The sequence below is a fragment of the Cyrtonyx montezumae genome, unplaced genomic scaffold (genome assembly GCF_038088225.1).
Source record: "Cyrtonyx montezumae isolate F1298 unplaced genomic scaffold, pur_monq_1.0 scaffold_34, whole genome shotgun sequence".
Lineage (NCBI taxonomy): Eukaryota > Metazoa > Chordata > Aves > Galliformes > Odontophoridae > Cyrtonyx > Cyrtonyx montezumae.
The window spans coordinates 3,824,480-3,896,568 of NW_027072039.1; the positions used below are offsets into that span (position 1 = coordinate 3,824,480).

The window sequence follows — 72,089 nt, forward strand, 5'->3', positions numbered from 1 at the left end:
TCTGCTGCTTTATATCAGCTCCAGCAGTGGGGATGTGGCCGCCCACAAAAGGCTCTACCATAGTGGTGAAAGAAAGCCACGGTTACACTGGAGCTGTACTCAAATCTATTGCATGTTGAAAAGTCAAACTGTGACCTCTTAGTGTTTCAAATGCTTTAAGGGTTACCAAAAATCCTGCTTTCAGCTCTCAGGTGTGTGCTGTCTGCCACGGGGTGGGGGTTCTGCACTTGGATTTTTGCATAATCTGTTTCTGCACTTCACAATCACTTTTTTCCATGTCCAGGCGAGATGCTGAGAGCCATCACAAAGAGGAGTTCTACCAGATTTCTTTCACTGCTTGTAAGCAGTGCTGGTATTACTAGAATAGCACCAGGCTTTTTCTTCATCCCTGTTTCTGGTGCTTCCTGCTGCAGTCCCAAGCAGAGAAAGGCAAGTAGAGCCTGGGCCACAGCTCTCTGCAGAGCATGGTTTGGTCTGGAGACCAGGTGGGACACACTGCAGCGCAGTAGCTGTGTGCACACATTCAGCTGAAGGAAAAGGGAGATAGTGCATTATTAGCTTGGCCTACAATGAAAGGACATTACATAATGTTGTTCTTATCACAGGCTGAGAGCGCATACTCTGATGGTTACGATGGCTGGGCTTGTGTTCAGCAGTTTCCCAAAATGCTGATAATTAACTTATTTCGCTCTTGCACTCAGGCTTAGAAGCAGCAGGGGTTCTGCTCTGTGTTGATGGCATGTGTGGGGTCCAGGGACATGCTTCTTAGCACAGCTGTTCTTATTAGTGAAAGTATTACCTTGGTAATGAGTGTGCCGTTAAATGGGAAACGAAGTGCAGTAACAAAAACCTAGTGTACCACAAGGTAAAGATGTATCCTGCCTACGAAACGCATCGACCTAATGGGATAATGGAGCACTGGAAAAGAAGATCAGCAGAATGAAGTATGCTTTGGTTAGTCCTCAAGTGGAAAAGAGGTAAAACAATGGGATCTGGGTGCTGGAGAGGCAGAAGAGGAGAAATAAAATTTATCCAGAGGACTGCCAAGTCCCGCCCAGAGTGTCCCTGAGGCCTTAGGCACCCTGGAAAAAGCAAATAATACTATGCAGCAAAGGTGGGTGTCATTCAACACCTGCAGGAGATGCCCTATTTCCAAGTAGCCCTACAAGGCCACCCATCATCAAACACAATTGCTGCAGCCGGAGTCCTTCTCTCCCATCTAGTTCTGGTCTATGTGTTCTTTTCCAGGTAGCCAAAGCTGGTGGCCTGTGTGCATTTTGAGAACAGCTCAACTGCAATATTTTCAGTTGTGATGATCCGAGTCCATCTTCTGGACAGGTCAGGTCTGCCTGGCCGCTGAGGAGAGGAAAAGGATTTAGAGGAAAATTGCTATCTGATATGGGGACAATTCTGTTTCTGGGGGCTGGGTGTCACAACTAGTCAGGCAAAATTCTAGTGGTTCAGTCTGCTGATGGTCTCTAGTCATCTTCATCAATAATTTATTCATGAAAACTGTCTAAGGGTTCACTCCTTTTGCCTTATGACACTTCAGATGACATTTCCCCTTCCAGATTTAGAGTCTGGATTCGTGACCTGAAGGATACATGGGGTTCCCTATTCAGGAAACAACATGGGCACTGAGTTCATGTCACCCATTGGATGCTGACAACATCTCTCTGGGGGACCAGACTCTGATGGATGCGACCTCTTGGTTGGTGCTTCATGTGATGTTACATCTCCTGCTTCTGCTTCCACCTGTGCTACCCTCTCACACATATCATGTGGTGCTGAGGGTTCTCTCCTGGAAGGCCTCAGGCTCCTCAGCAAGCCAGGTCAGCACTCTCAGGTTTCCATTTATTGCCAGTCATACTTCTCTTATTGCAGTGCTATTATTATGGGGCCATGACAAAGGTTCAAAAGTCCATGAGTGGTAAATGGAAAGGCTGAGACTGCTTGGTGGAAATTAGTCTCAGACTTTCCTTTGGGCACCAGATGAAAAAAAAAATTAGCAAATTTCCCCTGCACTGCAGCAGTTCCTGACCAGGAGATGAATAGCATAAGGCCTAACCTTGCTCCTCAGTGAACAATATTGAACTTTGCCAGCTGCATGGCAGTGCCACATGCATGGCTGTAAGCTAAGGGAGAAAAAAGGAAGGATAGGCTTCTAATGAGAAGCATCTGAGTGAGAGAAGGATTTCACCACCGGATACACTATTGCTTTCTATATGCTTCAAGTTTTCACAATAAAAGAAAGAAAAAGAAAAGCACTAAGAAGTTTGGAGTTGAACATTCTCTCTGATTCTTGAGATAGCTTTTCTGTATGAAAATTTTCAAGAAAATAATGCTTACTTCCATATCGCTTTCTTCCTTATTGTTTATACTAGTCCTAACTTTCTTAAAAAAAAAAAAAAAAAGTAATTGTTAACAGAAATATCTTTATCACCATCTCCTCATGGCTAGGGAAAGAAGAAAAAGGACAGAAATGAATGATAGAATGGGTGGATGGGTGGATGGATATCAGAGCTGATAAGCTGGAGTCATAGGAGATGCCAGAAAACATGCAGAAGAGGTAGGTAGTTGATCTTAAGGAAGAGTTGAAGGAAGACTTCTTAAGGAAGTTATGAAGATTTTGTGTAAGCTGCAGTGATTAAATAATGTATGCAATGTCATAACATGGGTATTCTTGAGAGACAAAATGAACAAGATTTCTCACTGTGGCTACATATAATCTGAAAAATACTTTCTTCCTCATGGGAATACTGAATCAAACACATCCCTAAATGGACACAGTTTCCAGAATTGTGCAGACTTTCTACACCGTGGATTTTGGCTATGTTACTCAACATTATTCTCAAATCACATGGGTAATTTACATTACGGCACATCCCATGCCCAAAGAGGAAGATAACCATATGGGAGTGGAGCAGAAGCTGCAGCACCCTCAGAATGTTCTGGGAGAGGTCAGCTTGTCCTAACAGGTGAGCAGAGCCTGGCACACCTAGAGGAAGACGTAGCCCTGGTCCAGGCCTCTCTACCACAAACGTTTTCGAGGACCTTAGCCTGCCTTGGGGGTATGGAAGAAATTAATGACACTGTCACAGAAGAACCCTTCTTCAGCCAGGAGTTACAGCTGCCTGACACCCCAGGTACCTGCTGTGGGTAGATAGAGACAAGGACACTAAGACTGGTTGTAAGGTGAGTGATGGAGGTGATACTCAGAGAACACAGTGGGCACAAATACCCCTGCCATCCCTGGAACAGAGCTTGTGCTGATGTGAGCATCCCCAGAGCTGGAAAAGCCTCTGGTGACAGTCACTACCAGGGTCACATCAGGGGATAAAGGAGGCAGCACCAAGAGTACAAACTGCTGAAGGGCAACTGCTGCCACTGCTCAACCACATCAGAGCACAGGATCTGAAAGGTAGAGATAGAGCTTAATTAAATTACAAAGTGCATAAATCTCAGTGTTGTGCAATAGTAATAAGGAAAGCCTGTGCAAATATGATAAGGTTATTCTGTAATCTCTCCCGTCGCAAGCACATGATGATTCATAGAACCACTAAAATTGGAAAAGACCTCATCAACACCCACTTTAAGTTTTAAGGTTATTGGACAATGGATCTGAGGCATTCAATCTCTAGGGTGCATCTTTCTTCTTGTACTGAAATACAAACTCTAGAATGTCCTGGCTATCCAGCCATTGAGGTTCAACTACACTGACTATCATAGAATCATAGGATCATTAAGGTTGGAAAGACCACTAAGATCATCCAGTCCAGCTATCAGCCCATCACAGTATACCTAATTGCCCCACCTTTACCACTGAACCTTCCACCCCACCCATTTCAACCTTTTTTCTCTGATTATGAACGAACTTTCCCCCTTTCACATCTTCCCTGCAAACCTGTTCAACTCACTATCCAGTTCTAATTCTCCTGGGTAGTAAGAGACCCAGCTATCACATTTCCTCACTGCTAGAGGATAGAGATATAAACTCAACAGAAACACAGCTCTGTAATCCAGAGTATTGGCGGACTGAACCCAAGCATCATAGGTGTTGTGTGCAGCAAGGTTAAGTCCAATAACAGGAAAGGGTTGGAGAGATGAAGTAAATAAATTCAGTTTCCATTATGCTCTCATTAGCAAATGCTCGTCTTTCCATCCCTTGAGCTACCTCCCATCTCATTTCCACCATGCAAGCTGAAGAAAGGCTGAGTTCGGGGTTTTTGCCCTTCTCTGGCCAAGACATAAGTAAACCCTCAAACAGTCTCCAGGTGAGAGAAGAATCATGGAACAGCTTGGGCTTGAAGGGATCTCGAACACCAACTAGTTCCAACCACCCTGTCACAGGCTTGGTTGCCAACCATCAAGTCAGACACTATCCAGCGCCTGATTTAGTGGTTGGGTGTACTGCTGTGCTCCCTGAACTTAAATTCACAAATATGTGGGCATATATACAGGCATGCGTGTATGTATGACTGCATGTCAGTGCTGATCTAAGATGTGACGATGACCTTCCAAGGCATTTGCTGACAAGTAAAGCTGTTCATCTAAGCTCCAGGGGGTTGCTGTCACGAGCCTTGCAAAAGCACCACCACCCAGTGCCATGCATCACAAGGGCACAGTCCCAAGCCAGGACACACGTCCTGCCTGCTCCTTGCCCTGCTGACTACCACCTACAAGCCTCACCAGCCTTGGCTCTGCTGTTCCTGACCCTTTCAGGGCAATGCAAGGCACTCAGAGCAAGCATTTCCTCAAGTGAGCCAAATGAGGTCTGCGGGCACAATATCAGCACATTAGCATCCATCTGGTGAAATCTGGGACTATGCTCAGAGGTAAAATTGCAAATTGAGGTGGTGCTAGATGAAAGGTGGAATGCCTTCACACTTCTGTCTCTGAGAGGGTTGCACTGTCCACAGCCTTGTGTGCCCCACATGTCCAGCTCTCACCAGCAGTGTGACATTCCTCTAGAGGGAGGTTTCTTGGGATCCTCACCACAGAAGATCTCAGCCCTGCTGTTATCCCAGGTTGATGCAGATTAAGAAAAGATGTAACTTAAAAATCACTTCATACTATCAGTGCAAGTCTTCCAAACTGAGGTAGTGAAACAGATGTGAAGCTTCTTTAAATCCATGTAAACTCAAAATGAGCACAAACCTTGGTTTACATTGAAATCAGGTCATTCAGCTTCTTATCTCCCCCCAAGCAATATTAGAGATGGTTTGAATAGACGAGATCTAAACCTGATGGCATGGGTCCTGCTCTCCTGAGCAGAACTTCCATCGTGTACCTCAGAGGGGCTGGGACAGGTGCTAAGGGACAACTAGCAGCACTGTCTTGGTGGCTCTGTCTTACATCCTGGGAATGTGGGAGGCTGCAAGGGGAATAACTGGTGCCAGTAAAGTGAACTTAAGAGACAAGACTGGTAAGTACAAAATCAGCTTTGCATCAGCAGGTGTGTCCCATGATGTGCATTACAAGTGACCTACAGCTGCTGGAGCTGTGTCAGTGCAGTTGCTCATCATGAAAGCAGAGGTTCCCTCAGCTGCAGAAGCTTGTTACGAGCTAGGGACTGCAGTGTAGGAGCACCTGAAAAGCGTGCAGATGGAAGAAAGCCCCTGCTTCTCTCAGTCACCTGCTGCTGCAGTTTGCTCTGCACTGTCTGCTGGAATGGCCTGGCCTGGGAGTAGGGCTCCTGGCTGCATGTCAAAGAGCCCTAGAATCACAGTGTCATCTGAGCTGGACCTTCGGGTTCATCAAGCTCAACCACTAGCTTGACCTCCCCTTGGTGTCGTGTCCACACATCTCTTGAATACCTCCAGGGATGGGAACTTCATCAGTGCCCTGCACAGCCCATCCCAATGCTTGACCACCCTCCCCGTGAAGAAATTCTTCCTGATATCCAACTTAAACCTTTCCTGGTGCAATTTCCTCATATTCTGTCATTTGTCACCTGAGACAAAGGGTTTGACAGCTTCTCACTGCAATTTCCACTCAGGCAGCAGAGAGCAGTAAGTCTCCTCTCAGCCTCCTATCAATCAAACTGCTCCTCTTGCGTAACTGGCCACAACTTCCTCCAACCCAACTTCTGCATTTCAGATGCATTTCAGGATGTCAGGCAAGAAAAGACACCATGCATTTGCATTTGTTCTTTGGTCTTACCCCAACTGCTATGGAAGAAAAACCAAAACATGGACCCTGTCCCAGTGGTGGGACAAGTGCTTCCCAGGAGAAAAAACACTGCTGTCATCTTCCATCCAGAATGAACCCACTCACACAGGGCTGTGGTGTTGGGCAGTGCCTTACAGGGAATAAATCATCCCTGAGCTGCTCCCTCCCCAACCCTGGAAGAGGAAGAACCTCTGTGAGGATCAAGGAGAGTGGAAAGAGGAAAGGGAACTAAAAGAGGTGGAAATCAATGCTCATTTTTGTGTCCAAAGAGGTACACTACAATGTTGAGAGCCACTCTAAGAAAAACAAGGTTAGCTTTCACCATTTGTTTCCTCCCTTCTCTCCTGTTGTTTCCAACTGACAGCAATGCAGCCTGTGCTGCAGGAGACTCTTCTGCACCTCCAATACAGAGAATTTCTCTTTCAGTAAGTGGAAGGATAACTTGTGCAACATCTCTCCTATTGGGCAGCATCCCCAGGCTGAGGCTGTCCTTGGCTGGGGGAGCAGGGACTGGAGTTGCAGGGACCCTTTACCTTCCCACCAAACATCCTCACCTGGCCTGATGCTCCTTCTCAAGTCCCTGAAAGAAAGAAAAGAAAGTCTAACTAACGAAAACTTATCTCTTGGCTAGTGCTTTGGATAGGGTCTTGACATCCCCATAGGCTCCTGCATGCACACACACATTAGAGTGGAGAAGAATGTACCTCCAAGAGAAAGATGCATGGAAACACTAAGAAGAGATTAAGCTCTTCATAGAGTCACATTCTATGTGAACAATACCTTACCTGTTCTTAGAGTACCTACATTAAATACCTTCACAGGCACTTACATAAAACACAGGCTTAGCCTTACACAAAGGCTACACTCCCTCCTGAATACTCTATTGCTAAGCTTGGCCTGAAGTGCTCTTCCAATTCAGATTGGACTTTATGACATGGGAAGGAGAGGCAATATGAGAAGCCAGAGGGAAGTAGTCAGTGCTATAGGCAGCTCCTGGAAAACTCAGCTGCCAAGCTGGACCCTGCTCCCAGCACAGGAGGCAGCAGTGGGAGCTCTGAAATAAAGGTGTGCTTCACAGCACTCCACAGGCTGTGCTGGATGTGTACAAGGACCAGAGCAGATGACAACCAGATGATACTGTTTGCAATTACCAAATACTACCTAGCTTGTAATCCTCCCTAAACCTGAATATTTTTGTGCAAACAAAATGGTGCAAGAGCAGCAGAGGCTGCCAGTAGCTCCAGCAGGGTGGTTGCATTCCTGGAGTTGCAATTTTCTCCACTTCTTGAAGTCAGAATTTTGACTGTATCTCTTATCCAAAGCTTTCATCAGAGCTGAGGGAGGAGGGGAAGGAAATAGAGAATTTCCAGACTTATGGAAAGGAGCACCTTTACCAATCTCTCTTAAGAAATAAGTTTTTCTTCCTGTTTTTAAGTGAGACCATTCATTAGATTACTCCATGCAGTGGAATTTGGGGATACGCATTACAACATAAGAAGAAATCCCTGGAAGAAGAACCATGCAGAGGCAGAGGTATTTCCTCTCTCAGAAACCAGCAAAACCCCAGCAGTGCTTCAACGTGCAGATAAAAGCAGTAACACTGCACTAACAGTGAGTGCCCTCCGTGCAGCAGTAGCTGTGACCATGTAGCCCAGCAGACTACAGCAAGCACCCTGCCTGCAGCATGGCCAGGGTTTCCTGACAGTAAACACTGCACAACATCTACAGCATCTGGATTACTGGGGGGCTCACTGAGGAGAAATGGGTTTGAGCCACAGCTTTCCCCCAGGATGCTTTTCCTGGATGCTCCTCTCCAACACAAAGCTGTTAAGCATCACTCTGCAGTTTTGTCATGGGTCACAGCTAGACGTAGGTATGGGCTACAGGTCAAAGTGTCGTGAATGATGTGATTTCAGGTAGCTCCAGCAGACTCTGCAGCATTTTGTGCCTTTTGTGTGTGTTAGTAAGAGATCTTGCTCAAGGCATTCCAATAGCGTAGCTATTTCTATGGTGGAGGTAACGTGCAGAGAATGACATCTGTGCAGGGGATGGAGGATGCTTACTTATTTCCCCAACACAGCAACAGTAACAGGTCTGCAACAGCGTGCAGGCACTGCAGCCCCAACCTCAGCTCAGACTGCACTGTTGGCAGTGTCCAGCTGTGTGTTGGTGCTGCTCCTCTTGCCCACGAGACCTTCAAGAGCAAAGGCAGCTGGTAGCTGCTAGAAAGTGACTTAGTCCTTTGCAACATCAGATGCTGCAGATGTGTGAACATGCCCAGAGGACCCACCTAACCTCACCGGCCATTTTTCATGGTGGAGGGACAGCCCCAAAACCTGCTCACTCCCTGGGGTGCCTAGATTTGGGGAACAGAAACGTGGGAAGTGCATTAGTAAAGGCACTGGTTAGAAAGCAGCAATTCCAGAGAAAAAATAAATAAATAAAAATATGGTTAATTAGCAACAGCACTGCTGGTGAATGTCAATAAAGCCATTCAAACAAAGACACTGAGTGAGCACACATCCTCTGCCTTCTGGATCACTCCATCAGCCAGACAGCACAAAGGGGTGCAGAACACAAGGCTGCAAACTCAGTACTGCATATGTTCCTCCTCTCATTTGCCCAGGAATAAGCAAGGACAGTGAGGAATGCAGCCCCAAAGCATGCAATAGAAGGAGTGCAGCTTCTATGAAATAGGGCACGCAATCTCCTTCCCTTCATGTGAGCAGATTCAAAGCCAAAATCTCAGCATGCTTGTGTTCCTGCAGCATCTGGTACCCTGCAGAAAGAATACAGCTTTGGAACAACAGGGCTCCTGGCAAGCAGAACTGTAAACACTGGGCAGTAAGCAGGCAAGTGTGCAAATCATAGCCTTCTAAAATCTGTTTAAACAGCCACGTTTTATATTTAATAGAGTATAAGGGGAAGGATTATTAACAGTAAACTTTCTTTTGTTCCTTCCTAGCTACATGCAGAAACTTGCACACAAACATATCCTGCACATAATTAAAACTGCATGAGATACATCCATCTAAAAAGAAATAGTTAATATGAAAATCAATATATTTTGCTTCCAAGTGAGTATCTTGCACATAAAAACAATGCTTTGGGGGTTGATGCTGCTTAGCTGGCAGAGCCCAGAGCTCAGAGGAGAGAAGAGACAGCAGTGTGAAGGTGGACAGGCACTGGGCTTGATGCAGAGCACAGTGTCTCAAGACCCTCACCCCAGAAGGACAAGTCTGACCCAGTGTGCAGTGAGCCCACTCAGAACCTGTGCCCAGACAGATGCAGCAGAGTATGCCAAACTGATTTTCTTTCCACACCTGGCTACAGGAGTGAGCAGTCACAACCAAGGAGTACATCAGCAATCCACTTGCACTGATTCCTTCTCAGCCCTAGAGGAATACAATTTGGTTTTGGTTCAGAGGAATAGAAAGATTTTATTCCTCTTTTGTGCTGAAGCAAAACCATTTCATACCTGTAACCTGAATGCTCAGAGAGGGGCCCAAATGCCATTCTCTGGCTGCATGCACCTCTCTGCTTGTTACCATGGAGCTCAGACACAGGGACTGGGCAGCCCTGCACAGCACTCCTGAGATGGCTGTGCTGTTTGTCTGAAATCTGGGTGAAAGCTGATGGCAAACCGTGGGCAGACTGGCAGTGCCTAAGGCACCCTCAGTGCCAGTTCCCACCAACAGAAAGCAAAAGCTTTTCGAAATCTAACTCTGGTCAGACCCTCCAGCAGCGAACAGAAGCCAGAAACTGCAAGAGCCAGGATGGGTGCTCTTCTGCTTCTTCACATCTGTTGCTAAAACAAGGATTTGCACAGTCATTGACCTCTGTATCAGAAAACGCTGCTACTCCTGCAGCCAGCTGCACCTACAGTGCACTAATCAACATGGAAAAGGCAAGAGTCACTCAGATGCTTCAGATAGCTGCTTGTCCAGTTCAGCAGACGTTGGGCACAAAGGTTAAAGAAGCATGACTGGGAGAGCAGCCCTGCACTGGCTCTGTGCAAATGAAAACTGCAGAGTTTTAGAGGAAGCCAATAAGATAACTTGGTTCTATAACAGATTTGCCATCCAGAGGACTCAAATACATTTATTACAAATGACTTTTTTGTTTTGTCTTGTGTTTGTCCTTTTTTTCTTTTTTACATGAGAGACCTGAAACGTCATGCATTATATGCTGCCCTACCCACCTCCCCTTCCACAGGGTGTTGATTCATAGCCAGGTTGGAGAAATGATCTGAAGTGGATCTTATCCATGGACCTTCCAACCCCAGCTGCTCTTTAAGCCTGATGCTGACATCCAACCCCTGGCAGCAGTGTGCACATCCACTCTTGGATGGACAAGGGAGCAGGAGCACGCTTTGCTGCAGAGGTGCATGCAGCAGGCTGTTTGGTGCTGCTTGCAGCAGCAGGGTTGTCTTTCACTAAGGAATCTGATTCTCAGGGGTATACAGAGGGTCCTCGAGGCAGCACAGACCTTCTCTGCCAGGAAGTAGAACTGTGAAGCTTTCCTGAACTGGTGATTCATTGCCCATGGGCTTTTGATTATCTGTGGCATGCTTCTGAAGAACATGTAGAGTCACCATCCTTCAGACTATTCAGGAAAAGAAGTGTAAGGATCCATTAACTGAGTAAACAGAAGACAAAAAAAAAAAAGATGAAATTGATGAAGTCTGATCAAACCCAATGAGCAGCAATCAACTTTTGTTACCTAAAAAAGCACTGCTTCAAATAAATATGGAAAAAGTGCCCAGAAACCTGACCCAAAAACGATAGGCAGTGAGGACCAATGTCTGGCACAACAGTACCACTTTTCAAACCAACATACTTCTGGACAAAAGCTAAAAACAAAGGCTTGTCTTCTTTTATTCCTCTCTATTGTTGTCTTGGCAGAAACATCAGCTATGTCAGACTCCACACACTGTGGTACGACGGAGATAGCATTCACCAGAGAGGGATTGAGCATGTCCTTCAGTGCCCTCTGACACTCACCCAGCTAACAGTTCCTTTTCCTAGATGAAACTCATTAATCCACTGATTACAGAGACACAATGGGAACAAAGCTGTCAGAGTTGCAAGAGAACACCAGAAAAGGCTGCAGCACAAAGCAGGTGAAAGCAGGAAAGCTTCGCTGCAGAGCAATGTGATAACAGCACTTCAGTTCCTTCAGACACCTCGAGACCTCCAGTGGGCCAAAGATAAGGAAGGAAATGCATCCAGACTATTTGTGATGACACCATTATCCTTCCAGGGAGCAAGAAGCTCTAAGCAATTCACAGCCACAATGCTAAGGGGAGGGAGTAGAAGCAGCAGCGAGGCTGCGGGTGTTATGCTGACACCGCTGTTTTTAGAGATGAAAACTACAGGGTCCTGGAGGTGAAAGGATTAGCAAAAAAGCCTCTTTCAGTCTGTAAGATAGGTTCCTTCAGGATGTAATCTGAGTTTATATTTCAGGAAACACCAGGAAATTCTTCTACAGCAGTGTACAATGGTTTAACTTTGTGGAAGAGCAAATTGGACTCTGTGGTTCTGCCAACCAGCTTTCAGCATCCACACCATGGTTACCTGAAGGACAGTTCCTCCAGCAGAAGCTGCAAGCACTTCAAACAACAGAGTGGACACATGGACTCGAGGTACAGCTCTGCCATGCAGCACTAAGTCTGCTTAAGGCAGCTGTCATCTCACATGTGAGCAGAACCTACCTTCATTTAAGAGGTTTTTTTTGCTATTTTTGCACATTAATAGCAAATGAGCCTAGTGCTCAACAGCAACAAACTGCCTGAGGCAGAAATGCAGCAGCTTCCCTGCTAACCTCAGAACAGAGGGGTGGAAATGCCAGATTTCACCTCTGGCACTCATTTCAGTGATGACTTTAAGTGAAATGAAGTCATCTCTCTGGCCACCACCTATTGCATTCAAAAGCAAAGCTGTGCAGTTGCATTCTGGCTGTCCAAGGCCCATCCTTAGAAATAGAGCAGTGCCTGCTCACTGTTATCAGGGCTAGCACACTGCTGATGTGCTGTGATGAGATCATTGTTTGTGTCAAGCTGCATGCAGACAAGACACTTTATATTCAGATGCAGTCATTCTTTACCACGTGCTACACAACTCTGCATAAATGTCATGACTGTGGGAAGAAGCCAGAAATAATGCCAGTGTTTTAAGACTGCCCATGAAAATAATAATAAAAAAAGTGTTCTGGTTCATACAACCAGGATTAGAAAGATTGCACTCACAGGACAACCCTCTAATATCTGCCCCCTGCCTTCTTCAGCCACATGGGATCCCCTGCCACCCAGCAAGTCAGGTTAGAACAGAGTCCCATCCAACCTGGCCTTGAACACCTCCAGGGATGGAGTACCCATATTTCCAGGCAGCCTTTACCAGGGCCTCACTGCCCTCTGAGCGAAGAACTTCTGACATCTCACCTAAACTGCTCTTCTTTTATTTTAAAACTATCCCCCTTGTCCTATCCAAAACTCAGAGACAAGAGCTGGCAGCTCTCCTGTCCGGCTGCTGAGCTGCAGAGTGAGCAGCAGCCCTGCCAGCTCCAGGCCTCCAGCCATATGACACAGCTGTAAGGCAGGTCTTGCTGGAAGCCTTGTGTAATTCAAGGGGAACTGGCTTAGTTGAGATGCCTTGAACGTTTTGGAGGCTTCAGCTTCTAAACAAGAAACTTGAAACACATTCCGACATCTCACTTCTGTGATACTGTTTCTCATAACCCAGCATGTTGGGAAACCACCCAGATCTGCCTGTGAACTGCCACTCAAGATCATTAGATGAACCTAGGGAGAAAACTGCAATGAACTTTATAGTGCTTTTTCTCCTTCTCCCATGTTTGTGTGCTTTCTACAAACATCTTCAGAGATAACACAGTTTTCTCAGGAGGGGAGAGCACTAGCCAGCAAAACTGAACAGAAAGGAGGCAGGAGGCAAACCGTGTGCCTTGCCTTGCTCAGAGTCTGGGGCACTGCCAGCAAAGGAAGTCTGGATTCTGCCTCAGCAGAGTCACAGAGCTCACCCAAAGGAAAGAAGAACGAGACATTGGTTAAAACCAGGAGTGAAAAGTCCAGAAAAAGGACAGTATTGTGCTCGAACCAGTTTTAGAAACCAAACTGAACGGGATACAAGGCTCAGTGCTCAGGATTACTCAATTTTAATCCACTGACTTTTTAGTTAAAACATTTAACCTGTCTCCCCTGCCCACAGAATCATCCTTTGTTTGTTTTAGCAGCTTCAAGGCTTCTGGAGAGATGCTTTTTGTTTTAAAACAATGTTCTTTACCTTAAATATAAATTTACAAGTACATATATCCAAAAAATATATATTTTTTCTTAAAAGAAACCACAAAAAGCCTTCATAGTTTCTATTTTCTCATTTCCACAGGGTTACTACATCACTGCTAGATGTTACTGCATTTTACATGGGAACTGTATGGGTCTGCTGCTGCCTCAGTGCCTCCAGCCACATTCTGGGACAAGAGAAAGGAAGCAGACATTGCTTTCAGGAGCAAGTTACCGCTGAATGTGAACAAAAACATTTCCAGGCAACAGGCAAGCCTTATAAGAGGAAAATCTACTCATGGTACAAAGAGGCAGGGGGAAGGGAAGACTCGCAGAGCTTGAGACCCATTGAGCACACTGCAGTCCTGTCAGCAGACCCAAGTTAAACAGCCCCAGAGGATGTAAAACCCAAGTCAAGAACAATAACTCTCTTCATGTCAAAGCCTGGTGATGAGATTTCTTCTGACAGCTCCTGTTTCATGCTTCCAGTGAGCTCACTGGCTTCCTGCACTGCCGCACGAGCAGAAGCCTGACCTCTCCCATTCACCCGCAAGTTGGCTGCATGCAAAGTGGCATCAATTCCAGCTGGCACATGGGCTTGGCTAAAGCCCATTCTTCCTGTCAGCAACAGGGGAGAGCTGGGACTGCAGGCGGAGGGAAGGCACAGAAATAAGCAGCAACCCGTGAACTTCTGCATCAGGCTGCCTAGTTTGTACTCAGAGCTATGAGCAGAACGACAAATGCTTCTCCCCAGAAGCACCAGTAAGTAGCAGCCCACTCTGGATGCCATGAGAACTTAAGAAAGCAAGCATTACAAAAGCCATGCTGAGGAAGACGAGAAATATTATCTTTCCCACCCTCTGTCTCTCAGTTTACAAGAATAAGTAGGTTTTAACTTCAGCAAGAAGACCAGCATCACAAACATCTTTTCCCCTGAACAGCCTACAATTAGACAACTACTTTCTGTATAAAGTCTGCAGGGTTTCAGCACAGCTACAAAAACACAGGAACCTCTCGTCTGCTTTTGGAAAGGAAACACACTGGAAGCAACCTTGTGAGAGGTTACAGCTGAACAGCAACTAATCCACACGATTCCCAAGATGGACTGGTTTGGATTTGAAGGCAGGTGGGATTTCTAAGAGCAAGCTGCCAAGAACAGCTAGGCAAACATTTGTAGCAAAGATTTGCAATACAACCACAACAGTAACTTCCCATGTGAAGCAAATAACCAGAATTGTGACACGACGGGACTGTGGCTGGCAGCCTGCAGTCCTGCCCCTGCCTCACTCTGAGAAGCACACAGTGAAAGCAGAATACGGGAAACTGAACTCAAGGACTTACCACTTTCTTCTCAGTTCCCTTGTGCAGATGGCTGGTAAGGCAAACATTTGTGCTGTGTACAAGAGCCCACCTTAAGAGTGCTCATGACCTCCAGGATATGCAAAAAAAATCAGGGGAGTTAGGATTGTCTTTTTGTTAGTTCCACATCCCAGTTTGTGGATCTGAGTTACAGCAGTTATACATGACACTCAAATCATACACACCTCCCTACAAAGCCAATACAGCAAGAGTAGAAATGACTTTCCTGGGGGAAGTAGTTCATCTGCCCAAACATGCAACAACATTTACTGTTGTTAAGGAGTTTTGTAATTGAGCTTAGTTTTTAATCAAGTGCTCAGAAAACAACCTTAAGCTCACACATTTACTCTGAATATACAGTTTGTCACGAGTTCCCATAAGTGTCTATAAAAACTCAGGCTTAGAGATTCTGAGATCCAAAAGATGGATTAAGTGTGAAACTGCTGTTCTGTACACTGCTATCCTCTTTTCTAAGTGCCCTCTTTTTTTGGCCAAGCCTACAGAGTATTTATTTAAGCTCAAGTCACTCTGCACCACTGTAAGTTTACTGCCATATAATGCTTCATGTGTCTTGAGGGACCAGACTAACCCAAGAATGCCTGAAGCTCAGGCATATCTGAAAACACAGGATAAGAAAATCATTGTGTGAGGACTAAGAGGCCTTTATGATGAATAAAAAAAACCTTTCAGAAGTAGCATATGGAAGCTAGAAGCAGGCATCAACTGTTCCAGCTCAGAAGACAGGAAATGGTATCACAAGACAGAAGTGGCAATGGAGGGATTAAGTGGAAAACATTTCATCTGAAAGCATGGAGTACACTCAAAACATTATTTAATGGGGGGGGGGGGAAATAAAGATTAAAGGGACTCAGAAACAGGATTTAAGTGCTGTGACCTCTGGCTGCAGCTGAAATGAGCACAAAATACATTCAGAAATACTTGTTTCTATAAGCAGTTTTCAAGTGGTGGCTTTTTAAACCATTCTATCCAACTCCAGCAGCTCTGCTATGCGCACAGTCTCTTGCCAAGATTTGCATAAAAATTTCTGTTGGAGAAAGTATCAAGGAAGAGATAAGAGGAAGAAAAGCCAGACGACAGAGCAAGAACACCTTTCTGAGCAGTAATACCTCAAACCAAAGTAAAAACACTGCTCAAACTCTATGCATTTTAGAGCACAGACCTTAATTCTAGGCTGATGGCTTCCAACAGACATGAATCTGTTGAGCATGAGTCTTTCAAGTTAGTTTTTCAGAATAAAGAGAACTCAAAAGGCATAGGCACACATGAGTTAATCCACAACACAGTACAGAAATTAAAAAAAGCTAAAGGCATCGCGTTCATTCAGTACGGCACAGATGATTCAGAAATCAAGCTGCCATGAACACTTAAAATCAAAGACAAACACTTCAAACAAAAGACAAAAGAAGTGTATTCCAAACATTATATTCAAAATTTATTTTTAAATAAAAGAAAAAATGACTTTAAATAAACATGGTATATTCTACACACCTGTAGATCAACACTTTACATTAGCCATTCTCAACTTTAAAAGTTCTGTTGTAGCATCTTCAACGGTTTGACAGTGTTGGTTTTAATTTCAATCAACCAGACAATACCCCAAAACAAAACTATTTGCTTAAGTGAAGCTTCAGTTTTCTTGACCAAAGATGGCTCTGCTAATACAAAAACACCCGTTAAACAATTATCCCCACTTAACACCTTGTAAATGAAGTTTTTCCAGCCTTCTTTTTTGTTTTTTTTTGTTTTTGTTTTGGTTTTCTGTTCCATTGCCTGCATAGAAACCAGCACATAGCTAACTTGCAAGCTAAGCTTCACTTCAGCAGTGCAATGAATGGCATTAAACTTCATGAAACAAAGATACAAAAATTGTCAGCAAAATTCAGCTATGTAAAAACTCTTAAAAACTACGTTTTCGTGGGTCACAACTAGACTAGCTTTCAGTGTGCAATTTTCCTCAGGAAGAACCACTTCCTGATTCATGTGAAAAGAATGAAGCACGCAATCAGAAGCCTTTGTTCACACAGAAATGCCCATTAAAAAGTCCCATATTATCATAAGGCAAAAGAAACAAAGGTGGATCAAGCATTTTGGCCCAGAGCATGTTTAACATGTACCTACATATGATATTAGTGTGTAGCATATGACAGTTAAGGGATTGGCTCAGTAAGTGTCCTTTTTTATAAATACCTATCATTATTGCTGATATGCTACACACAGTTCAACTTTTAAAGCTGCTTTTTGGCATTGGCCTTAGCAGCTCACATTCACGGTGACAATATTCTATTCCATCTGAAGTAAAGCAGCATAAATACAATTATGAAAACAAAAGGCTTATGCAACATTCCTCTCTTGCTTTGCTGTTTTTTTCTTTTTTTTCTTTCTTTTTTTTTTTTTAAATTAAAAGTGTTCAAAGAAAACAAGTCCAGTTCACCACAAGTTGGAAAGTCTCACAATAAGGTTGGAAACCAAGCTACAAGGGACAGGGTCAGAAAACACAGCATGCATTATAATCCAGTCCTTTTAGTCATACCACTGGAATACAAAAGTCCAATTTAAAGGTTAGACTAACAGTAGTAGGCAAAAAGCCAAGAGTAGACTTAGTTTGACATTTAAATTAAGATTACAATTTTAGTCAGTAACAGCAAACTCACCCAGACCTTTAATATATTCACTGTATTTACTGCAATTGAATACTTAATTTTGACTGCTGTGGGTACATATGTTCACTTTAAAATTAAATACCTGCATCATGAAATTACATTCTTAATACATTGTCTTAAGAAAAACATTTCACACAAGCTATTATGAAATGTATTTCTGCTCTCTTCTGTCCTTCACTGAGTCCCAGGCACACACATCCCACCCCACCACCCCCAGTCAATGTTCTCACACACAAAAGAAGCCAAAAACCCCTTAAAAAGGATGGAAACAATGAAGGGGGCTAGCTAGGTTAGTTACAGCACAGTGCTTAACAAGGTTCAAGTCCGAACCAGATTAGAGTTGTCCAAAAGATGCTCATACACGTGACTGACCAGTAATTCCTTTCCCCTCACTCTATCAAACTCAGTCCACTTTTGGTTCATTGCAACAACTCAAGTATTTTGTATATACATATAAACACAGGACTCGAGCTTTATTTTATTTTGTTTTTGCTAAGCATTTTTACTTTCCATTTATTTTGTTCTGCAGCAACTACAAGAGGTAGGCATAAAGCATTTAAGAGCTTCTTTCCCAAGGTCTTGCTAGTAGCTCAGTTTAGTGGGATACGACAGAAATCAGGTGTACTTCTTCTGTGGTTTTACTAGGCACAGCCTTGTGCAGTCCAGCTGGACAATACCTATGTGACCACTGGCTTCGCTAGGTCAGCAAACCATGGAGTAAGAAGCTGTTCATATCCAGATGGATATTTTCTTTTTAAAAAGGAAAGTTTACTGCAGAATATTCATATAGCAGGTACGACAGAACCAATTCTCTCCATTTCTGTTTGTACACAGGAGCAAAATACCATTTGGCCAAGACTACGGATGTACTTTCACAGATGCAAGTGCCATGCAAAAAATAAATTAAAGAACAGATACCAAAACATATAAGTAATAAAACTACTGAAGGTAGATTTTCTTAAAAGTACTTTTATAAACAATTTATAATACTTTCGATCCCCCTTTCTCTTTTTGACAGTCACAGTTACAAAGCTGTGGTTATACATCAAGGATTTCTTCTGCAGTGCCTCCGCAACGTAACCTGTACCTTCCTGTCCTCCAGCTGATCGTGGGGTCCCACAGAGCAGATAGGAAAATATAAATGGTCATGGATTCTCTGATGAACCAAGCGACTGCATAATCAAGTTTAGAAAAACATAAAGCACCACCCTAGGGATATAAAAACAAGTATTTAAGCATACTAACTACTCCAAAGGAATTTTGAAGCAATATAATACATTAGCATTACAGATAAATCTATTCTAATGCTTAACATACAGTTTGATGTTATCAAGAGCATATTCTACTTTCTAGAAGCCAAGAAGCTTTTCTTGTTCTAGATATTATTACACAAGTTAAAAACGAGATACCTGACAGACTGCCCTAGACATTCAAAAAGTGACTTATATGCACAGCAAGAGACAAATAAGTGCCACAATTTTGGTTTACTTCCTTCTGAAGCTTCGTAAAATTGTATTCAAAGCAGGCACTAGGTTTACACCACAGACTGCAGAACAGCAGCATCTGGATAGCAGGTCACCACACACTCTCAAGGGAGTGAAATTTAAGGAACTAAGCTTTTGGCTTATTGCATAGGAAAAAAGAGCTTAAAAACAAGCACAGCCAGCCACTCTGAATTTACTGCTCCTTTGAGAATTACCAGCTACATGCAGAGCTGCAAACGAAAGAGGCTTCAGAAGAAGAACAGGTACAAAGTTCTTGCACAGTACCATGTACATATCATGCAGTAATTACAGTAATTAGAATAATGACAGTTAAACCAGCACTTTTTTTTTTTTACCTCATCAACAGAACTAGCTCTTCCTTTTAGGAATTCTTAGAACTACAAAATGAACATTTTTCAGTACAATGGTAATTGATAATTTGTACACAAGTAATTGTGGACCAGATGTAGACAGAATAAGGTCACAGTAGACAGAGCAGTCTCTAGAACTAGAGTACTCTGTAGAACTACAGCATCAGAAAAGTGCTTTTCTGATTCATGTGATCTTTCTATACTGTAAGTTTTAATGCTTCTTCCAGAGATGAGGAGGTTTTACTTTTAGAATTAAGACTACATCTGTACATCCGCTATCAAAATAGAGTAGAAATATATTTAAGTCTATATAGACTGGACATAAAAGTTTCAAGATATAGAAGACAGAAGAACAATTCAAGATGAAAATCCAACTAAAATCCCAGAGCTGCTGTTCTTGTTTATTTTCTAAAAAAGCTTAAGAGTTCTGGACATGCTTAAGTAGAGCACACTGGAAAAACAAATGCAAAAAGGTGAAAGGGAGATAGAAACCAACTTTCAGAGGCTAGTTAGAAGTAGTGCACAAAGAAAACAAGATCACAACCAAACACACCTTTCATGCTACTCTAAGTTCAGTTAGCAAATGGGCAGGGGTAACAGGATTTGACCTAGCATTTCCCTTGGTGGTATCAACAGAAGTATTTTGTCACTATAATCACATCTGTCCTTTTGTTCAAGTAGCTGGAACTAGCAGCTTTCATAGTCCCTGAAAAGAAAGGTGACATACCTGAACACCTCTCAGTTGAATGTAGTCAAATATAAACCACGCCAAGCAGTGACACATAAAAAACACCATTATATCCCATCTGAACACATGATGAGCTGCCCAACCAATAACCAGACTGGCAACAAAGCACTCTGAGATTGGCTCACATATTATTGTGGCAGGTAACATATTAATTCGCAGTTTGGCCCATCTAGGAAAAAAACAAAACAGTTCAGACTACATGTAATTTCTTATGACTTTTTCCCCAAACTCATCAGGTGATGAGCCATCAGTCAATCTTGTTTACACTTCCAAATTAAATATGGCAAAAAAATCACCCTTTCAAAAGTACTAGGTAAAGCACTCAAAAGGTAACCAGTTCTTTATTTTGTCATTGACTTTTTTATTTTTTATTTTTTTTAAGACTAAGCTACTCATGCATGAGTCTTGCTTCTGTGAAAAGTCAGCACCTCTAGCCATGCAGTGGAACTATGGCATTCCTGACATTGTCAGCAAATTAGTTTGAGAAAAGTAGTTAACCACATCAGAAGCAGGTGACAGGAATGGGAAGGAGAAGAAGCGAGAATTAAAATTTTACCTGATCATTCTGGATTGAAACTGAGAAATAGAATATGAACCAGAGTTTTGCATTGCAACTTGTGTGGCCATTGCAAATTTCCACCCCCTGAAAAACAAATGTGTGTCATGAAAAACATGCAAATAAGAAATGCAAAGAACAATTCTAGAACAAACATTTTAAGAATTTTACTGAGCTTGGATGTTTTCTTTAATATATATATGCCACACTACCATGAATAAAACAAAAAAAAGATTTTTTTTTTTTAACCAAATCTCTTGCTTGGAAGACAGTAAATATATCTTTAACAATACACTTAGAGTTCTCAAACTTTTTTCTCAAGCAGCTGACAACAGTGATGTAGGCCCGAGTAGGCTTCTCTCCAAGAACTGACAGAACTAAGTGCACATCATAAACACATCTGGTATATATACGTTGACCTGACTGCCTACAAATGTAGCACATAACATGTCAGAACAGTCACAAACTGTATCTCAAACAAGGCTTGCTTCAGTGATCTTACCGGTCAGCTATAGCTTTGGCCATAAAATAATCTTCAGCAATATACTGTGCAAAAGCTATCAATCCCCCAGCTTGGTCCAAGACATCCTTCCTCATCAAACATGACATTCCTGTTACACACTTAAAGCCAGTTAAATTGGCTGAGATATATGACCTTGGATGTGAAGTTCCAAAATAAACCTGCAAAAAGAATATAAGGCTTTTAAGCTGTACATGTAGTTACACCATTACTCCTGACAACTCAATTCTCTGTATGTATCTGAAGGAAGAGGATTTCTAGACAACAGTGACAGTATATTTGGAAAGGTTTTTATCTCTGCAGTGAGAAGTCTCACTCAACACTACACCTAAGAAATCTACTAAATATGGACTCTGTTTCTATGGATTTAATATACAGCTTGAATTTTTATATTGAACTACCGTATCTTATTAAATATTAAATTTCTTATTTAGGTTGCTCTCAGGAAACACAAACTACTAAACATTCAAATAATACATTATTCACTTACAGCTAATAGACACACTGTCTCCCTTCTCTTAATCACTGAATGCACTTTATAGAAGCTTACTATACAGCTGTACAGATGCACAGAATTTTTAATGTTTAAGATGAAAAAGCTAAGACACTTCAGACTAAAAAAAGTTGTATTTTTAGAAGATCCAGCAACATAAAGCCAGCAGTTACCCACAAAAAGATAGCTGAGGCTAAGCATTAGCATCTTATTGCTATTCATTCCACTGATCACCTTACTAATACATCAGCTTATTCAACAAAAGGCATGGTGACCTTGTGCTTAGCAAGCAGCAATAATAACAATTGTGTGTTGTAGTCTCTTGCTCTCCTCTTTTAAGAATAAAAATAAATTCAGACTTCCTGTTCAAAAAGAAAAAATCCTGCTGTATACCCTCTCTCTACTGATTTTCTCTGCACTTTTGACCCTCCCATTTCTGCCTTTGACTGTTAGAATGGGACTGAAAAATCTTACTTATGCCAGCTTAGAGTAAAAAGAAATGATTAGATTTGTCTTGAGACACTAGGAACAAAACTAAACCTCCTCATTCTTCTGAGAAGAACTAAATGAGAATGGAGAGAGGGAAGAATAGGACAGGTAACACTAAGTCATATGAAGATAGTGGACAGGAATCAACTCTTTACTTTCTCTTTCTAAACAAGCATTAGGAGACAAAATAATTCTGAACCTTGTTCATCTGTAGGGCTAACAAGGTAATGGCACTTGTAACAAAGATCTATGGACCTTCCTCCTACAGACAGGTTAAGATACTGGAGATTTACATGGATTCAAGGAAAAAAAATGAGAAGTTCATGTAAGAAAACAAGACTACTTCCTACACAGGGTGCACCTCAGCTGAAAATACTAGAAAGCTGAGAAAGCATTAGGGGAAAACAGCATACATACCTTGCTTAGGCTCTGTTCTCAAAGGTTCTGCTTATAACCTCTGTAAATAAGACAGTGTGAACAGAACTTTCCTCTAGCTTACAGTCACTTTTACTTTCCTAATTAGAAGATGAGAATTCATAGCCTTTTGGCTAATTACTAAAGTTCCAGTATTTATTAAAATAAAATCCTGTATTTTCATCCTTCCCTCTGTATACTCTGTATGGCAAACAAGATTTGAATTGATGTCCAGAGCAACGTGGTAGAATTTGCAAATATTTACAAGCTATCCTAGGCAGTCTGAAGTGTAACTGCAGCTAAAAATAAACAAAACCTCCCTCCACTCAAAAATGCAAGAGGCACTGTACAACTTTTAGTCAGCAAAGTATTAAATACATATACACACACACACTGCACTGACCTGTTCCAGGGTGGCAGCAAATCCCTGTCTATCTGCAACATAAGGAAGCCCATGGACCAAGCCTACTTTCTCAGTCATTTGGTTGGCCATATCTGTCAGAGTGTCTGGTGTAACTAAGCAAGACATGAGAAAATGACTGTTCATTAAGCAATTCTATCATCATCAGAAGGCTACTGTACAAGAGTACTGTGATTTTCATGTTACTGTCAAGATCAGGTACAGCTTGGTGTACACCACTCCGGGGCAACAAAGTATTAGTAATAATTTTCATGATTATTACTATTTTATGATCAACAAACATAATAAGAACAGTATTTTCAAAATTAGGATCAACACCCTTAGAGGCTGAACTTTTTTATTCTATGAAAAGATTTATCCACGCTTTATTTTGACTGGAAACAGAAATAGAAATGATCTTCTACCACTGCTTACATACATGGGTAATAAACTATCAGCACATTACAACACACACCTACCTCTGATTCCGCTGTCACAAATCCATATTAGATCATATTTGGCAACTTCATAGCCTGGCATTAAGTTGTTAATTTTGGGGTTGATGCCAACCTTCTTACCACCTAAGAAAAAAAAAAAGCATCACACTCAAAAATGCATGAAAGCTTTTTTCTTATTTTTTTAGCTTTGGTTTTCATTTTTATTTTATTTTGAAAGACTTTCTACATCTACCTGGAAAAAAAACCTATTTGGAAAATCAGTAAGTGCTTACCTTTCAATTCTAAAAGTCTACCTTTATGTAAAGGATTTAGGTTTTATGCATTCCTTCATTTCTGTATTTTATCTTCTACTACTGTTAGTTGGAAAATTAAAAAAATCATTCAAATGTTCCCTCACAATGGTAAGTTAATAATTAAAAGGAGAGTAGAACTACAAAGCTTTTTACTACATTCTGTAAGGTAAATATTGCCTACTGCTGTTTTATTAAGAGTCCTGATTATGATCACAATGCTCTAGGATAACCCTATCAAAAGGGGAAAAGGAGCAGAATACAGTGATCTAACCTTTTGTTCCTAACAGATTCTATTTATTTCATGTCATCTAGTTCTAATCTCCCTTCCTATCCCTTTCCTCCTTCAATATAAACAAGTAGTAAGAAATAGGCTCACAGACTCTAAATTAATGAAAACAGATAATTTTTAATACCTCAAACTCAAACAGAGCCAGAACTCTAAGTCACTTCCTGCATATTTAGTACAGTGTAGAGATAAGATTCAAACTGCTGAATTCCAGACTCAGTATAACAACAGCTGGGGGAAGGTGCATAGGTTGAGTAATGATTTTTTCTAGAGTTCGTTGTTATGCTTGCTCTTAAAATGAGGTCACAAATGATGAATACAAAGTTAGTTGTACCCTCTGCTCAGAAGATTAAACCACACAACTCACACTGGTATAACAAGACAAATACATCTTTCTGAACCACTAAAGAGCTGGAAGCCTAAATTATAAATATATATATATATATATATATATATATATTTAAGTCAGAGTCACACTCTGGAGATGCACTGCTTACCTATAAACAGCCTAGCATCAATATTGGGGTATTTGCCAAGGAGCTTTTTGCATACATCAATAGCTGGATCATCGTGATCTTGTACACAGAGTAGAACTTCATACTAGTGGGAAACAAACAAAAAGCATACACTTAATATCAATACAGCCTAGGAAATAAAACTTCAAGGCATACCAAACTGAAAAAATGAAGAGCATTGTTATAGTATTAAAAATAAAAGGGGGGGGGGTGGTATTTTACAGCTAAATAACACCAAGTTCACCAGCAAATTCTTGCAAAAAAGAAACCAATTCCATGAACCAGTAAACCACTACAGCAAGGAACGTACATTTTCTTGTTACTGGGAAGATTTCTACTAGGCACAAAACAAGACATCTAAGCACACTCGAGCTAAGAGTTTCTGCTCCTATTTCCATTTTTATTCACATAACAATCTTATTCAAGTTTATAATCTGTGAAATTATAATACATTAAATATTTAAAGAAAGCTGCTACTAACTATGAAGTTGTCCACTTCCACGGCAAAATATAATCCATGGCACTTTTAGGACTACAGATCTCACTTTTCAGCCAAAATATATTAGCTTCCTAAGCACAGCATGCTAGATCTATGCTGGAATTTGATCTTCACCAACAGAGCCTGTAGTACTCTGAATACTTGCACGGTAGAACAAGCTAGAGACTAAAAAGAAGAATCTGGTTTGTGTCAGTTTCATTTATCTCCTTAACAGAGCTCCAGATCACATTAACACAAACTATTATACACCTGACTGGATCCTCTTTTTCTTTATTTTGTAGATGCATAATGCAGAACACAGCTGGATAACAGCCCTCTGAGACCAGTATATGTATATTCCATCATATAATAAAGCTAAGCTCAAGAACATATATCACAATGTACATTTCCCTAGTCTACAGAATAAAGGTTAGAAAACCTAGCAAGAAGGGGAAAAAAACTGTAGCTGCTTCAGCAGTCAATCTACACAGCTATTAAATGAGCTAAAGACTCCAGGTAAAAAAAAGCAAAAAACAAACAGCATCTTAAGAATCATACACAGCTTAATGTCTTGAGACTGCTCTGCAATTTCTGAAGGAGGCATGTTTCTTCATTAGTAAGGGACACCCTGAATGCTTTGGTCTTGACATAGCCCTCCCCTCTCCCTGAGGAAACTGTGAAGTGTTACAAGTCAATAGCACTCCAGTTCTAAGAACAGAATCCAGAAAACGTAAATCTCTGATCAAGGTATCTAGAAGTCATCCTTACAGGCAAAAAGTTCAACATCCAGCCTCATTTGAAACAATTTTGTTTAATCCCATTTGATACGGGAATTATAAACAAAAAGCTACAGTGAGTGAGCAAAACAGTTACTCCATTCTCACTCACACCGTAGTAACACCTAGCTGAACTTCATTTTCCAGGAACTACAGCAGCAAAAATTACTCTGAACTTCAAAAGCTGTCTGCCTGTAAGTTCAATGATGATCACCTCTAATGTTCCTTATGAGAAAGAAATAAGGTCATCCAGCACTGAATGAAAGGAGTTGAATAAAAATGTTATTTCAAGGGGAAAAAAGGCCTTGTGACAAAAAAAAAAACAGCAAGTGCCAGTTGACAGAGAACACCAGGGAAACTTAACCTCTAAACTGTGGTTGGCAGGACTTGCTCAAACACTGCTGACTGCCAGACATGAGCAGCTATGCCCCTCAGTGCAAGCTTAAAGCCAATGAGCCCAAAGAGTGAGCAACAATTAATTCCAAGCACTTTTACTAGCACAGAAAATGGAATTTTACTAAAAGATCTCTCTCATTAGGCAGAAAGGTCTTTTAACTACTTTGGAAGTGACCCTGGCATCATGAATATCACAGAAATTAACAACTGAAGAGATCAATGCTTTATTCCTGATGCAGTTAAATCTGTGAAAAAATTATTTTCACTAGTAATTCATGAAATTATTCTTCAATCCACAGTTGCAATAACATCTCCATATACAGTATGAAAAAATCCAACGAGGAATAACAGAAAGCTTTGACATGACAACATTTCAACAGGAAACTTCTATTTCATGGTAAATAGCTTTTGTGTGCAATAATGGACTAAAGGACAGCAACACATCTGAGTAACAGAAGAAATACAAAGATACTTATCTGTACAAATATTAAAATTGGGTTAATTCGGATGTAAGAAATGAGGACATTTCTGACAAAATTTCAAAATTTGTAACTGGTAAGAACAATTATATTTGTAATCAAATATTTAGATGGTATTACAGCTATAAAACACCTTGAGATCTTGTTGCCTTTTTTTTTTTTTTGCTATACTTAATGTTTATTACACTTTTGGGGGAGTCAGAAGGATTCAAATCTGCATATCTCAAGTTTTGAAAAGCCTCAAACCCTACTACAGAAGAAAATTAGATTTGCAGTAAACTCCAAGGGTTTTGGAGTTTGGGTTTGTTTTTTAAACCCCACCCGGCAGACCTTTGAACTTACTCCTAAATAGAGCACACAATGAAAACCCACTGTAGAGTTCTCACATGCTTTTGCCATTTTACAAAGGAAGCACCAGTGTCAGAATCACCTTTGAGAAGAACTGAGGAAAATAGTTTTTATATCAAGAGATTGAACTCAGAATGAATGTAGTAGGAACAGGCTGTATTCCTGCCACAGTACCACACCACAAAGTGAATGATGCAACAAGTGTTTCCCCTTTAAGGTCCTTAACACAAGGACAGCATCTGACACTTACCATTTACGTTACTTATCACTTACATTACGAAGTCAAACAGCATTAAAGAGCAAACATAAGCTTTTCTTAACTATTTACTTTCCAGATATTAGTAAGTGGCTTGGAGACAGTACTTCGCCAGTTGCTGATAGGACAATCTCACCATTGAGCAACTCTTTTCTACAGGAGCTGATAGTTAGAAGCACCAGTAAGGCTCAGGCTATCAGTTAAGAGCTCTTTCTCACAAAATCTGTTACAGAAAAATACCTAATTATTTTCTAGACAGGAAATGATTTTATAAAGACTGAAGAACTCATACTGCTGTAAACAAGGAAGTACTGGAGTAATGATTAAACAAATCTTAGTGAAATCTAGAGTATGTTTTGTCTCCAAGTCTTGGTCATGCTCCTTTAAAAGCAGCTTTTTTGAAGGGGAGTAAATATTGCCTGGAACATACAGAACACGTAATCATGCATTTGCCATGGAAGGAAGAACAATTTGCTACACAATCAAGTTGAGCGGTTCACTGATAAGATTTTCAGAGGTAGAACATGAAAGACTGTAAATAGTATACATACTTTGGGATAATCCAGTTCAAAGAAGGTTTCTAAGTTGTTGATCAAATTAGGGTCCACACCTTTTAGCGGCTTGAGAAGTGAAACACCAGGAAGCTTGCTGTATGGCTGTTTATCTGTGGCTTTCTTGTTTAGATGGAGACGCCTGCCAGGGGAAACAACATACCATCACATATGAAAGAAAACATGCAAGAGAACTCCATTTAGAATATAGTTAAAATTAAGAAATTCACATTTCAAATTGTGATCAAAAATTTAGTTTTGGTTGCAGGATCAGTAGTTGTTTTTCGACCTGCTGACAGACAGCATGTCAGAGAACACATGACATTAGACAAGTTCAACTCAATCTTATTCAACTTTTTTTTTTATGTCTAAACTCCAAACATGATCAATTTTCAACAATAAAAATATCACTTTCCTTAGTCTATATAGGACAAGCTTTTCTGCCTTCCCACATAGTGTGAAAAATCATTTTTATAACAGAAAAATCAGAAAACTTCCTGTAAACAAAACATAAGGTTATTTCTCCTACATCGAGGTACGCAGAACTTAAAAGCAATCTGAAAGCACCAAGAGAAAAAAAGGGATTGGTAAGATCAACAGTTAAGAAAGGATGAAGATCAACTGAGAATGCGCCTTAGAAAGTAAAGTTGCTAATCCAATTACTCCATTAGAGAAGGGATTCCAGTAGATCTCTACAGTTTTTTGCTGAAACAGCACAGGGGCCTCCTCACATGCTAAATCATCATCTGCCTCCCCAGCACACTTCTATAAGTGAGGTTTTGCAGCTGGACACCAGAAGCACAGCAGTATTACAGCACCATAACCATAAGAGAAAAGGACAAAGATCGTATCCTCGAACTGTCACCAAAATCAAGCCACTGCAGAGGTAAACTAAAATATTCTTGCTGAACAATTAATGTACAAGGAGCAGTCACACCTAAGTTAGTCGTTCATAGAGCTAACACAAAGACTTCCCTGCCCACTTGGGCATAAATGTAGCAGGAAACAAGGGAACCAATAATGCCTTTGTGAGAAATAGGGTAAGAGGTAGATAATGGAAATAAATAATGATTTTTAAATGGGCTGTAGAGGTACATAAGGTTTTTACATTCAGAAAATCCTTGAGCAGAAAAGCAAGAGTGAATGGAAAGAGGTAAGAAGAAGAGAAAAAGATGAAGATCTGCAGCAGGACAGCAATAGATAACAAGCAGCAAGTGATAAAAGCACAGAATCTCGCTAGGCATTGTGTTACAAGCCATGCTGACATATAAGATTAGGCAGGTGATTGAATTACATAAGGAAGAGCCTACACATAGTGTGAGGGAAGCCTTATAAAAACTTGCAAATGAGGCATGCAGCATTATTGGGATCTATTCAGCTATACAGTACCAGAGACTGAGAATCCTCAAGGAGTACACTTCGGTATGGTAAAACTCAACTCTAGCATGGTATCCTAAGATGCCACCCTGGGTGTTCTGCATATTGTGACAGTAAGGCAGCACCCAATAAAACTCCATGAAGCAAGAGAATTTAACACTAAGCCACACCATTTAACACCGATAAAGGCTATTTACAGACTGGTGTAACCTGAACTGGAATAAAAGCATAGCAGCTGTTATTATGAAATAAAATATAAATAAATATAAATAAAACCCATCCTCAACAGAGAAACAGAGCAACCACTGTGAAAAATAAGCTGCAATATCAGGGTTAACATTTGACAGGGAGGTCAAAATATCAGGCTCAATTTAAATATTTTTAACATACATATTCTAAACAAAGTTCTACAGAGCATGCAGGATCTACATTCTGAATGTCAGATGAAACAGATGATGAAGCAGTATTTCTGAACCTGAACTTGTACTTACAGTGGTTCAGTTCTCCCAGATGGGTGTAGTGATCATAGTGGTTTTTTTTAATACTGAGCATGCAAGCCAGTTAAAAATGCTGAAGGAAAGCAACACCTTCAAAGTTCATATTATGCATGTAGCATCTATTATTTTTCATTGAACTTAACACAGACTATTCAAATGTCCTTACTTAATGGATTTTTTTCCATATCCCTGACTAATGCAGTAAGCCTCAAAAAAGCACCACATCAAAGAAACAATACCAACTATTTAAAATGCTATCAAGGGCAACTGGAAGCCCTGTGTGTAAAAGAACAGTAGCCAAGTTATCTATGAGCATCTTCACGCTGACATGTGCTAAGTGTATCAGCCTGCAATCATTAGGTGACAAAGCTTTGAAATTCCACCTCAGCAGCCTGGTGACAGGAATAAGTTGGGAAACAGAAGGATATATAATGAAGCCATAAGCTTCAACTGTCCTGTATTGTCTAAGGAGCGTCTGCAAAATCTGCAGAAACTCATTTACTGTGGCAATTAACTCACAAAAGCAATTACAACCTAGATGTCTTCTCTCAGAAGTATAAATACTTTGAAAGGCATGTAGTAACACATGATAAATCATTGGCAATCTCTATCAAGTTAACCTGCTAAACCTTGTTTCCCATCAGGTTTTAGCAATAAGAAAAGCTTGCTGAAGTAGACTGCTGGGTCACTACATTCATTAAAAGTAGTTGAAAACCAAATCATTTTATTCACTCATTTTAAGCTTTCCTCAGCATCAACTTTACTTAAATAACTCTCTTAACAGGTGCAAGAACATAGTTCTTCATCACAAATTTGCAGCAGATACTTAGATATTACAAAGCAGCACTAACAAGACCTGGAAAGGACTGAAGACATCTCTTAGAGGCTGTAGTTGCACAGACAGCTGAGATGGCCCTGCAGCTCATTACTTTAGAGACTCTCTTTCTCTGTTTGTGATTTTGAACTCACACACATGTCCTCCAGTCAGTTTTCCTCTTGGTCAACTGAATCATCTCACGCAGATTAGTGGAGTATGACAACTGGTCTACACCAGCAGGAGGAAAAGCATCCTTAGGTGCAGAATCATGGAGACTGATGAGAAGATGTTGCAGTGACATAACTAAACTGGAATAATGCATTATCAAGTACTCATTACAGTGTTTTACACGGACTTATGAATACAGCATTCTACTGTGTGCTTAGAGGCCTACTACACTACTCCTGCTAGGGACCTCCTTCATTTTAGATGGATTTGAAAACTGCAAAACAGACCGGCCACTGTTCTCCTAGCAAGTTCTAGAATTACTCGTTAAGCTCAGACTGAACACGTGAATCTTTTTTCAACATTTTTTTGCCTATAGTATGGTTTCATAATAGAGCTGAATCATTTCAAGCATAGGCTGCTACTTAGAAGCACTCTTTTTTTCCTCCATTTCTGAGATCTGCTGCACTTCCTACAGTGGTGCTGACACTCGTGTTGACTAGATCACTGCAGGATCACACACTTAAACCACCACAATGTTATTTCATTTATAATGTTAGCGTTTTGTCAATTTAACTTAGCAAGCATACTTGCTGAAAGGATGGGGAAGACGATCCCACAGCATCATTAACAGCAGAGATCCCTTGGTGTTCCTTAACCTCCTTGATTCTGTCAACATCAGCCAAACAAGATGCTGTGACAGTACGGATGACCATACAATCCTGCTGTAAGCTGTTCTGACTCCTTTAAACAGAAAACTAAGACTGAAGTGGGAGGAAAAAAAGACAGATTGACAAACGAATGCTGGAGCCACTTCAAGAAGGATGCAACAAGCTCCAAAGCATGTCCAGAAAGGAGGCTGCTGAGGTCAGGAGAGGAGGAGGAACTCAAACTCCTTCTTTCTCTATCTTTACAAGGCTTCCAGAGAGCTGAGTTACCCATGTGAGAGCACACTCACCACAGGTCAGAGAAGGACCCGTGCCAGCACAAAGCACCACTGGGAGCACAGCCACATCCTCTGGAAGTGTGCACAAGGATGAAGTCATGCTGCAGTTGGCGAGTGCTCCCTCATATACCAGCTGCAGGTAAAAGGCAAATCAAATGCATTTCACTGACACTCTATGCAAATTTCTTCCTGTGCTACACATAGCCCACAGATGAAAGGGTAAAGGCCTTTAGAATACAGCACACTGAAATCACAAGGGGGAGGTGCACCAAAGGGGAATGAATTAGAATGCTAAAAATGAGTCAAACGATTTGCACACACACACACAAAAGCAGAAGTAAAGGACTGAAGAAAAAAATGGAGCGAGATAAAACCTGGGCTGTGATAATTTTAAGTTTTCAGAAAACAAACATTAATCTGCACTTCCAATTGTGGGAAGCAATAGTTCAGTTTAAGACAAATACAACTGTACAAGGCAGAATGGAAACCTTACTTAGTGCCATTTACGAGGGTTAACTTGAAACCTTCAAACAGAAGAAACACTTTAAGTATGTTTTGAACAGCTGAACACGTTATCACAAAGGTTACGTCCCATTCAGCATAGGCAATCCACAACAAGTCTTCTCAGAGGTGGATTTTGCATTGCTGGCTGTTATTTTAAACCCCATGTTTGAGAAAAAAAAAGATGAATACCTTATATTTCAGAAAGAAATAATATGAGCAAACAATTCAGATATTAACTTCAAACTTCTAGGAAGTGTTTGCTTTCTCAAAATCTAGAAATTCTTCTCCCATTTGCCTGCCTTGGCAGGGGGGTCGGTCTCGATGGTCTCTTAAGAGGTCCCTTCCAACTCCTCCAATTCTGATTCCCCTTCTTACCTCCACACTCACGAGATAAAAGGGAAACAAACAGGATCAACTCCCATACAATAGACTGCAGTTAAACCCAGAGTAATGGGATCCCTTTACAGCCCAAATCCTAGGCAGTCAGGGTATGAGAAGAGTACACTGACATGTGCGTGACAAAAACACAGCACTGTGTCCGCATCACAGCTGTTACTGGAACACAGAAAGCACTGAAATGAACACAGATTTGCCTTGTGGACTGTCTGCAGCCTGCCATCAAAACAGAAATTCCTGCCCTGTTTATGCTTTCCCACACCCCACAGCCTACTGGTGGTAATAAAGCAGTCAAGGCCACGAGATAAATCAGCTTGCTGATCAAACAGAACTATCCCACAGAAACTGAGTCTGAGTCACCATGTAGCCACGTGCTCACTGAAGACAGATTAGAAAGGCAGAAATATTTAGAAAGGTGCAGGAGTAGGAGGAGATTTAAGTTATCCCTTTGAGCAGCAAATGAAGAGCCAGTGAAACGTAGAAATAGAAAAGCTTTTTGATGCAGACCCCTTGCAACAAGTATTATGCAATTCCAGAACTGCATGCAATGTGATTTGTGTTTCATTTCTGAGAGCACCTCCAGTAGATGGCAACAACACTAGGCAGTCAGTTTTTATGAGAATCAAACCCCCAAAGCAAAGGGTGAAATCTTTGTATAAAAAGCTGTAGGTGATCTGTACTGTAAGATTACTGTTTGCTTTTCTGACTTACTTTGCAATTCTATAGGGAGAAGATAACTAATTAATATTCATTTCATAAGGCACAAGTTTAAATGAAAACATCACTTGCTAAATATGAGATGATGTGCTTCCCACAGACCCAAGTTGCTCCTTACTGCTCCCACTGTGCAAATAGATCCCTGCCACACAATCTTTAACAGTTCCTTATCCCTAAGAGCTTCTAAAACAGATAACAGCAAGTAAAAAAAAAAGTATGGATGACTACAAAAATTGCATGAATAAATAAAAAAATACATCATGCTAACTCTTTCTCCTTCAGTTTAGCAGATGAGTTAAGGAAAAAGCTACACACTTTGTGTGGACCACAGAATTGGCACCAAGGTAACGTCATTGCTCTCTTCACAAGTGTCTTATGAGACCTTGAAGAATTTCCAATAAAAAACATCAGGAAGCAATTACAAGCAGAAAATAGCAACTATAAAAACCTTCCAAAGAAAATACTAGAGTAACTTCTGCACTCAACACAACGTTAAAGGTTTCAGAAAAATTGTCTTTCTTTCCAGCAAATAGAAACCAGGAATTTACCTTCGTAAATTCCATCTCTCCTCTCTACAAAAATAATAAATTGAAAGTGCAAAAATACAGACAATACTGGGGGTGCAGACCCTCGATAGAAACATTTCCTTCATTACTATACAATCTACATAAGGGTATTTCAAGCATATTGTTTTACAGAACATCCACCTTTCACCTCACCTTTAACTGTTTAAAAGGAAGTTTGAGTTCTTTGAAAATCTTCATTAGTATTTCAGAAGGTTAGCAGGTACAGCCCCCATGCAGTTTCAACCATCTTTTTCTGTGGAGTCAGTCAGGTTAAAAAAGGGCAGGAAAAGACTCTCCTGGATGGAGACAGAATTTATCACTTACAAGAAGCTGCTGCTGCCTTTCACATTTGACTGTCCACAATGCACACCCTCATGAAGAAAAGTCTGAAAGCTTTCTACTTCACCCGCAGCCTTTATTCTAGGAAAGCATGCAAGAAAAAAAACATATGCTGTTTTAGGCTTAACAATCAAGTACTCCAGCAGAAAGTGCTTGGGACACAATCCTACAACAGGTCCATACATTGTCTTAGCATCCTGGATGTTTTATGTCCAGCAAGATATATGTGCTGTCAGAGAAATATTTCTTCTGCTTTAAAACAAAGCATAGCATGATATCACTATTAAACCATAGCAACAATCACCTCAGAGCTCATTACTATACACACACACCAAACCAGTATCTCAGAACAAGCACTTCTCACAACCACCATAAGAATTAATGTTTATATCCACAAAAGGCCCCTCTTGCTAAGACAAACCTAACCAAGGGGTTAGAAAAAAAACTAGCCAGCAAAACAGACTTTGGTTTTCAATGAGATATGGCTGAAGTGGGGAATGGTCATTGGTCTAGAACAGAGGACAAAGCAACTGCCAACATAAACTTGCATCACAGGTGAGTTGTTAGTTATCTGTCTGTTTTATTAAGCACAGTCCACTAGAACTGTGCATCGAGTTGTCAGACTGCTTCAAGAAATACTACAATTTCAAAGCTACATGCTACACACAGTACTTCCAAGATAGTCTTAGCTTTTCACATGTACAATACTTTACTTTGGCTATCTGTCTCCAACTGTAAGCATATTTTATCCTAACTGCCCAGAAGACAGCAAAACTCATTTTATGTGTGCTGCAACCTCAATGTGAGTCAAGGTATGAATTAACCCAGGCCAAATATGAGAAGGTATAAACTAGCCTAGTGCTTCATCAACTCTTCAAAGGAACATATTCAAGAAAACACAAACTATTCACCTAGTAATAATTAAAGGTTTTTATCTACTGTCAAACAAAATAATCTTTTTCTTTTATGACATATACTTTTGTAAATTTCAAGATCAATGTAAAATGCAAGATCAAAACTAAAGAACATCTTTTAATTAAAAGAAATTAAAATCCCAGTGAATACTTTTACTTCAGCACAGGGAGGGATGAGAGCCTAAGGAGTGCTCTAGTAATCCAGTAAAACAAGTCACATACTTAACATGCCACACAGAAGTTCTGACAAAGTCCACAAATTCATTCCTAAAGTCACATAGTCTACCACCCTCTATCTAAACATCTCCACTCATCCACAGTAATCAGAAGTTTATAGCAGCAACTAGTTTACATAAAGCCTAGGATTCATTCACCTTCATTAAAATCTTTAAACATACCTAAGCTGACTAACAAAGCGTATTCTTCCTCACCTCACTACTCAGCTTCCTTTTCTGCAGCTAGCATTTATGGCTGGATGCTTCTTTGCTCAAAGACCTCCACTACTTCCAGCAACACAATCTATTTCACTTCAAGAACAGCTTCCTTCAGTGTAGTCTTACGCCTTACACACCCCAAATCTTACAGTCTTCCATCTCTCCTCTCCACATAAACTATTCACCAAGCAGAGATGATTTGCTCTTTCAGCCTACTTCTCATGTTCACTGCACCATCTCTCATTCTCCTTTAAGATAACACATCCAAACTGTAAATGGTATCCTCCATTCTTTTCTGTTAGATACATCACATTTTAATCAGAACTTTGGTTTCTCGGCCTTGACTAAATCACTATATGCTATATCACACTCTTTCCTCAAAGTTTGACCTCTGTATCTTATCCTCCTGCCTGACAACAACCACAAAACAAACAAACAAAAAACCAGCTTTCTAATTCCTTCCAACATTAACATCTTTCTCCTACACTATTACCAGATTTCAGTTTTTGTGCCATTTGTTTTCCTTCACTGTTAATCTTATAACACAAACAGTCATTCAAACACAGTACACATAACACAAAAACTCCAAACTTGTCCAGAGCTGCCTTCCCTTAAAGATTACCTAAAATCAAGTCTTCTGGCTACAGTGTCATGTAAATTTCAAGTTGTTTAAAATAAGCAACACTCACAAATTACATTTTCCACACTATCTCCTACCTCAACCAGTCATTAAGTAGTAGCATAGGCTGTTACTGTTCACACAACTACAGAAGAAGTGAGGTTGGAAGGTACTGCCAGACAACTCTCTAGGTTAAAGTAGTGTCAGTATACAATTACTGTTCTTACTGTCTTCAAGAATGGAGCCCCCACATCTTCTCCAGAAAGCCTCTTACACAGTTAAATCACTCTCATCATGAAAGGCTTTTATTTAAACTGAAGCTCTTGAATTTGCACATACTGCTTCTCATCTTGTCACTGGGTACTACCAAGGAGAATTTAGTCCCTTCTTTACTCTCTCCATGCAGACCTTCAAGCAGCTCATGAGGATTCAAATACACAATGAAGCTGTGCATGGAGAAAACTAGAAAGGCCAAAGCCCAGCTAGAACTGAACTTAGACATTAAGGTGATGAAAGATAACAGTAAACATTTCTATAAATATATCAACAGTAAGATGAAGGCTAGGGACAATCTCCATCCCTTTCTGGACACAGAGTGGATCACGGTAATCAAGGATCAGGATAAACCCCAGAGGTAATTAATGCCTTCTTTGCCTCAGTCTTAATACTAAAGACTAGATGTACCCTGGGCACACAGCCCCTTGCACTGGAAGACAAGGATGGGGAATGGAATAGGCCCTGCATAATCCACGATGAGATGCTTTTAGACCTGCTCCAAAATCCGGATGCTAACAAGTCCATGAGGCCAGACAGACTGCACTCTAGAGTACTGGGGGAGTTGGTGGATGTGGTTGCCAAGCCACACTCCATTATTTTTCAATAGCCCTGGCTAACTGGGATGTCCTGGTGGACTGGAGACCATCAAATGTGATGCTCATCTTCAAAAAGGGCCAGAAAGATGATCAAGGTAGCTACAGCTCTATCAGTCCAGTCTCACCTTGGTGCCAGGGAAGGTCATGGATAATCTCAGGCACTATCACAGATCAATTAGTGGCCAACCAGGGAATCAGGCCCAGTCAGCATGGGTTCATGAATGCTTGACAAACCTGATTTTGTTCTATGACAAGGTGACCTGCTCTGTGGATGAAAGTAAAGTTGTCACTGTGGTTTACCTGGACTCCAGTAAAGTCTTCAACACTATCCCCACAACATCCTCATGGAGAAGCTGGCCGACAATGGTTTGGATGAGCATACACTCTGCTGGGTGAAACACTGGATGGATGGCCAGGCCAAAAGAATTGTTGTCAGTGGAGCTAAATATAACTGGCAGCCAGTCACAAGTGGTAATCCATACGGCTTGGTACTGGGGCCACTCCTATTCAACATCTTTTATCTGTGATCTTGATGAGGGGAATCGAGTGCACCCTCAGTAGGTTTGCAGAGAACACCAAGTTGGGAGGGAGTGTTGATCTGCCAGAGGTTAGAAGGGCACTACAGAAGGACCTGAATAGATTGGCTTGATGGGCCAAGGTCAACTGAACCAATTCCAGTAGGGCCAAGTGTCAGGTCCTGAACTTTGGTCACAACATCCCCAAGCAACCCTACAGGCTTGGGGGGAGTGGCTGGAAAGCTGCCTGACAGAAAGGGACCTTGATGTGCTGATGGACAGTGAGCTGAATACGAGCCAGCACTGTGCTCAGGTGGCCAAGAAGGCCAATAGCATCCCAGCCTGGATCAGGAATGGTGTGATCAGCAGGACTGGGGAAGCAACTCTCCCCTTGCACTGAGCACTGGTGAGGCCCCACCTCAAATACTGTGTTCAGTTTTGTGCATCTCTACACAGAAAAGACACTGACGTGCTGAAGCAGGTCCAAAGAAGGACAGCAAGGCTGGGGAAGGTCTTGGTGAACGTGACCTATGAGGAGCCACCTCACTGCTCTCTTCAAATACCTGAAAGGTGATTGCAGTGAGAGCAGGGTTGGTCTCTTCTCACTGATGACAGGTGACAGGACAATGGGAAATGGCCTCAGGTTGCACCAGGTGAGGTTTAGGTTGGATATAACATCTTTACAGAGTCACCATTCCTGAATGTGGTTAAAATCTGTTTGTATGTTGTGCTCAGGGACACTCTTTGGAGGTGGGTTGTTACAGTTACAGTAGTATGGTTTCGTTGCAGTTGGACTTGATGATCTCAAAGATCTTTTCCATCCTAAGCAATTCTATGATTAGGTATTTACATGTACTGATAAGATCCCCCCCATGAGATTACTCCAGAGGAGGATCATGTCCCTTAACCAATCAGAAACGCAGCCCAGAATGCTGTTGGCCTTCTTTACTACCACAGGCACATCACTGCACAGGGTCAGTTTGCTGTCCACCTCCAGCTCCTTTTCTGCAAAGCTGCTTTCCTGATGGTGTGTCCCCAGCCAGTGCAGATGTATGGAGCTATCACTTGCCATTTTCCTTGGCTAAACTTCATGAGGTTCTTGTCAGCCCCCTCCTCCAGCCTGTCCAGGTCCATCTGGATGGCAGCTGCTCCTCCCAGTTCTCTGTCTTCAACAAGTTAAGACATTATTTCCCAGTGTTCAGGACATTAATAACGATGTCAAACACTACTACCCCAGATGACTCTTCACATCTCAGTTCTGCAGACCTTTAGCGGTTCCCTTGCTTTATCACAAGAACAAGCTATTGTTTTCTCCAACCATCCATTAGGCATACAGCCATAAGCTAAGTTGCCCATTTTTCAGCAGAGAATTGGAGCAATGTCTTCAAATAGCATTTCCAGCCTAAAACACTAGCTTCCTACTCTGTACCAAAATAATGACCCCCAGCTCTGCCTCCAAGTTTTTACACATTTGTGTATGCCCACACTTTCTGATTCCCCTGTCCCTCCCTAGTAATCATACTTGACTTGCTACCTTTGCCTTGCTATCCCTCCAATTTCTCTCTGCCACAATGCTGTCTTTCACTCAGAGTAAAAGCAATCCAACAGTTTGGAAGGATGTGGTACTTGCAGCTAGTACCTGAAGGATTCAGCATAGAGTCCATCATCAGTGCAGAAATAGAGGAGATGGTGGTGCTGAGAGAACAGAAAGACAGGAGTGATCGAAGAAAAGCCTCAGGTAGCTTTTCATTCCTCTCCAGCATCCCAGTTTGTAGCCAAAAGTGCAAGTCCATTTTTGCTCGTTTTTAACCCTCTGCAAATTTTGGTGGGAAGAGTCTTAACAGAGGTCATGAGCTTGCTCTACCACACAGATGAGATTACAGATGACAACCTAGTGTTAAATTTAATGTTTTACATCAAGTTTGTCATCAGCTATACTACTAAAAAAACCTGTTTGCTTGCATGGAAAAATTCAGCCTAAATGGTGCAAGTTCTGTCGAGATTTAACTGAGAAATGAAGAGAAATAAACCCAAGAACAGACAAAGTATTCTGCATATGCTAGAAGCTTTTCAGTCATTTCCTGGAGAAGCTCCAGTGCAACCACATTTCTCAGTTTTCTGGTTAAATCTGATTATCACCAAGAGGGAAGGCCACCTCTAACTTCAAAAAAGAGTATTAAAATAATCCCCACGAATGCTCATCTAAATGTAGGGTGCTATTTACATTTTCACTTGCACATAGGAGCTTTCTTACCTCGGTATGTTTCTGGAATTCTTGAGTTATGCTCAGTAGACAAGGCATGAGTCTAATTATATCTAGATGCAGCATGATTAAAGAATTAATTCTTCACTGACTACTGTTTAACATCCAGAGACTTAAGGTATTTTCAAAAGCTAAAAACAGAAATATGGTCATCAATCCCATGGTATGGCACTACCCTTTCCACTTACACTTCGGGAACCAGGGCAACAAACAACATCAGTACCAACTGGCTAAGGATCCCTTAAGGAAAAAAAAGAGTTCTGCAATTAGAATTGTTACCAGCAACAGGTCCAAGAACAGAGATTCAAAACCAGAGCATGACTCCAGGAGTCTCATTTAGTGGACCAGGAAAATACAGCAGGAAGTTGCAAGTATGTTAAGAAATTCACCAGGCTTTCTTAGGAACTCTGACGCTGGCAAAGTTCAGTGCAGTTCAGAGATTCCATGCAGAATGTAACTTCCCAAACTTAAGACATCCTGCCCTCAAGTCCTAGAATGTACTTGCTATACACACCCTTGTGTGGGATACAAACTGGAATAATCAAGTTGAGTTTCCAGAGAAATATAAAACATAAGCTTTCATTCAGTTTTAGACTGAAGTCAGAAGACATAGTAGGGAAATGTATCAGATTACACTTAAGTGAGGCTTTCTCTAGCTTCTGTGGGCTTTATTCACCAGCTTTTGGAAGGGACATACAATGTCCAGAAACACCTATCATTATTAAACCAGAACTATCTACTTCCAAATACTGTTAAAGCAGAAAGCTCACTGCAATAGAATTTGCAAGTTGGGAACACAATGTGATAAGAGTGCCATGTGCTCTGAGAAAGCAGCTTCAGTTGTTCATTTTTTTCCCGATTTAAGAAGGCATCTGTTCCATTCTGTGCAAATCTTCAGAGTAGAAGTTACTTCAGCATCAGTAGTATAACATTAGTTTAGTTTAACAGAACATTAAAATATCAAAGCTTGCTCCTTAGTCTCCTGAATAAGGCTGCAGACAGCACTGTAAATCCTTTCCTTATTTGCACATTATTCACACTGCCTTCCACTTTATTCTCATTCTGAAAGTCCACTTCAGCTGTCCATACAACCACACAGCTTCAGATGGTTTGAGAATCAGTATATCCAGCAACATCCAACACTAAACTCCTGCTGCACCAGTCAGTGTTCAGCTTCAAGCAGCTACATGCACACAGGGTCCTAGCTCAGGGACTTGCATAGGGTATGAAGGAAAGCAACACCAACAGGTCAGATACCACTGCCTTATTACACAGAGCAAATGTATTCAAACTGCCCTTTACCTAATTACTAGCAATAAAAAGATGCCATTAAGCCTATGTTAATTTCTTCTACTTCACTAACTCGGTATTACACAGAGAGAGCAAACTTATACTGGTTTCAAATCACGCACTTGAGACAATTTACAGAGTGCCCTTTGACTCTGCAGTATGACTGTCTGAATTTCCTTGCTTAACCCACCTGTTTATTTCAAAGGAAAGTGAAATCAACCGAACCCACTGCATTTTTCATAATCAAAAACATACACAGTGGGAAAGTGTGGTAGGGGAGAGAAGCATCAAGAACCAAATTAAGCTTTTGCAAATACCATACAGGAGAATGGACAGCAGACACTGTTTCTCAACTGGTGTTTCTCAACCTTAGATATCCAGAACCCACATCTTTTTAAAGCTATTATAATAAACAACAAAACTGAAATGCTCTTATGGCTTTAACCTTATCAATTGCTGACAGTACTTCAAAACAAGAAAAGTTCACTTTCTGAGTCATGTACAATCCTGTTTATCTACTTAATTCACACAGGTTCTCACTATTATTAGTTTCAAATCACGCACCTAAAATAAAAAAAAAAAAATCACCAGATGAAGATTACACAGGCCACAGAAGCTTTGCAGAAATTTTAATGCTGCTCTATTCCAACAGCTCAGTGCCCACAGTCCACCAAAGTCCTGCTAGATGCAGTCTGGGCTGAGAACACTCCTTACCCTAATCACCTGCACAAGCATCAAACCAATATCATCACACAAAGTGAAAAATGGGAGGACTCCCATAATTACTTTCATCTTTCTTCTTTGCTGACTGGAGCCAGCACAGTTTAAGCAGTTTTCAGCATGTGGTAAACATGATAGAATTCTACTCCCAAGTTAGATCCTTTCATGGAGATCAAAAGGAGTTTCCATGTGACAGAGAAGACCCCTTGACACCTCACCTACACAGAGAAGGGTGCAGCATGCAAACATCCAAGACAAAACAGACAGGCATGAGTAACTGTATCAAACCACCAGCTCTTTCAGGCCACAGCACTAGTCATGATCACTTTCTGGGGTCCTTTCCCTGTAGACACATACCAGCAGCAGTATACCAGCAGCTCCAGCACCACCACAGGCATTGCAAAGATACCTCCCTGGGATGTCTGCTTTAGGTGTCCAGCACTTCTCTGATTTCACCACAAGTAAGGAACAGCTCTGGGGAGCAGGAGTCCTGTTTAAAAAGCCATGTTCCTGATCCATTTCATGGGCAGTGACAGTCAGCTCCCATTGCTGTATCTTCTGAGCTGGTCTCAGGAGCCCTGCTGGAGGCACATTCTTCTTTTGGGGTGTCACAAACTGAAGTAAGCCTGCCTCCATTCTTACTGATCATCTGTGCTGCTAGCAAGCTCTCAGCTTGTTATGATGCTGCTGCCGTTCAGGCAAAGCACAGGCACAACAGTAGTATTTCACATTTCATAGCCATCTCATTCATGGCAGTTCTAGGCTACACCAGGCCTGGCTGCTGCCTGGCGTTATCCAATATCCACTTGAAGAGGCAACAGTCCCAACTCAGGTATTTCAACTTTCTGTTAACTGACAATAATTTACAGTAAGTTGCTGGCTTGGATTACTGAGGAAAGGCAAAACGCAATCAAACTTACGGAGTAGTACCTTTTGTTCCCTTTCCCCATGCTCAACTTCAGGCAAAGACCTTTAATCCCCAAGCCCCTCATTCCCCTGCATCTTACAGTCAGTCTCCCCCAGCCCGTTCCATGAGGAAGAAGTTAGCGCATAATGGTTTTCTGCCCTGTATTAAGTTAGAGCTTTTTACCTGTTCCTCGGGCAGGTGCACTTGCATTGGTGTGACTCACCCACATGCTGCAAACCCTCGGAATTGCATAGGCTCAGGATGCCCACACCCAACCAGGGCCAGCCACAGCTCTCCACGGCACACCCTCAGTCCACCTAGAGGAGTCCCTGCACTGCTCCACACCCTCTGCTCCGTACTTGGGTCATACAATTCAAGCTGCCATCAACACCTCCTACCTGTGTGACCTGGTGAAGGGAACCTGCTTTGGCAGGAGGGTTGGACTCAATGATCTCTTGAGGTCCTTTTCAACCCCCACGATTCTATGACCTCCTTCTCTGCAGCTCCTCTGTTTGCTCTCTCACGTCTCTCCTACTGTTTATCCTCTCACACATCTTCTCTCATGTCACCATTTGGGTCTCCTGTCCCTCGCAGCTGCCACCACTCTTTCTTAAATATTTATGAGCAGCAGCACCACACGCACAGGCACTTACAGGCAAAGCTGAAGTTCTGGCACACGATGGGCTGCTTTCCTCACAGCTGCCCAGAGCCAGCTGCACCTACAGCATCTCACAGCCTCTTCCCAGGGCACCCCTGCAGCACACCGGTATGGAAACACCTGACACAACCCACCCGCCACCTTTCAAGAACGAACTTACTCACCTGAGCAAACACAAGACCTAGATGCAACCCAACCGCAACGTGGAAAAGCCATCAGGTCTCTCAAGGGATTTTTCACGAGAAAAAAAAAAAAAGAGGGAGCTAAAGAACCATAACCAGCAGACGAAAACGCAAGAGGAGCTTTGTCTTCACCAAGGGCAGGCTGTTAGCGCGGGTACCTATCACACGTGCGGCGCAGCAAGAAAGGAAGGCCGACGAGCACCAACAAAAATCCGGGTATTTTCTAACACCTACGGCAGCGCAACAGCGACCTTTCATTCACGAGAAACGTAAAACCAAGGCCTACGAGGGAAGGCAGCGCGTCCTCAGCCCTTTCCCACGTTCCGTCGGACAGCGGGAGCGTCCGCCATTGGAGCGCGTAAAGCGGAGCGCTCCGGCACCGCAGTACCGACACCGCTAACTCCACCGCCCCCTTATCAAGCCACCGACCGAACCCGACAGCATCCCGCTTCCCGCAGCACGGCGGAGCCCCGGCCCTCCCGCATCCCGCAGGTGCTCGCTCACGGGATCCCCGAGCCGGCCCCGCTTACGTGTAGATGATGGACATGAAGTGCATGAGCCACAGCACGACGAACAGGATCAGCCCGAAGATGGCGAGACCCTCCAGGACCAACGCTAGCACCGCCATCCTCGGGACGCGAGAGGAGGGAGATACGGACGGACGCGGCTGTCCGGCCCGACCCCGCAGCGGGCACTGCTGCTGCTGCTGCCGCCGTCGGTGCCGCCGCTCGCGCACTACGCAGCGCTCCTCAGCCCGGCCCCCCCCGCCTCTTTCAGGCCGGCGCGGGCTCCGCCTGCCGGGGGGCGGAGGGCGGTTGCAAGCGCTCCGGCACCGCCCCGCGCCTGCGCGACCTTGTGGGCGTCCCCGGCCGTGATTTGCGGGCCGCGCCGCGTTGCGGTTGTGCCCGCGGGTGGGGTTTGCGCGGCGTGTCGGTGGTGCTCAGAGCCCGGCTGCGTTGTTATCTCGTTCTTGTTTGAAAGCGGTCGTCGGTTTTTCATTTTTCTCTCTGTTCCTGCGGCCAGCGTCTCAGCGCGGCGTTTGTATTGATTTAAGGTCGTTTCGAGGCGCGTCTTTAAGCTGTGAGTTGGCTCTTGAGCGCTGAGTTTCGACGCTGCCGCGAGAGAGAGTTGTGCACCGGTGTGTGAGCATTATGAGCCGATACATGTAATAAAGCCATCGCGTTTTCCTCCCAAGGCAGAAATGACCTATGCGGGACAGCATCTTGCGTTAACATAGGACAGCACAGTGAACTGGGCACACTGCAGGCCAGTCTTCAGTAGTGAGCTGAGCAAATAGTCATAGTTTATTAACCTTTTTTCTGTCTTTGGACCAGTGAGCTGAAGCACTTTGTGTGAGGTTTTTGCCTGGGAAACTGTTAACCAGCTGCTTGTTTTGCAAATAGCTGTTAGGGTCAGCGTCTCCATGCAAACAAACTACAGCTTCTGTAAACTGTAGCATGTGTTTAAGAATTCCCTGAGTGTGAATAAAATGAATTAAAGTTGTTTACCCTCCTACCAACTCCTGTGCTTTGACAAAGCATGCTGATGAAGGATATTCTGCAGGAAAACGCAAAGCTGGCGCAAGTAACTTCGGGTTAGCAGAGTGACTTTCTGCTGTCACCATTGGCAGCATTGAGAACCACTCCATTTCTTGTATAGGGAGAAGTTTAAGGTGCAAAGTGCAACAACAATCCCCTAGAAGGCTGTGGTGTTTAACACTGAAATCAATGTCTGGTTCAGTATGTGCACCTCCAGAAGTCTTTCACGTGGTTCTTCAGGAATATGGTGAAGGAAAGTCAGTTAGCATAAGGCCTTTGGTCTGAGCACGTTCTCTAGCCAGAGCTATGGCACAGATTCATTAAGCAGGAACATTAAAGTTATGGTTTCCTGGAACAAGGGGCTGTCTGGAGCTGTGGCAAATACACCAGCTCCTGCTCTGCCCTCTGTTAGCACAAACTGTGAGCAGTTTTTGTTCTGCAGCGTTCTTCAGCTTAGTGCTGATCTGCCTCCTCCTCAGCAGTGGCTCATCGTGCCTCCGAGGCATGATGTACCCTCCAAGTTTAATCAAATGCCTTGTCTTATGCTAATGTGTACTCTGTTCTAATTAAAAAGAAAAAAAGCCTCCCATGTGTTACAGAACTACTGCTCTTGGTTCATTCATTCATCGCTTTGTCAAGTGTTGATGAATGTATTGAACAGTATTTGAGTGTAACTTTATTTCAGTCTGAAAGAGATTAACAGAAATCTCCTTCCAAAGGATCTCTGGTATGGCTGTGGAGGTGTAGCTATGAGACCTGTTACCCCAGCTGCAATTGGTTAAAAATTACACTTGTGTAATTTTGTTCCGATAACAAAGAATATACACTTGCAGGTCATTTCCAAAAGAGTAGTGTCATGTGAAGCTGTGGTGGTATCATTGTGAGAAGACTGCAGAAGAAAATGAAACGACCACAAAACTTTCTTTTCTCGTTGTCTCTGTGTAAGCTTTTACGCCTTCGTGTATTTTTAGATTCCTCATGAGCCATCAGAATTGCTATTGAAAAACATCATTTCTATGAGCTTCAGAGACCAAAAAAACTAAAAAAAAAAAAAAGCAAAAATAGCCTCCCAAAAAGTAAATGACTTCTTCGTCTTCAGATGGTGCAACATGTTTTTCACCTCAAATCCAGTTCATACACTACATAAATTCTGCTGAAATATTATTTCACCCCTTGTGCTTGCTTTTGTTAGTATTCCCAGGTGTATGCTTTCCGTCTCACTGTACTGCAACTGTTTCTGTTAACAATGATATCGCTGAGATCCTGGGCAAATAAAAGGCAAGAACATGTTCTCCATGAACATATGGATATGAGGTGAGGGAGGAAGTCTGTCCTGTGCATAATAAGTTGTTCCACTCATGTGTCTGTGCTCTCAAACTACTTTATAAAATACCTTATCATAAAGGTAATATACTTTGGTAGGAATTGTTTGTCTTTGAAGTTCTAATTTTCAGTATATAAATGCTGAAAAGTCTACCTCCAAAGCCAAGCAGAATCTGTGATACGACTAAGTAGCCCTTCATGATAATAAATTCTTTCTCCCTTTCGAGTAAAATCAAAGAAATAGGCGTATTACTGCTAAGCACCTTTGCTAAAAGCCATTCTGCCTTGTGGCTTTCTCTTATTTAAATCTCTTTTGTTTATATTTAGAAAAGAATATGCAGTCTTTAGCTGACGTCAGTTTTGAAATTTACTCAATTGCTCTCTGTCTGAATGAGTTAGGAATTCTGTTTTTAGAGAGCTTGTAAAATTTGAGGAGAAGTTTGAGAGAGGAGAGCTGTAGGGGCCTCACTTCTTACTGAGAAGCTTGCCGCCAGGACCTTCTTATTCTATCTATCAGCATATGTGAAGTGGATGCTGTGCTTTAATAAATGCAGTTCTGTGCTGTTCCACAGGCTGTCTCCTGTCTGGTAGACAGTCTCAGCAAAATAAACTCCAGAGTAATTAGACAGTGGAGCTCTTAAAAGTGCCCAGTAATGGAAGAAGTTAAATGCAGAGCTTGCAGCCAGCCCTTACTGTACAAATCTGTCAGGAATGAGGCTTTGTTACTTTGACTTTCAAAAATCTTTTTGTAAGAGAGTGGGAAAGCACTTGAGAACATAAGTATCTTGGTATTGTAAGGTGTATACAGGTGTTTCAGTTACCTAGTACTTATCTTAGGAAGTGATCCTGTTTATACTGACATATAAGCCTTCTTGCTGGGGTTGCTGTTGAAAAGAGTTACGAAGTTTATGCAGTCAGCATTAAGTTATGGAAGTCTTGAAGAAAGGGTGCTCATAATTTACTTTCAGTTTAGGAAACATGAGTCAATAATCTCAGAAAATCCTGTGGTGGTGCAGTTTGGAAGAGACCAACCTCCTGCTCAAGAAGGATCAACTAGAGCAGCTTGTCCAGGACCCTGTTCTGCCCGCTTTGAGTACTTTCAAAGATAGAGACTCCACAACCTTTCTGCGAAACCTGCTCCTATTTGACCACCTTCACAATTAGCAAGGTTTTTTATCTAGTTAAATAGCTGCAGGAGGTTTGGGTTTTTTTAATCTTTTTTTTTTCTATCTTTCACCATAGCAAGGTTCCCCTGGCCCTTCTTTTCTCCAGGTAGAACAATCTCAGCTCTTCAGCCCCATCATGTATGCCCGAGAGTCCAGTCTGTCTGTCATATTTGTGGCCTTAACGTAGACTCCCTCCACTATGCCCCTGTCTCTCCTTAAACAGTAATGGACTTAATAATGTAAACCAGGTGCAGGACTTACTAATCTTCCTGCCTAGGTACAGGACTTTGCATATTCCTGTACTGAACTTGACATGGTTTGTGCTGGACCATTTCTCCACCCTGTTTTATAGCTGCTTTGCTCCCGTCATGCATGCCAGCCACTTGTGTACTTCATATCATCTGGAAATTTGCAGAGGAAACATCCTCTTATTAATGAAGATGTTAAACACTACTGGCTCCAGCAGTGGCCCCTGATGCATTCCATTCCACTAGTGCCTGACCTCCAATTGGACTCCACGCACTGATCACAAGGCTTAGAGCCAGGCCATTCAGCCAAATTTCTATCTCACCACACCCTTATCTAACTCATTCTTTGGCAGTTTAATCTATGAGGATATTATGGGAGGCAGCATAGAAAACCATGCTCAAGCTCTGATTCCCACTAACCAGGTCTCAGCCCTAGTTCACCAGTCACTGGATTATAGAATGCCATCAGCTTGGTTAAGCAGGGTTCCCCCTGCATAAATCCATGCTCAGTATGTATCCTTGCTCTCACTGCCTTTCCCAGAGTCTCATGTGAACTTTGTATTTGTTACTCTGGAGGTTCAGTAGAGCTCTGAGTTCCTTGCCTTTTAAGGGCTCTTTCTTCTGCTTTGCCAAGTGTTCTCATCTTTTTTTTTTTTTTTTTTTTCTGAATCTCTGTGTTCCAATTTATCCCATCCCTTTTTTCTCCCTCTACTATGCTGTGTTTCATTATACTTCTGTTTGTTTTCCAAGGCCTTCCCATAAACGTGTTGGCTTCATCTTGTCCTCTGATAGGTATTCCAGCATCTCTTCTTTTAATTTTCAGTTATTAGCAAGCAAGTACAATGCGTAGGACTTGATATAAATCTTAACAGTTGGGTTTTTTTTGTCTGTTTCCGTCTGCCCATTTCACTTTCCCTTCTCTTGTCTCCATTTCTTTTTTTATTTTTATTTTGACATTTTCTGGAGAAGGATAATCTCTCTGAGGTGAAAAGTATTTTCCAATATACAAACTGACACAAAATTGTAGTGTCTACAAAGCAGCGTATTCTTTTGTTTAAAAAAAATATGTAATGTCCCTATAAACAAATTCCTCCTTCTGAGGAATATCACGCTATCCTTGCCTCCTGGAAAACAGAACCATCTGGCTGCAGTACTTCAATTATTTCTCAGCTTCAGGCTAAGGAGGATGGCCAAGACTATCCTCCTGTGGTGATCAAAAAAGAAATAAAAAAATAGATAGATCAGGGGTGAAAGCTTCTGATAACAAGAGCTCTCTGTCTGTGGTTTTTCTTATAACAATTTTTTTTTGCAGTAAATTTACATGAATTCTTCAAGAGAAAAAAAAGATATCAATGGTACAGAAGGAAAGAGTATTGAATGTCTCTATTTCTAAGCTAAATTATTTATTTAAATGCTCTAAATCTTTTCGTGCTCTTTTGGGCTAACTTTGTTTCAAAAATAACCCCTTTTTTTCCAGTGTTTGAAACCACGTGTAAAAAATCAGCCCTCTAAGGAGTATGAAGCAAACAGCTCAGCCTTTAAAACCTAAATCTGTTAGCAGGTGTATCCAGAGATCTTCGCACACTGAGAAGAATACATATAAAAATAAACATATGGGTTTTATGACCAAAAACCACACAGCTAGAGAAATACTGAAAATGAACTTAGGGAGGAAAAGAGAAGGTTCTGAGTTCTTAAATCATGTTGGTCTGTTTAGGTGACATCTTAAAATTTGTCTTATTGCATGAATGTCTCTAAGAATAAACTTCTTTTTCCTCATTATTTATTTAGTTATCATTAATTGTCCAGTCAGACACAGACTTCCTTTGTCTTTCCACTCTAACTAGAATTTAAATTTTTATTCATGGTTCTAATTTGATCACTGACATGACCTCATAATAATCTCATGTCAAGCATGGACAATTCAGTTTTGCTAAGGAAAGAGGAAGGATCAAACAAGACTGCAAATGGTTTAGATAGAAGAATCTTGCTTGAGTTTTAGAACAGCAAACATTCTCCCAGCAGAAGAATGCCAGGGAGTTTCCATTAAAACATACTCTTGTAAGTAACAATCTCCTATAAACCAGGTTTGCTGAATTTAAAAAGCATGCTGTGAACAGAAAAATATATTCAAGTTTGTCTTTTCAAACATAGGACCCAAACAGAAGTTTCTGCATCTCAGTACCTAGCAATACTTTGCACTGTGAACCAGATCCATCCTTGCTAACTTACTAACCCAGGCAAGAGCAGTCAAGACAGACAGCACACTAGCATTGGAGGAGAGGAGGGAATATGTGGCTTAGAAGGATATCTGGCTAAGAAATCAAGTTCAGCATTTTCTTGAAGCAGAGTACCTGATACCTTCTGAAGTACACAATTAATACCTTGATTACAAGGAATCTCTTGTGACTGAGCAAAGTCATCATGACATCTCATGGTATTTCTTACTCCACGTCTCAAAGGTACAATTATAGCATACTCCACTACCTCTGTCAGAGGGCTCCCCAAGGAATGTCTCTTTCCACAGAGTGCTGAGATTTACTTCCTGATAACCATGAGTGTTTCCATGCAGTTTCTCAATGTTTGAGCAGAGGTACAGACTGAAGACAGAAGGAAAGATAACCACCAAGGAACCAAAGAACTCCTCAAGATATCTGTTCCAGTTCCCATTGCCCTTCTGCAGCATACAGCAATAAAAAATCCCACCAAGGATGGAAGGAGATGACTTGAACTGTCCAGCCTCTACTCAGAGTGCTGTTGAAATCAACAGAGGACACAAAGGTAGACTTCAATTCATGCTTATATGTGAAGGCATGATCTAAAAAGAGTTGAGATGGACTACTACAAATAGACTACTACTACTACAAATCGTAACTAAACAAACAAAGTTGATTTTTAATTTTTACTTTTTCTAATTGCTCAGTTAGATTTTGTACGTACAAATGCTCATCCCAGAGAACTTCCTCGTTTATTTTTTCTAATAATTCCAAATGTCTAAAGTCATTGGTTTTTTTATTAGTAGTAGTATTTATGAAGATAATTTACAGGGTAGCCTGGATAGAAAAATAACACTGCTAAAGCCCTCAGAGGATTACTCTTACTTTTTCTAACTGCTTTTTTTAAGTAATGTCTTTTATTTTTTTTTTCTTTCATGAAGAACACAAACACACCCCTGTGTGGCTGTCAGAGACTGCTGGCTGAAATAGACAGGAGTCCTCCATGTAGTGACTTTCAGACGCGGGCTTCTGCCACCTTCACTGCTCTCACTCAGATCACAGAGATCACCTGTTACAGAGCTGTTCAAGACTTCACACTGTTTATTGGCTCTATTTTGCACAGGAAAGATCATCCAGTTGGAAATAAAGACAGCAAACAACTGATGTGCTGGCTTAGTGTGCCTGAGTTGCCGTGTACCCTGGGATGTCTTTGTGGTCCTTCGTATTTCTGGTGCGGTTATTTAATTACCACTCTCACTGTGAAGAGGCTGGCAAGTGTCTCAGAAGATTAATATACATGGAGTACAGATGTGCACAGACTGAAACCAGAGGTTTCAGTTTCCTATTCTAGATAACCAGTGATATTAGGGTTTCTGTTTCTAAAAATGCTTAGTGGTTCCATTGCACTTTTCGGTTCTCTGTAAATGAAAGAGAACTTGATCCTCCTCCACTGTGTTGTGACATCCTGCTCGATGTGAATTACTCTTTAAAAAGAGTAGGAAAAAATAACAGGAAATTAGTATTTAATTAATACACATACTCTATGTACATACACAATCTGTATGTGCATTTATATATGAAGTTACAGTTAACTATTTAAGCTCATGACAAACCCCCCACAGTTTAATGCTTTTTAAAATTTCTTTGCCCAGGAATATTCTAATAACTGAGCACACAGCAGGTGACTGAGAAGACTGAGCTTTTGTGGATTACAAAGGAGGAAACTCAGAAAATATCTGATAATGGCTTTTTTTTTTAATCTGTTTCACATACCAAAAGAAGTGAAAAAAAACAGATGGTTCTGTAACTTCTCTCACTTTCTTTTAACTTTGAGGCTTCAGCTCACAGTGCGAAAGTTAGCTAGTGCATGATTTTATCCTTCTGCTAGCGTGCCTGTGCCAAAAAGCCCTGTGGCAGACAGAACTTTGCTCCTGAGTGGGTCTTCCCTTGAGCAAGCCTGGAGACGTCATGGAAGTGTTGCATGCTGTCTGCTGTGCCCTTTGCCTAAGGACGAGAAGCTGAGTCTTTCATCAGTAAATCATAACAGGACTGATTACCTGAAGTACAGGGGACAGGCTTGTTCCACATGCTCGTCATCATGAGTCACTGCTGCCTTGTGTCACGTATTCCAGCCCTGTGGTATCAGGTTAAGGTGTGACAGTTAATTTTGATAAGCAGGAAGCAAGTGTCTACAAATTACTGCTGCCTCCAAAAGGGGCTATTAGAAGACCATATCTTCTCATCCATTTCATAGTGATTTGCCCTGGTGTTTGTCACAGCCAAGGTTTCTTTTCATGCCCGTAGTTGCAGTAAGCGTGGGTACAAAGTGCTGTGTTCTGTTTCCAGGCATCAGTGCTGTGGAGACTTGGACAGCTGTGGAAACTTGTGGACATTTTGTCTTCAGTTAGCTTCATTGCAGTTGAATAAAAAAAATAAAATTATTTCTATTCAAAACCTTGTTTTTGCCCTTTCTTTTTCCTTCTTTTTCCTTCCCTTCTCCAGGTAAAAAAAGTTATTCTTAAGGCTATAAATATTTGTGTGTGAGAGTATGCAAGTGTTAGACAGGGCTGAATGGGCAAGGTTGCTGGGCAGCCTCAAGACACTGATTCTCTTGCACATGTGTTTGTGTACTCAATGCAGCATTGCCTTGCTTTTCAGTGGGGTGTGACATCCTTTGTTTCCCAATGCCATGAGGCTCACCGAGGAGGCTTATATGATACGAACAGGTGTGGCCTCAAAAGAAACTACAGAATATTTCCAGCAGGAACTTATTCATCAGAGAAGTATTTTCACAGTTAGTTACTCATAAGAGCAGAGCTGGTAAATGAAGTCTCACACAAAGATATATGTGGTATGAAGTAATTTTCACAAAAAACAAAAAAGAAGGATGGATGTTCACGTGGCACATTACTCTTTGGTGAGAGGCCATCCAAGGGAGCAGGGGATGGGCAACAGACTTCACAATCACATGGCACACCATGCAGGGTCTGAATGCATCCCCTGACCTTCTTTAGGGAAACTTTTTGGGCAGGGGTAAGAGCACAGGCCACAGAGTCCTCCAGGCAGGGTCTGGCACAGTGGTACACATCTACAATCCCAATGGAATCCTGGCCACAATAGAGTTCAGCCACACCAGACTAACTCTGGCCAAATATGCCAGAAAACAGATGGTAAACAAAAATCCTTATTTCACTGAGATTTTCATTATTTATTCTAGAAATTTTAGAAAAAAAAAAAATCCCTCTCATTATACCTTCTTGTAAACAAACAAAATAAAACAAAAGAGCAAAACAAGAATAAAACCATATTCTGCTCTCACAAGCCTCTTTAAAGCATCTGAACAACAAGATATTGCACACTTGATAATTCTGAATTTATCTCTGTAATCTTTTCCCTCTTTACCTATTTATTTGAAATTAGACCTTTGCTCAGCAGATAATTAATTCCCTAAATACGAATAACACCATGGACTTCCTTTTATATGCTCTTCCTTCTTTCCAACTACATTTCTGATAAAAATCATTCTCAAAGCTGTCATTTCAAATCAATATAATTTATAAATGTACAGTGTGGGCTAGTCGTGTTATACATAAAACCTTCTAGGTTTGTTATTATTACTTCATTTCTATTCAAAATGTATTGTACAGTGCAATACTAGAAAGATGCAAGGCTGTTCCTCAAGGAGTTTCTGCTTACACTGAACAAACTATAAGCAAAGAGTGAGTGATAAATGAAATACAACCAGCTTACAGTTAGCTTCAAAGCAGACCTCATCAGAAATCCATTTCATAATCTCTCTGCAGTGTGACAGTTTTCAAATACAAAGATCATACCTAAGAATATACGTTTAAGCACAGAACAAAGAGCAGTGTTTGAAGAGCTGATTTGACCTTCAGTAGGCCTCAACACTTATCTCTCTGTAGTAATCTTGTTTTCCAACCACCTGTCTTGTTACCAGTACTCAGTCATGGAGACCCACACATCCAGTTACTGACACAGCAGATAGAATCTTGTGCTCTTGTTACTCACTGTAGATTGATTCAGACATTTCTAGCAAACCAATTGCTTTGTGTTGTACTTCTCTTTAATGGCCAAGAGCATGTGCTAGTTAACTTTGTTATGTGACACACCAATTTTCCATTTCAGTTCATAAGTTCATAAGTTCATAAGTTCATAAGGTTGGAAAGGACCTAAAAGATCATCTAGTCCAACCATCCTCCTATCACTATCTCTACCCAACTACTAAATTAAGTCCTTAAACTTAAAGTTGAACTTGCAGGCCCTTGACTTTTAAAATAAAGCCAGACTTAGTGATATAAACTACAATTAAATGAATTGCACCTGAAGACATACTGACAGAACAGCATTTGAGATGTTCTGCCATAGGTGTAGGCCAGGCAATAAGACCATAGCTGCTGTAAGTTCTCCACGTACTTATCCTGAAGGAGTCACTGGAGTCCAAAATGCCTTCTGGGAACTACAAGCTGGTGAGCGTCACCTCTGTGCCTGGGAAGATCATGGAGCAGATCCTCCTGGAAGAGATGTTAAGGCACATATGGCTTGAGGAGGTGATCCAAGACAGCCAGCAAGGTTTCCCCAAGGGCAGATCATGTCTGACCAAACCGGTGACCTTTTGTTATGGAATGATGGCATTGGTTGAGAAAGGAAGGGTAACTTTGTCTATGACATGGCCTATGACACATTCTCACACCACATTCTCTTCTCTAGATTGGAGAGATATGGATTTGAGGGCTGAACTATTTGGTGGATAAAGAACTGGTTGGATGATTGTAGTCAGAGGGCGTTGGGCAACAACTGTATGTTCGGACGGAAGCCAGTGGCAAGTAATGTCCTCTGGGGGTCCATCTTGGTCCTGGTGCTATTCAACACCATTAGCAATTATACAGACTTGAGTGAACCCTTTGCAAGTTTGCTTATGACACCAAGCTGAGTGGTGCAGTTGACAAGTCTAGTAAGATATCTTTAAGAACAATTTCCATTTTGTAATTTTAGAAGTATTCAGTCCATGGAGCTCTCATATTTATTTTTAATTAATGGATACATTTCATGTCACTTATTGCCTTCTCTATTTCAAAGGTTCCTTCATCCATCAGGGTTGGAAGCCCTGCCAGCAGACAGAGCTTCAAGGAAGCCCTGCCCCAGTCTTTGTTTTCTTCAGGCAAAAATGTACACATGATGTGAAAACTGACATTGGAATTGGTAACAAAGGAGCAGGATTATACACAGGGGTATCACCCCTGGAACTCGAGGGTTTAAGAAATGCAATGCAGTACAAAACAGAAGCTAAGCTGCACTCAGGTGTTGCATTCTTGCCAAACCCCAGCCAAAACTAAGGGTGGTTTTCTGCTACTCAGTCTCATGTGTACTGTCTCTATTGCAGACACTGTAGCCAGAACAGTAAATTTTGCCTTTAGTATGGTGGTTTTAAAGATGCTTGGAGCCCTAAGTGTGCTATGTGCTTTCAGATGAATTCTGCCCTATGCAGAATAATGGGGCCAGTGCACTAAAAACTTGCAACTCATTTCCTGTCGCATGCATATTTTTATAAAAAAAAAATAATAACTTTCCATCCTGTTGCCTAGTAAAGCCTTCTTTGTTCTGTCTCCACCAGGCTACAAGAGCAGTTAGCAGCTGCTCTTTTAAACAGCTTAGCTGAAGTTTCTGTACCTTTCTTCTCTCAGCAGTCAATGGTTCCCTTGGCAACCCCAGACAAAACAATGTGGAGCCCCTAGAAACGCTGCTGCAGCCCCAGCATCATGTTCGGCTCTGGGGTAATATCTTAAATGTGCTGGACAGTTGGACAGCAAGCAAACGATGGCAAGCTGGGGATAGAGCTGCACATGGACCCACACCTTCTCTGTCTAGTTTGTTGGAACCACTTAAGGCAGGCTGCAATAATGTATGGCTTTTTCCTCATTATCCTGCGCATTCTTGTAATTCTAAGAACAAGGATATTTTCCTCATTTCCATAGCAACAGCCATTAGTGAAATGGAGCTGTTCAGCTCAGTCTTTATTACTGCTGATTCCAGCCAAAAAGCTTCTTTTGTAACTAACAGTTAAGAGGAAGTCTGCAGCCTCCAGTCCGTGTGCTTTCTGTGTGCTATGCTGACTGTTCAACAAGATCTCTTCCTTCTAGCTATGATATTACTCTGTCAGAATTCTGAAGGAAAAAAAGAAAACTTGAATGTGTCCAATTTTTTAATGTAAACAACCTTAGCAATGCTGTCCTCATTGTTGATAATGCAAAGACCTCAGCACAATGTAATTCTGCTGCCAGTCTCAAGCCAGCAGATGTGTCTGTCTCACGAGCAAACTCATGCTTCAGGTTCTTCAGCTCTGTCCCCTTCCCTGATTGGTTTACAGTTTACTCATCTTCATGCTCTTCACAAAAGCTGGATCATATCCACATGGTTCAAGGCATTTCTCATTGGTGTGACATGCTGGATTTCTATTTCATACAGGTAAAGCTGGGACATCGCACCTTTGGAGTACCTGAGGACTATGGCACCAGGATTCATGCTGTCTTGGTCAGGTATGGTTTATGTCAGGTTTTGTCATGGACTTCCCCACTGTTCACAGTGACAATGGCATCAGCTGACAATAAAAGTTGTGCTGTCCTTAATCCCAATCCTTTGAGCAAACTCCGCATTGTTAAGAGATTTATCTGCAGATTAATCCAGTAAGAACAATTGACACTGTTTGTAACATAAACAATGAAACTCTAACCAGTGGGCAAAATTCTGAAAAGCATAACTGGGAGTGATAGACAGAAACAAGCCAGAAAATGCACCCACAAACACGTGGGAAGAAAGCAGAGAAGACCAGGCACCACTGTTCTTGTTTGCTATTATTTACATGGTGGGTGATGCATAGGAACTCCAGGCACGGATAAGGGTTCCACAGTGATCAGTGCTACACTGACAGGGGACATAAGTTCAGCCTTTGATATTTGTAGTGCTTCTCTACGACATTCAAAACAGAAAGACTTCAGGAAGATAGCTGGAGCCAGAAATATGTTCCAAACACACATCCTTAACCAGATACCTATCTTGACTCTTAACAGGCACAATGAGGTGATGCCTTCATCGTGGCCAGGAACCAGCTTGAAAATTATTGTCTCTGTGAGTATTATTTCAACCCAAGGAATAAAATATATAAATGCACACACACACCCATATATATAGAGAGAGAAAAAGAGACAGTTTTCATCTAAATTTCTTCTGATTTAAATGTCAAATTTCATCTGCTAATATTCTGCAACAGTAAATAACCCTGACTTTAATTAAAGCAAAAGCTGAGATTGTAGTGTAACCATTGGACCCTGAGACTTTGTGTGAACCACCACACATTACAGGAGTCACAGATAGTTTTGCCAGAAGTGTTTGTGGGATCTGCTGTGCTAGGCACAGCACACTCTGCATTGAGCAATAGTCCCATCCCTAAAGCACATAGCTGTGAGAGATAAGCTAGAAAGAGTAATAACTATACTATAGCTACATATTTTTTATCAGTGATAAAACTTCATTTAAACTCAAATACACGTATCATAAACTAAGACCCAGATTCATATTATCAATATCTCATCACACACAAGCCAAGTATCTTCTCTAAGTGAGCCAGTCAGTAATGGAGTAATGGTAAACGGAGTAAGGAAGGGACACATCTACATAAAGGAGTACCATACACGTGAAATAAGTGTGAATAATCCCTCTTTTAAGGAGTAATTGGCAAGAGTAATTTGAAATAGACACTAACCCTATGATAGCTGGGCAGGATGGGATGACACACTCCATGGCTTTCCTGAGGTCACTTAGGAAGTTAATGCTGGGTGCAACCCAGAGTTCTCAGCTCGATATCTGTGCATGACATGTCTATCTTTATTCATGTCCTGGTTTTAGTGTTTAAGTTTCAGGGATTTGTTTTCATCAAAAGTATTGTAAATATCACTAAATATCTACCTGCTGTGAAACATAATTTAAAGGACTGTAACTCAAGCAAGAAAACTAAGGTGCACAAAGGAACTTTGAGTAGCTTTTTTAATTTAAGTTAAAAGTTGTTATTGTTTCTCTCTACTACTATCATCATTCCATGCTTAGTAAGATATTTCTAACTGATATTCAGTCTGTTATTTCTGGCAATTCTTCTGCATCCTCTTGACAGTAAGAGTTCATCTGCAAGTGTTGGAGACAGTGTAGGTCAGCGCCAGGCTGGTGTTTGATTTAACACATAGCCAGAGCTGTGTCATTCCCTTCCTCTTCCGGTGAGCACAGCAGCTGCTAGTATCAGGAGCATGGGGAATGCCATTCCGATCATGCATGTTAACCTCTGGTGATGATCTTACAGTACAAACAGAAAAGATAAGCTCGTTGTTCACTGTCTAGGGTTCTCAGACACAGGAATTACTGATGAGGTAGTCCTACCATTGCTGATGGCCTTCATGTCCTTCTTCTGGTGGTCACTGTCAGCCTGGCGTTAACCCCTGTGCTAAGCAGAGCACAGATGGCCTCTCTGTCCTCACATGTGGGACAAACTAATAGGAGGAGGCTTTCCACACTATGGATCCTGAAATTGATTGGTCACAAAGCACTAATATCATGACCTAAGTCACACCATTGACTTCCCTAGGATGAGAGGTGGTAATGCAAGTTAGCTGCAATGAGTGCTGGTAATCGTTACCCATTTACTGGCCATGCAGGTGTACTGGACAGAGCTCTGTGGCTGTGCAGATACAACCATGTGAAACACCTCCAAATCTGACAGCAGACTGCCCAGCTTGCCTGACTCCAGTGGTAGCCAGAGTTTTCCATATTTTTCACATGCCAGGGAGACTTGTTTTAAAAGCTTAATGCAGAGTAAATGCAGAAGTTGCATAGGTAGTGGCTGCATTTCAAACTATGTTTTCATGCAGTCTCCCTGCCACAAGATTGGAAAGAATACAGGAAAGCTGGTGAAGAGATGCTCAGTGCACTGAACCACTGGAATAGTCAGCTTTCTAGACAGCACAAAACCATCAAACGGTACTCTTACAGGCAGGAAATGTCATTTTTTTTTTATCAGCATGCCCCAGCAGATTAGTCATACTCTGTGCTTTTAATAATCCCAGATGAACTCTAAGAATTCCTGTGAGTATGATCTTTATTCAGGCCCTTACACATGCATGCTATGACAAATCTTTCTTGCACAATTATTCTTCAGGTAAAGAGCAGCTATGATTCTAGGTTGAGGATTGGAGACAGGATGCCCTGTATCTTTCACTGTTCATGAACCCTCACCCTGTTTTTTTCTTCCAAATTGAACGCAGGTTTTATGTCTCTTCTGGGCTAGAAGATAGCATGTTTGTAAGTACATTCTTTGTTTTGCTCTCAGTAGCTACTCTTACTATAGTGATTGTTTTATACTTAAAAGCAGATATTTTTTTTCTGCTATCTTTTTAAAGGCCTAAGAAATCCTTCTAATTTCTGCAGTTTTCTGAGATGTCCAAGCCCAGGCACACACCTCTGCAGGACCTCTCTGCACTCCAGCTTCTGCAGCTAGTAACAATCACATCAGTATGACTTACAGAGGGACTATACACAAGCTGTTCAAGTGTTGGGCTTCCTTTTCCTTTGAGGGTTGCTCCTTCCTGGCCAGCTTTTCTCAGTCAGATCTGTAACTGTTTTCAGAACTAGAGTTTCTCAAGGTGTACACATTTATGTTGTTAAACAAACCAGATACGCGAGGGCTGCTCCAAAAGTAGTGCCTATTTCTTTATGATGTTGGCCCACCACATCAGAGGGGGATGTTGGTGGTGGTATGGCAGTAATGGTATGGCATGGTATGTTGTTGCCACGTGACAGATGGCAGCAAAGGGGCACTCTGACAGAATGGTGACCAGCATGGATGAAGCAAAGGTTGTCACTGCATTCCTCCATGCAGAAAAAAATTGTACTCATTGACACTGATAGCAACTTGCTGAATGTTTATAGAGACAGTGAACGTGAACACTGTAAATGTTGGATTGCATAGGCAACATTTTCCTAGCGATTATACCCTCACAGTGAGTTTTGCTGACTAAAAGATTGACACATTAGCTTTGGAGTTTTCTTGCACCTTTTCATCCAGTCTGTTACTGTAAGACCTTTGGGCTGGGGCCACATTAGCCTGTAAATAAATGTAAGAGGTACTCTTGACTCTTAATTGTAGAGTACAGATGCAGGGACAGTTTTGATTATCAAGTTGCTAACTCCAAAAAAATCACCAAAATCACTGAAAATGAAGTAGAAAAATAAGAGAAGTTTGGCTCTATATACTCATTCTGAACTCAAGGAACATGGCTGACACTCATCCCTTCTGTACTTAAAAATCCAAGTTGTGGCAAGACTGTGACAGGACCTACTATGTTTGCCCATATTGTACTACCTTCACCTAAGATATCATGCAAATGCCAGCAGACAAGACATTCCATGCTTTTCATTTGTCTTCTTCAGATATTGTGTTGAACAATACTGATTGAACAGATCTGCACTACCTTCAGACACTAGTTTATGTTATGATTACCCAAGTTTTGTTCCTGTTAAAACCAGTGCTGTTTGCTTACAGGATACAGCCTTCAGACTGCAGAAAACTTTCTTTGGGCAAGTTCCAAGCTGGAGAGCTGTTCAGCAATCATCCCCACTAACTCCCTCAGCACACGTGGATGCACCCCATCGGAGCCCATGGATTTATGTACACTGATGTCACATAGACACTCTCAGACCATCTCCTCCCTCACCAAAGGGGAGCTCTCCATTCCCCAGACCCTCTCACTTACCCTCATGGTCTAGGAGTTCCCTCAGTGAAGACAGAAGCAAAGAAGATGTTCATTATCTCCACCTTCTCTGCATCTCCGGTTACCACAACACCCCCCTCATTCTGTAGGGGACCCACATTTTCCCTAGTCTTTCTTTTATTGTCGACATACTGAAAAAAACCAACCCCTTACTCATTATCCTTTATCTCCTTTGCCAGATCTAATTCCAGGTTGGCTCTGGCCTTCCTTGTTGCATTCCTGCAGGCCCTGACAACATTCCTATGTTCTTTCCAAGCAGACAGACCCTTTTTCCACATTTCATGAACCTTTATCTTCCCTTTGAGTTTATGCATGATCTCCTTGCTCATCCACACAGGTCTCCGGGCACCTTTGCCTGATTTCTTACGTTGTTTAAATACTGACCAGCTCTCACAGACCTCCTTGCCTTCTAACATAGGGTGTCCACGGGATAGCTCCTAGAATGTCCCAGAAGAGATCAAAGTCAGCTCTCCTGAAGTCCACGGTAGCAATCCTACTTATTGGTTTGCTTCTTCCACTCAAGATCTTGAACTTCACCATCTCATGATCACTACATCCCTATCTGCCCAGGCTTCACTTTCCTAAACGAGCCCATCTTTAAGAACAAGGTCCAGTAATACTCCACTCCTCGTTGGCTCCTCCACCATCTGCATCAGAAAGTTATCTTTAATATATTGCAGGAACAGTCTGAAGCACACGTGCCTGCCCATATTGCTTTCCCAACAAGTACCTGGATAATTGAAATCCCCCATAAGAACTAGCGCCTGAGATTGCTAGGCTATGTCCCACCACATCTCCATGATCACTCTGAGATTGTGGCCTTGTGACAGCATGCAAACCTCTAACTTTTCCTGTTTATTTCCCATGCTGTGTGCATTAATGTACAGACACTTTAGGGAAGCAGTAGATGCAGGTGTCCCTAAAGGAACTCAAAAAGATTTCAGGTGGGGAATTCACAATGGTAACTCCTCTGGGCAGTCCTCACAAGATTCTACAGGACGATCCAGAGGTATTTCCCTGAAATCTCATAGGATGACAACATCCCCAAGCCCTTCTCTGTCCTGTTGACCACCACCCTCTTCCCCCATCTGATCTAGTTGACAACTCTCAACTACTTGCTCCACCCTTGCAAGCAATGTTTTCTCCCCTTCCCCCTTCATATCTACTTTAAAGCCCTCTCAGTGAACCCTGCCAGCTCCTGGCCTAGGATCTGCTTTCCCCTTGGAGAAGGAGGATCTTCTTGGAGAGGGAAGATCTGCTTCCCCTTGAGAAGTAATTGGTGGATGCCAAGTCCACATAAAATAAAAAGTGTTTGATCCCTACAGGACAAGGTAGTCACTGAAAGTGAAGCAAAGGAGATAGAAAAACAAAACAAAACAAAACAAAACAAGTCTTAACACATGCTGAAATCCAGAAACCTGGATTCCTGTTCTGCCCAGCATTCCACACTTCTATGTTGTCATGTACTTTGCTACAACGGGAAATAAAATACTGTTTTTTGCTGAAGCCAGTTTTCTTAATTGTACTTCCTGAGTTTGTTGAACATTAAACATGAACAGAGATGGGAAAATATGCCTCATCTGTAATGTGGGGCTGCTTAACACGCCCACTGGAGCAGAGGACTGCAGGTAGAGATGGAGTGCTAAAAACCGTATTCATCTCTTAGTTCTGTCATTAAAAGACTCATTACATGGTCTCTCTGTCCACAATAGAATTGCATACTGTGGGGATAAGGCTCCATGTCCAGCTGCCCAGAGATGCTCTGTGTGCCCCATCCCTGCAGGCACTCCAGGCCAGGTTGGATGGGGCCCCGTTCTAATCTGACCTGCTGGGTCAATGCTGGGTGGCAGCACTGCCCACAGCAGGCTCCCAGGTCTGGCTGGGCTTTAAGATCCTTTCCAACCCATCCATTCTATGACTCTTTGATTCTGTGACTTTACATCTAGCTAGTCATTGGACTGTGAGGGTTTGTGAATGAAAAACTGTTCTTGTTTCAGAAGTAAATATGGAGGATATAAGAGAAATGTGTATTTTGTGGGGCAGGGCAGTTACAAACCATGTGGTTGAGAATACTCTGGAGGAGCATGTGAGGTCATGGGAGGAGACTAATTGGCTTTGCCTCTCAGTTTGTTTTAACAAATTCAGTTTAGGCTTGCTGGACTGTGGCATGTTTGTACTAAATTTGCCTGTTTGCCAAGAACTCCTTCATGCAGAGAATAAAAGTGATTCCTGGAACACCAAAAACTGTCAGTCACAACAATGACCACATACCACAGAGTTGAAAACATGTTCATTTTAGTTATTCTTCTTTTCCTCAACCTTGAACAGATTAAAGAAGAATACAAAAAATAATTCCTCAGATAAAGGAAGGAATAAGCATGGAGCCGTTGCACTTGAGATGCATCATGATGCTTCAGGCAGCACCATTGGCATGGAAGTGTTTGGAGGTGAGGGCCCATGGCCTCAGCATCACATCCTATCCTGGTGGCACTGCTTGGTACCAGGAGCATTGTGCACGGCCACCCAGCATCACTGGCAGTGACCAGGGATAACTGCCTGAGGCATCAACAGGGGATTCACTCAGAACCACAAGACAGGCTTGAAAGTCCCACCACAGAATAAACACTCTGGTTTCTTTAGGGTTTTCTTTGAAACCCTGTAGGTTTCAAAGCGCAGGCTGCATTTTAGACACTTCTTAGGTTGAAATCTTGAGAATTAGAAATGTCTAAATGGGGATTGTTACTCTTCTTTAAACGTTCGAGAATAGAATTAGAGGCCATAGGAAGTAAAAACATCTTTCTCGAGACTTAAAATGCTGCTTGTAGCATTTGCAGAAATCCAGAATGACCAAGGATACAGTTTCACATACCTTTTTTTCTACCAGAGTTGTCTTTAGAAGTTCCATATTTGTTCATTCCTCTAATCCTCACTGCTGCTCGCTGTTCCTGTGTTTTATTTGTAGTGGCAGCACAGCTTGTCATAATGTATAAAATGCATTAAATTTTTTGTCTTAAAAATAAGATTATTTTCTCTATAGCTTTGTTTTTCACACAGATATTTCTGGCAGTGGTTTACTTTTGCCTGTAAGGCAGTTTCTGACTTTTTCAGCAGTTGGTTTAGGCTGGATCACTTTCATCCTTGACTTTTGTGCAAGGAAAATGGTATGAAGAGTTTATTTTTTGATGGGGAGGAGAGAAGCAATGGAGGGAAGCAGTGGAAGCTGCAACAGAGCCAGAAAGAACAGATAATGTTTGCTTAAAAACTCTAATTATCTCAGAAAGAAGAGTGGAAAAATATATCTATATTGCTTATCTCCAGACACTAAAATCCACAGATAAAGAGACAGAGATCAAGAAAGGCTTTCACAGTTTCTGTGTACAAGTATCCCATTGCAATATCTCTTAAAGCAAAGGACATTTTTCAGCATTTCTAGAATGAATTAAGCTGTACACAAGTTCCTAAAGAAGAAGCAATAGAGAGTCCCAAAGAAACCTCACAAAACAAGGGTAAATTTAATTAGTTAGGTGCAGAGTACTCACTCTGAAATAAGCTACTAATGAAGAAACTGTAGGGAAAATTGCTGTTTATTGACGACCACTACCTACTAAGGCCTCAGTACAGACTTCTCTGAGGAGCTCCCACCTTTAGAAAATCCCACACTTAGAAAATCAAATAGGTAAACCAAAGAGAGATACTAAACATTACTTGTCATCATTTCTGCCTTCATCAGTGCTCAGTGGTGTTTCTGTATTTGCAGAGACCAACTAGAACTCTGCTTTTCTACTTCATTGCCCCTTGAGCCTCAAGATGCTTTAGATGACAGAAGTGGCCTCCAAAGGCCAAAGAAGGACCAAAACAGAAGGGATTTTCTCCTTCTGTGTGTGCAAGTGAAAACAACAAGCAGCAGGGCTGTACTGAACTGTGGTTAACTTCTTTCACATCCTGAGATGGAAAGCAGCCAATGAACATTTGGATAGTAAGTGCCAAGCTACCCAGTACAGCATTGGCTAGGACCTAATCTTAAACCACAATAAAATATCCTATCAAAAGATAAACAGAATTTCAAATATCAGTGCTTCTTTGTCCTTGACCCTCCCCACGTGGATTGTTTTCATTGTGTACATGTCACCATTTTTCTGTCAGCACCACACCTCTGTGCCTCCTTGGGCAATGTTTATCCTGTTTCCCCCAGGATGTCTGTGAAAGCCTTCATTTGTTAAGCTATTTCTGGGAATTCTAAGCACTCTTATGTCATTTGTGGCCTATCTGAAAGCAGTTGGCCAAGTTGTAGCTGTTCTGCAAGAGTCCTCCTCCTGTTCAAGGTGCTTGGCGCTTACTGTAACATTGTTCTCAGAGAATCTGCCAGACTCTCCTCTCATCTAAGTCCACATTTTCTCCAGTTTTTACTTGCTGAAGGATTTCAAATATAATACAGAAATGTTTTGTGTATGTGCCACCATACACAAAGCCAGAAGCAGAGATTCTTGGCGTGTTTGCAAAAGCTTTATATAATCAGGAGCACGCTCCTGCAAAACAGGACTCTCTGGCAGCAGATATGCTGAACAGTGCTAAAGTTCCTCTCACATTCTGAGTAGGTACACAATCCCTCCACCAAGAGTTCTGGGGCAGTGGCTCATACACTTTTGAGAAAGCAGGCACACACACACACGATGATATTCCTCTCTCTCTGCTTTGTCAGAGATTCTTCAACAGTCCACACCGATGGGATGGAGAATCAAGCTTTGCTATGTTTGGTTTTGGTTTTGTTTGTTTTTGATTATGTGACACAGGGAAGGAGAAAGGACAGAAAGATTTCCCTTTCTGGCAACAGCTTCAGCCGCAACAACAAACTGCGTAAGGAGAGCTGACTGCTGGCTGACAGTGCTGTTTTTTCTAGGGCTGCACCTCCCGCTCTGACCAAAGGGCCCAGGAGATGTCAGTGCTGAGTTGTGCTCTTAGGGCAGCGTCTCAGCCAGGATACAGGCCATCATGACATGCACAAGTCTGACTACTTGGCTGCACAGACACTGAAGTGGATAAAAAAATCAGAAGCCCCCCTGCATGTCATCACAGCACTAATGTATAGCCCTGTATGGTGATCAACAACATCTTGACTCGAAGATTCAATTTTTCCATGGATATAAAGAAGATAAGTGCATCATATTTGGCAGTTTACCCTGTAGGCTTTCAAATTTTCAGGCATGTCTAAAAACAGAAGTTTTGTTTAAATAGAGAAGTGATTGTAGCAGAGCGTGAACAGAGCTGATACATACTAAAAGTAGAAAGACAGCTATGGGGATGAGAGATGCTTAAAGGGAATAGATAGTCTAACTCCAAACCAAGAAGTGAAATAGCTGAAATTGGTTCTTTCCTACGTACTCTGGGGAACCAAGCAAGAAAGTAGATCTCAAAGGATAATGGAAAATTAGAAGGACAAGATGGCATACCAACCTACAGTACTGAGTGCTGGGAAAGCACACAGCCATCACACCTCTCTCTGTGGCCGTGGTACTGTATTCAGTTGTGATGTGCCATTATAATTACAGTCATTTAAGCAGTGGTAATGCCTGGATAACTTATCCTACAATTAAATATCTTCTGGTACTTTCTCATCACTAAGAAAGGAGATGACTCAGCATTGACTTCTCCAGTGATGAACCTTGACTGAGAAGCTCCTGCCTCCCCATTCCTCCTGCCCTGCTGCTCATCCCTCAAGGCCCACACCCCAAGGATGTGCCTTAAAGCTGTCTGGAAGTGTCAGGAAAGGCTTATTTGAGATCATTTCAGAAGCAAAGCAGACAATTGTATCACGCATCTCGAGAAATGGTGACAGTAAGCAGAAACAAGCTGCCAGGGTGGAGAGGAACTTCTCCAGACACCTTCTTGTTGCTGGAGAAAGATTGTAAACTGATCATCATCTAGGGTCATGTTTAGCCTATCTATATATAGCCAGCATGGCAGCAGTTGCTGTTTGAGGCCTTAGAAATTAATTGATCTGCCCATCTGTCTATATCTTTATGCTTTGCCCTGGAAGTGTAGTCTCTGGATGCCACATCATTTGACAAGCAGTACTTATGTTCCACCTTGCCCCAACTGAAGGGTGGGACTTGTTAGTCATTGTATCTCTTGTAAGTAGCTCCAAGCCAGTCCTCTTCACTTCTGTCCCTGGAAAGATGATTCAACAACTTATTCTGAATGCCATCTCTGAGCAAATAAAAGCAAAGAAGGTTATCAGTAGTAGTCAGCACAGATTCTTCAAGAGGACATCATGCTACACCAACCTGGTAATCTTCAGGGATGCTGTGACTGGATGGGAAGGTGAGGAGAGAGTAGTGGGTTTTATCTACCTTGTGTTCAGGAAGTCTTTTGATACTATGTGCCAGGACATCTTCCTAGGTAAGCTTAGGAAATGCGGGATAGATGGTTGCACAGTGGGATGTACTGAGAACTGGCTGACTGGCAGAGCTCAGAGGGTTGTGATCAGCAGCAGAAGGACTGTAACTAGCAATGTTCCCCAGAGAACATCAGATATCAGATCTGGTACTGGATCTGATCTCGTTCAGCATGTTCATGAATGACATGAGTCAAGGGATAGAGTGCATCCTCAGTAAATTTTCTGATGATACAAAGCCAGGAGATGTGGCTGACACATCTGAAGACTGTGCTGCCATTCAACAAGACCTGGGCAGATTGGAGAGCTGGGTGGAGAGGCATCTGATGAGGTTCAACAATGGCAAGTGTAGAATGTTACACCTGGAAAAGAGCAATCACACATACCAGTGCAGATGAGCCTGCTGGAAATGATCTCTGCGGAAAAAGACCTGCATGCCCTTGTGGACAATAGGTTGACCATAAGCCAGCAGTGTGCCCTGGTGGCCAATGGTGTCCTGGGGTGCATTCAAAGGAGTGTGGCCAGAAGAGCATGGGAGGTGATCCTCGCCATCTACTCTGCCATGATGAGGCCGCATCTAGAGTACCGTGTCCAGTTCTGGGCTCCTCAGCTCAAAAAAGAAAGGAATGTCCCAGGGAAAGTCCAGTAGAGGGTCACAAAGATGACCAGGATCCTGAAATATCTCCCTTATGAGGACTGGATCTTCAGAGCTCCCTTGCAATCCCTGTGATTTAGTGATGCTATGAACACATTAGGCAGTCCCAAATGTATGGCCCCAGAATGTAGGACGGCCAATGAAGCATCTACATAGTGTCAATGCTAAACGCTAACAAAAAGAAGATAAGCTCTTATTTATATTTTCCACGAAAGAAGATTAAGAACATTTAAGTAGCCAGTTTGTCAGCTTAATGAGAAACAGTTCCCAGAGTTACAGTATGGTGCAAGTGATTTCAGACTGCTACTGAAGAGTGCAATTAAATTATTCAGACACACTTTTCTTCATTCCTGCTTCTGTACTTTTTGCTCCTCTTCACCACCATTGGTGCTTGTTTGACCAGCCTGATCACAGTCAACCTAAAAGAAACCACCCTAAATAGCAAAATCATGAGTTTTATCCATATTTGTTTTTGTAAACTGACTCAACTTGCTGACTTGAGTCCTGAAGTGGGTGCTACTTGCTGTCTACAGTCATGGCAGCAGTGCTGTATGTCAGTTAATGTCAAGTATTCCCAGTAGCCTTAGCTGTGTCTATATGAGTTTGTTTAGGCTTGAATGAGACAGAAAGACTAGAGAGCATTTGATCTGAATATAAAGTCTTTAAAAGCAACTGGCTGATAATGAGGAAGTGCTCTGCTGGATGATGTTGGCAAAGAGCTTCTGAGGGAAGAAAGGATAGAAACTGCATTTATTTAAGTTCAGGGAAACTTCAGCAGTTTCTGCATCAAGCCTGTACCTTCTGCTTGAGCAACTCTGCACCTCTTTAAAGCAGATCACCAGTTCTGGGGAAGATTAATAAACTCAGGGTAAATGAGATTTCTGGTTATTAAGTGACTTCAGTGTTAAAAAATTATGCCTTATTATTCTTATTACTCAGATTTTGATTAGCTTTGAGTTGCAGTGAGTGGATCTTGTTGTACTGCTGATCTATCCACACTGCTCCATGTACCTAAAGAAACAAAGGACTAGAAATGTTCTTCGAAAACTGGTATTTTGCTGTCAGACTCAAGCATTGCTGATAGGATGTACATTCCTGAGAATCTTTATAACATCCCATTCACCTCTAATCTTCAGTCTCTAGGAAGTTTCAGGGAGGACAGCTTAGTCTATATCCAAAGGACTCATTTCTTTGTGAAGTTTACGCAGTTCACTCTGCTGAATATTTTGAATTATTTTTCTCTTTTGAGATCAGCGTACTCATCTGCATACATATTATGGCTTTTTCCTTTTTGCCTTTATCTGATGTGCTAGACAATGGCCACAGCTGGAGAAGAGACATCAGAGGTAGTGGGCAGGAATGACGCCAAGATGTCTGTCCCTGGATGCTCGTGATTATCTTTTGTCTGTGGAATCTGTCAACCACATTAGCAGACTCACAAGCTGGGCTGACTGGCAGGTTTGACTGGAAGGACCAGAAGATTTTTTTGCAGCTGGAAGATAAATAATATGTTGGGTTATCTGGCAAAATATCATCTAAGCAATTCTCTTGCAAGATCACTGAGGCTTTACCACACGGTGAGAGAAGAGGAACCAAGGAGTCCAGGAAGACTGTACTACCTATGCAAGCCTCCCTTGTGGTTGGTAAGGCAGCTAAAGGCTTCTCCATCAGAATTCCATCCAGGGCAAATGCAACAGGGTGTACCTATTGTGGTCTCCAAGCCTGTAATAGGAGCTTTTTCTCTCAAGGTCTCAAACTTTCATGCATGAAGTCTGTCTTCTCAGATTTATAACTGCAAAATACATTAATGACATTCAATGAGAAAAAATCCATCGGAGAAACAGAAGTAAATGTGGTAGGCTGCATGTTTTAAATGCCTAGGAATTAATAAAACTTGGAAAAATATTTTCCTGTTCATATTATGTATATCAAAGAGGCACAGATTCCTCTGTGTATATATGATATGTAATAAAGATGAGTGAATGCAATGTGTCCAAAACTTGCTGGGAAGAAAATCCTAGATAAACAAACACACTTTTGTGCTACAAATTTCTTATGGAAGGCTTTTCAATATCTTAACAAAAAGCCGTGTGCTATCAATTCAGTTCTTTTACAAACGTGTAAGAAATGATTAAATGAAGAAACCTATATCCATTTATTGATAAACCTTCATCTTTATTGATGTCCTTTGAAAGCAAGGGCCTGCTGGGGAAGTGCTTTTTAAGGTAGCTGACTACTTCACAGCTGTGTTAAAGATATCTCACAAAGCTGAGATGTTCTCTCACAGGTGAAATGCAGTGTGCCTACACAATCTGTGAAGTGCTCTTTTTACTCATCGTCTTACACAATGTTCCAAAAAGTCATGCTATCAGGATGTGGTACGTCACTCATGGAGTATGCCTCAAATGATGACTGTCACTATTGCACAAAAGAAGTCTGGCCTGAGTTAAGATCTGTCATACTGCCTCAATATAAGATTAGTTCAACTGAAGAAGTATTCTGCCTTAGATACAGGGCGATTTGTTCAACAGCCTTATTAATGTTTGGATGAAATCCTAGCTTGAGGAAGTAGATGCTCACGTATGTGATCCAAAAAGAGTGCACTGAAGAGGGCTTAGAGGGCTGACCAGAGCCCTTTCAAGAATGATAAATGCATGACAGATGCCTAACAACGGGGAAAAAAAAGAGCAAGTCCTCCTGAAGGAGTTTTCTAGGCACATGAGGGAAAACATGGTTCTGTAGTGTTGGCATGGTTTGTGCAGCAGTAAGTCATGCTTGATCAATCATGCATGAACACTGACATGAACACTGCGGGAGAGCAGTGGGTGTCTCTTTAGCAAGTCTGACAGTACTTGTTCCCATAATATTCTTCTATCCAGACTGTGACAACACAGCCTGGGCAGTTGGGTGGCCAGGTGGATAACCACCAGCTTGGACAGTGAGTCTCAGAGGATGGTGAATGGTAAGTTGTAACCTGCACTGAGACTGCTAACATCATCTCCACAGGGACAGCTGGGCAGTGGGACAGGCTGACCAGAGAGATTGTACCATCTCTGGCCTTGGGTGTTTTCAAACCCCAGCTGGACCAAACACAGGTGCCTGCTTTGGTCACACAGATGAGCTTGAAGGTCAGGGTTGGGCTACCTACACATCAGCATAACTGAATCAGAATGAGTTTGAATGTCTTTATGTTGAACAATCTGAGACCTTCATCTGGAAAAAAAATAAAGAGAAAAAACAAAACACTGCCCCTAAGCCCAAAAATTTGTATAAGATTATTCATTCTGTGTGGTGGTATTTGTCAGTGTACTGAGAATGGATTCACAACTGAAATTACTCCTATAGTTTTACTGTGACAGAATATCTTTCGGAAACCTTAGGCTGCATTTGCCCTGATTACTGAGTGTTAGAGTTTTAACTCTGCTGCAGGCCAGAAAAATCCACCACAAGCTCCTTGACATCAGTTTATGTGGCATCATTTAGAATGACTGATCATCTCCTGCATTGAGTTCTTTCAGAGATCTATCATGCATGCTTTAATACAACTGCTGGGGATTTCATAAATGGGGATTTCAGATAGCTTGGTTGCTTTTGTTTCTCTGTTTTATCCCTTCTCTCATCTAGAAACCTTTTCCTTTCCTGACCTATGCAACGATCCCTCCTCCATTTTGAAGTACCTCCCTCTTGGGCAGGTTTTTCAAGACTGTTCACAGTCCTCCAACTCCCAGTTGAAGGTTTTCAGCTGGACTGCTCATGGACTGCAGTGCTATTCAGTACAGCTTAGAGAAACAAGATCTGTATCTACACCAACAGTATTCCATAAAAAATAATAATAGGCTTACTGCACGGATACTAGTAAACAAGGAGCCTGTCCCCTTTTGCTAGTAATCCTCCTCCTATATCCATTCCCCTTTACAGTGTTGCCTTGTTGTGTGACATCTGTCCTGAGCTGCAGACTTCTCAGAATGGGTTGTCTTCTGTCTGTTCATTTAAGTAGCAGAAATAAAGTAATCTGGAATTAGTCAGAAAACCAGACTTAGGTCTTCTTGTCACCAAGTTTCACCTAGCTAACTTGAGAGGGAATGGATTTTGGCAGATAAATAGAAAAAGGAAGTCAGCTTCTCTTTGCCCTGCATTGTGATAAAACTTCCAGTCATCTAAAAACAGCCTCGAGACATGGGGCTTCACGGCTGCACTGCAGATGTG

At 41.8% G+C, this 72,089-nt stretch overlaps 1 protein-coding gene across 1 annotated transcript; it reads right to left on the reverse strand.

Annotated features, from left to right (window-relative positions):
• Positions 1-16,254: 16,254 nt before the first annotated feature.
• Positions 16,255-44,158, reverse strand: UGCG (UDP-glucose ceramide glucosyltransferase). The gene is made up of 9 exons (XM_065745179.1): positions 44,048-44,158; positions 27,820-27,961; positions 24,518-24,620; positions 23,463-23,564; positions 22,987-23,099; positions 21,170-21,348; positions 20,668-20,754; positions 20,091-20,280; positions 16,255-18,717 (listed from the first exon to the last, which is right to left on the reverse strand). Exons 1-9 carry the CDS (start codon positions 44,143-44,145, stop codon positions 18,547-18,549), a joined length of 1,185 nt encoding a protein of 394 aa, XP_065601251.1. The 5' UTR covers positions 44,146-44,158; the 3' UTR covers positions 16,255-18,546.
• Between the last annotated feature and the right edge of the window lie 27,931 nt (positions 44,159-72,089).

What these genes read in the sequence shown, in the direction of transcription:
- UGCG (XM_065745179.1), bottom strand. Translation starts at nt 44,145, where the DNA reads ATGGCGGTGCTAGCGTTGGTCCTGGAGGGTCTCGCCATCTTCGGGCTG. An exon ending in TTTCAATCCAGAATGATCAG is followed by an intron (nt 20,281 to 20,667) that starts GTAAAATTTTAA and finishes TTTTTTTCCTAG; the next exon opens with ATGGGCCAAACTGCGAATTA. An exon ending in TTCAACTGAGAGGTGTTCAG is followed by an intron (nt 18,718 to 20,090) that starts GTATGTCACCTT and finishes TTATATCCCTAG; the next exon opens with GGTGGTGCTTTATGTTTTTC.